The following is a 72,089-nucleotide window of genomic DNA, read 5'->3' on the forward strand; positions in this document are numbered from 1 at the left end:
TCATAAAGAGGAACAAAAGAGGAGTGGTGATCAGCAAAAGAGGAAATTTGGACAGTCTAGTAATAAGAGGCTAAGAGAACAGTTAAGTCAGACATCTGATCAAAGTAGGAGATCTAGACCCAAGCCTATACCCAGAAGAGATCAACCAGAAACACTAGTAGTGAGTGCGCCAGGACTAGCAAGAAAATGTGGTCATTGTAACAAGTGGCATAAAGGTGAATGTAGGAGATTGACTGGAGCTTGTTATAGATGTGGGGCCATAGACCATCGTCTGAAAGATTGTCCTAAGAGGAATTTACCACGGACCCAGACAGAGGTCGTGGAAAGACCAAGTATAACAGTAACACCACTTTCAAATATCACCCAAGCCGGAGAGGAGCAAGAAGCCCCAGATGTGAATTTGAGGTAAAGTATTTCCTTTATGATATGCCTAAGTGTATAATGATAGATTCGAAAAGACTAAATAGTACCATATATATATAAAAGAAGTAGACAGAGGGAGCAATAGAAAAGTAAAGGAATTATCTCAGAACCCAAAACACCCAGTAAATTTCGAGGACGAAATTTAAATTAGAGGGGAAGAATTGTAACACCCTCACTGTAGCAATTCCGTACATTCTACTGTTTCGGTGACCGGTGTCGGTTCAGACAGCTAGAACGTCTGGAAAAATAATTAGACTAGAGTGAGGAGTCATAAATAACTCAAATATTAATAAGAAAAATTTAGAAAAAATTTTAGAAATAAAATACAACCAAGTTAAATGAGTCGGTACCCTAGCAATGGGTAACCGAGTGGAAAGTTGCGGTCTTCGCAACTAGGAGCCCTGAACTCGGGAGAAAATTCATAAAATAATTTTTGGGACCCCAGAGAAGAGTCATTGAGGGTTCTATGGCATTAGAATGCTAAGAAAAGGTTTAGAAAAAATTTTCAATTGGTACAGACAATTTTAGTCTGTTAAGCCAAACGGAGGGCATTTTGGTCATTTCGTCTTCAGAGATGATTTTTGACCGACTTGTCCAGTTAAGTAAATAATTATTATGATCTAAAATATGAATAAATATTGCTAAAAATTGAATTGAAAATGATTAGAGAAAAGAGGAAAAGAAAATGAAAGAAATTAGGAATTATGACATCATATGATGTCATTAAACACTCTCCACCCAATCACTATTTTACAAGCAAATTAAAAGGGATTAAAATGACATAAAAATGAGATAAAAAGTGAAACAATTCCAGAAGCCCCTTCTTCTTATTCCCGCACCAAAGAGAAAAAAGAGAGGAAGACCACCATTAAAGCTCCAAATGAGCTTGATTCCCTAGCCAACTACACCATAAAACCTCACCCTCTCTTCACAAAAAATTTCCCTTACCACTAGAGCTAAACTTGGGCAGCCATTAGAAGAGGAGAAAGTGAAGGAAAGTGAAGAGTAAAAATTCATCCAAGAGGTTAGTGCTAATTTTCTTGCTTCCATTCTTTTCTAAGCATGAATTTAAGTTGAGTTAAGTTGAAAATTTGATGAAAAATGAATTAAAGATGCATGAACTTACCCCATGAAATTTTGGCAGCCTTAGGGTACCTAGGGTTTCAACAATTTGATTGCATAATAGTTATGTATGGCTGCCATTAAACATGATTTTGGTGTTTTAATTCATGGATAGTATGTATATAGAGAATTGAAATTGTTGGAGTTAGGATTTGGGCACCAAAATTTGGATTTTGTTTAAGTATTAGTGAAAAGAGGTTGTAATGGTCAATTAGTGACCATATGGTCATGTTTGAGTAGGAAATTGAGTGAATGGTGCCAAGAGAATTGAGGTTATATATGCTGCCCTTGGTGACCTGCCGGACTGGGCATGAGTCTAGCAGGTTTGGACAGCCATAACTTGAATTGTAGAGGTTTAATTGGTGCAAGACCAATTGGACATGAAATTAGACACATAATGGCACAACTTTGGTGAAGAAACCATGCCCATAAAACCAAACCAAGTGGACCAAAAGCTTGCCCTAATCCGGGTGATCTGCAGTCTGCCTGGGCAAAATGACCAAATGAACAGTGTTTGGTCATTTGGCTATAACTCAGTGTAGAATTGTCCAATTGACCTGAAATTTTACCAGCAATAAGCTGAGATATAGACCAACAACTTTCATGAAGAACACAAATCCAAATTCTAACCATAACCTAGTCAAATTGCCAACCAAACTTAGGTCACCAAATCTAGCAGAACCAAATGGCCCAGAAAATCTGGGTACAGGTCACTCCGGCCAGTTATGGTAAAATGACTATAACTTGAGCTACAAAACTCCAAATGGAGTGATTCAAAAAAGAAAATTCAACTAGACAAAATAAGGAACAACTTTCATATTGATTATTTTGCCAAATCCCACTGCAAAAATGACCAATGGAATAGTAAAAACAAAGCATGAAAACTGAAAATTCTGCCCAATTAACATTAAGCTTGGAAATGGTATTGGCAACCAATACCAACAAATTTTGAATGCAAAATGTGGTATCTTGGAGAACTTAGGTTCAATAAATTTATTATGTATTAAAAAGTCAATAATTTGAGTGAATAGTAATGTGAATAGTAATACAAAGACACAAAGTATAATAACTAAATTGGTAGAGGAAATTAAGGTATGAAATTTAGAATCCATGAAATATTCATGGATTATTTGGAATAGAAATAGTAATTCACCTAAATGGCTTAATGAACATTTAAGTTATGTGAGTATATAGTTAAGATTTATTTCCATTACTAGTAGGTCTAATAAAACATAAGTAATACCACTTGAATATGAAATGACATTAACCTAGATGGATTGTTGAGTATAAATGGGATGAGGTTTACATTAGGATTTATGTTTCCATTACAAATAAGATAATAACACCTTGTATGAGTTATGAATTCATATAAATATTGTAATAAATAAATGAATCACATGAAAATATGAATAGAACATTAGTTTTCTTTATAAGGGAAAGGAAGAAAGTTTTGAGTACAATGGTATATGAACACCATTGTTATGAATTGTGATCAATATGATGATGTAAGGAATGTATGAATATTATGATGAATGTATAAATTATGAAATTTATCATGAAATAATGAAGTCATAAAACACAATATATTAATATTTAATGATATTATGTGCCCTTGTATTGCCTAGACATGTGTGTCAGATTGGATAGTTTGGCATGCCAATAGGGTATTGTTTTAGCAGTACTGCGAAAGGCTTTATGCCTGTATTCATGGCTTTGTGCTCGTATTCATGGCTTTATGCCCGCATTCATGGCTTTATGCCAACATTCATGGCTTTTATGCCTGATTATGTGTTATCATGACTTTTTAGCCATACTGACTGCATACGTGATTGACATTCTGCGTCCCATGGTATGACGGCCCAAGACACCGTGGTTTCCAGTGCCAACGATCCGTTATCCAGTTTAGTCAGCCTGTCATAGGTTACTTGGGCAGTGAAATTTATTGAGATAAGTTAAGAATATTAGCAATTAAAAATATTAGAAATTAAATAAAATAAATGAGTAAGATGACCTAAAATAAATTAGAATAGTTATTTATTAGAAAGAATCGAAATAAACTGGACCGATATTAAAATTTCCTTATTATGAGATAATCTGAGACAACCTAGCAAGTATAGAGAAAATGCTAAAAGATTAGCAAAGAAAATTATAACATAAATAAATATTGCAAATGTGACTTATATAATAATATAAGCATAAATTTAGTATTTTTAAATCATTTTTCTTTATACATTATTACTGTACATTGGCGAAATAAACACTTTCAAAGAAGACTAAATTAGGATAAAACATATTAAATTTTAGAAACCGCATATGAAGTATAAATAAATCTTAATTATTTGAATTATGTTTTATTTCTATCTTTATTTGTATATTATTTCCTTGTTATATTATTGCACCACTAAGCAGCAATGCTTAGCGTGATGGAATTGTTTCCTTCGCGCAAGTACTGAAGCTAGAACCCAATGGACGTTGGACTAGGAATTTTGGGAGTTCTGATCTGCAGAGCGTTCAAGGTTGTCACCTCCTCAGCAATGCATGTAGATCGGGCTCACATTAAGCATATCATGTATTTTGTGTATGTTATTTATTTCTTATATTACAGTGTAAATTAGCAAATTGTAATTAAATTGTATATCATGTAAATTAAGGATTTATTTAATTATTGCAAATGATGTAAATTAATGCAAATTTGAGAATTTTGCTATAAGAATGGAGCATGAATGAATTTGTACAAATGAGTATAGATTTGAATTACATAATGATTTTTCAAATGATGATATGAGTATGGATGAGATTATACTTAGAAAATATTGTTGAATTTCAAACAGGTGAATATTGAAATACGCCAAACGATAATAAAATAGGGAAAACTCCACTGGTTTCTCCATCGAAAAATAATTGATATTAAATTAAACGAATTCAAAATTATATAAAAATAAATAAAGTAAGATAAGCTAGGGTGCTCCGGCACCGATTGTAGCACGCCTTGCTCGGCTACACTATAGTCGAGTGAGGGGTGTTACATCCTTTCCCTCTAGAATTTTACCCACAATAACCATTAATTTTTCACTGCCTTTTGCCCATCTTGTATCTATTGTAGCAGGTATGGCCTCACTTGTAACTCAGCCAAAATAGCTCCATCTTGAGCTAAGGACAGATGGGCATTTAGTGATCTTAAAGCTGTGATAGATTTTTTGCTTAGAGCATCAGCAACTACATTTGCCTTCCCAGGATGATAATCTATCACACAATCATAGTCCTTCAAGAACTCAATCCATCACCTCTGTTTAAGATTGAGCTCCTTCTGGGTTGGCAAGCATTTCAGACTTTTGTGGTCTGTATATATGTAGCATTTTTCACCATATAAATAATGCCTCCATATCTTCGGTGCGAAGATAATTGCTGCTAACTCCAGGTCATGAGTAGGATAGTTCTGTTCATGTGGCCTTAACTACCTGGAAGCATAGGCGACCACTTTCCCCTCTTGCATCAATACACACCCTAACCCATTATGCGAGGCATCACTATAGACCACAAAGTCTTTTCCCAACACCGTGCTAACACCGGTGCTTCACAACATAGCCTTCAGCCTCTCAAAACTGGCTTGGCACTTATCGTTCCAGCCAAATTTCACATTTTTGTGTAACAACTTGGTCATTGGAGCAGCTATAAGAGAGAACCCCTTCACAAATCTTCTATAATACCCAGCTAGCCCCAAGAAACTTCAAACCTCAGTTGTATTTCTGGAAGGCTTCCATTCTATCACTGCTTCTATTTTTTTGGGATCCACTCTAATCCCCTCAGCTGATACTATGTGTCCAAGGAAGGAGATTTCACTCATCCAGAAGTCACACTTTGACAGCTTAGCATACAACTTCTTTTCTCGCGGGGTTTGCAGAATAATCCTCAAATATTCATCATGTTCCTCCCTGGTCTTGGAATACACCAGAATATCATCAATAAAGACCACTATAAACCAATCTAAGTATGGATGGAAGATACAGTTCACAACGTCCATAAATGCTGCTGGTGCATTTGTTAACCCAAATGGCATCACTAGGAATTCATAATGTCTATACCGGGTTCTGAATGCAGTTTTTGACACATCTGCATCCTTTACCCTTAACTGATGATACCCTGATCTGAGATCAATTTTTTAGAATACACAGGCTCCCTTTGACTGATCAAACAGATCGTCAATTCTGGGTAACAGATATTTATTCTTCACAGTTACTTTGTTCAACTGCCGGTAATCAATACACAATCTCAAGGTTCCGTCCTTTTTCTTTACAAATAGCATCGGAGCTCCCCATGGTGACACACTGGGGCGTATGAACCCCTTATCAAGCAACTTTTGTAACTGAATTTTCAACTCTCTCAATTCAGTGGGTGCCATCCTATAAGGAGCAATAAAAATTAGTGCTGTACCCAGCATTACCTCAATAGCAAACTCGACTTCCTTTTCTGGTGGTAAACCAGGCAATTTTTCAGGAAACACGTCTGGTAAGTCTCTTACTCTGGGTATATCACATAGATTCGGCTTAGCCTGCCTAGTATCAACCACGTGTGCTAGGTAAGCTTCATAGCCTTTTCTCATCAATCTTCTTGCAACTGTGGCTGAGATAACATTGGACAGGAAATCTGTCCTTTCACCCACAACAGTAATCTCATTACCCTCAGGAGTTTTCAGAGAAATCCTCTTCAATTTGCAATCAACTATTGCCTGATAACGTGACAACCAATCCATTCCCAAAATCACGTCAAACTCGTGCAAGGGCAATTCAATTAGGTTTGCCGAGAATTCATACCCCTGAATCCTCAACGGGCAACCTTTATACACCTTATTCACTACCACACTATGGCCTAGTGTATTTGTGACCAGAATGTCTTGATCACTCTCCTCTACTGAAACTCCCCCCTCTGCGAGTAGTTTGATGCAGATTTATGAATGAGTGGATCCTGGATCCACCAATGCATGCACAAATGTGTTGTAGAGGAAAACGTACCCCTGATGACATCCAGGGCATCTTGCTTCTCTTGAGCTCTTATGGCATAGGCTCTGGCAGGTACTCTAGCCTTTAGCCTTTCAGCTGACTCAGATGCAGGCCTCAGTGATGGACCAGCTGCCTCAGATTTACCAGGCTTCCTACCCCTTTGAGGTGCAGGGGCAGGCCTATCTGCTTGTGTTGGGGCAACTGTAGTAGTCCTCTTTAGGCAATTTTTGATCTGATGTTCTATAGATCCACACCGTAAGCATACACTAGTCACTTGCCAATAGTCCCCCTTGTGCCACTTCTGGCAGTATGGACAGGCAGAAGATGCTGGGGTTGGTCCCCTTAATACTGTCCCTAGAGAGTTGCCCACCGATGGTGTGGACTGGCCTCTCCTAGGTGTAAACTGTGGTCTGGGCCCCTGGGACTGACCCTGACCTTGTGGTTGTCCTGAACCCTGAGCAGGAGGACCCTTAGACTTCTTACTGAGAGCAGAAAATGAACTAGACTGACCTGGACCCCTCTTCTGCTGTCTTTCCCTTCTATTTTGCTCATTTATTCGGACTCTTTCTACTTTCGATGCAGCATCTACTAATTTGGAAAATTTGTGATCTTTAATGCTGTTATCATGACTTTGATATTGTTATTGAGCCCTTCTTCGAACCTTCTGCACCTTTCTGCCTCTGTAGGGACTATCTCTCTCCTATACCAGCTTAGTCTGACGAATTCACGCTCGTACTCCACCACTGATAATTGCCTCTGTCTCAGACTGATAAATTCTCTTCTTCTCTCTTCTAAATATACTTTACTGACATACTTTTTCCTGAACTCTGTGAGGAAGAAATCCCAAGTAATCTGATCTGGTTGCACCTCACTGGTTACTGTGTCCCACCACTGGTATGCATCATCTTGAAGTAGGGACACAGCACCCTCTAGGTTCTGCTCAGGGGTGCAATGAAGCTATTTCAACAATCTGTCTGTTCTATCCAACAAGTTTTCTGCTGTCATAGGGTCATCCTCCTTCTTCCCAAAGAAATCCACAGCCCCATAATTTCACAATTTCTCTAAATGGGACTTCTGTGGTGCTGGTGGAGGTTGTGGCTGTGGTTGTGGTGGTGGAATTGCCCCCATCATTTGCCGGTAAAATTCAGTCATTTGTTGAAATAATGCAAATTGAGGTTGGGCAGGTGCCTCAGCTGCTGGTGGAGCATATTCTCCCCTGCCCCTAGATTCAGCCCTTGGTGGAGCACGACTCTCCACCTCTTCATCAACTGCTCTTTGAGAAGCAGGATCCATATCCTTATCAAAATAACAAAACAAATAGATCTGCATCAGTGTCACCTCAACACTTACAAATGCAATACAATGGTATGCACTCTATCTACGCCCAGAAACGCCTAAACCGATACTCTGATACCACTAAATGTGACACCCCTTACCCGTCTACAGTGTAGCCAAGCAAGATATGCCACACAGTGTACTGGAGCACCAAATCATATTTTCATTACAATTTACCCTTTTTAATTCATTTATTTATAATTTTGATTAATCTGAATTTTTTGCCAATTTTATAGAAAATTCGGCAGAGTGCCAGCTGTAAATTGAAAAAACAGTTCTTCTGAATCTGTTAAAAACACTTTCAATATAATCATAATATCAATCTCAGTCAACCACCAACATATTTTCAACAATTTCTCAAATGACTTCATTATCTCAAATTTCAATTCATTTCATATCATACTGAATTCAATAAGAAATACTCAATTTATTACTGAACATGGTTCATAAATAATTACATCAAAAGCATAATTACATGAGTTTAAAATATACATAACAAAAGTTTACAAAATTTAAAAGACCAAAAGTAGCCTAATGTCCTACCAATGCACTGCAATTGTGAGGTAACCCTAGACTCTATGTGCAAATCTGAAAGCTCACCCGGTATGAAGTCTGCTGGACTCCCCAGCTATGTCTCCAGTACCTGCGCGTGGCAAAAGCGATGCGCTAAGCAATTTTGCTTAGTGGTGACAATATAAAATAAAATAACTAAAATAAAGTGAATATGTAGAATGTATGTTTACATCTTTAGTAGACTTAATATCTGGCATTTATTGTAGTATTATTCGATTAAAATTTAGAAAGATTTATTATCATTGCCCGAGTAACTCATACTAGTCGACTAGACTGGATAAACAGGTAAACTGACACTGGGTACCAAGTACCTCGGACCATCACACCATCAGTCACATTGTGTCTCCCGGTGTGCAACAGAACAGCTAATAAGCTGTAATAATTATCAGGGATAAAACCCAAGTATAACAACTCAATCAACATAGCCAAAGGCTATTATATCACAGAATGGCACGTGAGGCCATAAACACAAAATGGCATGGAGCCATATGCAGTACTGCTAACAGAACCCTATTGGCATGCCAACCTATCCAAACCAATCTTGTTAGGTGTACTAGGGCATGTTACACTCTTAAATTGTACAATTCTTGAAATTTAAGTTTAAGTGTTACTATTCATTTCATTAGTCAACTAAAATGTTGACTTTTGCATAGATAATAGGTACATTGGTTCTAATACTCCCAACATACCACATTTGACATTCTAAAGTTGTTGGTATTGGTTGTCAATACCATTTCTAAGCTTAATGTTAGTTGTTCAAAATTTTTAGATTTCAAGCCTTGTATTTACTGTTCCATTAGTTATTTTTGTAGTGGGAATTTGGCAAAACTGTCAACATGAAAGTTGTTCCTTATTGTGTCTAGTTACATTTCTTTTTTTGAATCACTCTATTTGGAGTTTTGTAGCTCAAGTTATGGCCTAAAAACCATAACTGGCTTCCAGATTTTTTGGACTGACCAAATCTACAGTGTTTTGTGAAGTAATTGCAGGTCAATTTTTGAACATGTTATGATCAAAAATTGGGTTAGGTTTCTTCATAAAAGTTGTAGGTATATGTCTCAGCTATTTTCTGGTAAAATTTCAGGTCAATTGGACCTTTCTACACTAAGTTATGACTTTGGTCATTTTGCTCAGGCAGAATGCAGGTCACCCGGATTAGGGCAATCTTTAGGTCAACTTGGTTTGGTTTTTTAGGCATGGTTTCTTCACCAAAGTTGTGTCATTATGTGTCTAGTTTCATGTCCAATTGGTCTTGCACCAATTGAACCCACAACTCCAGTTATTTCTGCCCAAACCTACTAGACTCACACCCAGTCCTGCAAGTCACCAAGGGCAGCAACACTAACTTCAATTCCCACTAAACAAACCACTTCATTTCTTATTCACACATAACCAAATGGTCACTAATTGACCATTAAAAATTACTTTCACCATTACATGATCAAGGTCTCAATTTCATACCCAAACCCTAACCCATTCTATCTCAAATCATGCATTCACTTACCTTTCACTATCCTAAACAATAGGTTAGTATTAAGGGCAGCTAGGGTACCATTTTAATTCAAAAAAATCTTCAAAACCCTACCAAGCCCAAGGCTGCTGAAATTTTAAGCAAGGCATACACATAATGTTTATTCAATTTTCTTGTAAATTTACATTCAATTTCACTCCTTCAACATGAATTGAAAGAGAAAGATTAAGTTTAGTCACATACCTCTAATGGAGTCACTTTTCAAGCTTGCAAAAGCTCTTCTTTTACACTTCTTTTTGCTCCCAAAATCTTCTCTAAGATAAAATATTAAGGTTTTGTATTGGGAACTTAGGCTTTAGTTGAAGAAGAACCAAAGAACTCAAGCTTGGTAAGCTTGACAATGGAGGAGAGGGAAGAGAGAAGTGGTGCGTCTTGTATGGAAGGGAGATGGCTGATGGTTATTCCAGATTTTTTGACTTCTTTTCTTTCCCTTTTATTTATTATAAATAATTTTCTTGCATTTTGATTGGCCAACAATTTTGAATGACCTCATGCTTACATAAGCATTATGTAATAAATCCAATTTACTTTCATTTTCTTTTCTTTCTCTTGCTATTCATTTTTAATAAATTTTTTATCAATATTTGTTCATATTTTATGTCATATAATTCACTTACATAAATAGACAAGTTGGTCAAAAATTATCTCTGAAGACGAAATGATCAAAATGCCCTCCGTTTGGCTTAACGAGCTAAAATTGTCTGTACCGATTGAAAAAATTTTCTAAGCATTTTCTTGGCATTCTAATGCCATAGAGACCTCAATGACTCCTCTCTAGAGTTTCAAAAATTATTTTATAAATTTTATCCCGGATTTAGGGCTCCTAGTTGCGAGGACCGCAACTTCCCACTGGGTTACCCATCGTTAGGGCACCGACTCATTTTACTTGGTTGTATTTTATTTCTAAAATTTTTCCTATATTTTTCTTTTTATTATTTGAGTTAATTATGGTTCCTCACTTTAGTTTCAATATTTTTCCAGATGTTCTAGCTATCCGGACCGACACTGGTCACCGGAACAGTAGAATGTACAGAATTACTACAGTGAGGGTGTTACAATTATTTCAATCAAGGGACAAATAAGCCTAAATTTAAGTTTTGGGACAAATAACCTCCTATATTATATATTTTCCTAATTTTAAATATTAAAATCTTTATATTTTTAATTAAAATAAAATTTAAAAAAATTGAAAAGCATGATGAGCAAAAATTATTTAATAATAAAATAATTATTTTTAATATTTTACTATTAAAATCATAAAAAATGATTTTTTTTTCAAAAATAATATATTTGATTTTAATTAAAAGTTTTGTACTTATTAGCTCAAAACTCATTTATCGTAATATTATTGAATTCTTAGGAACTAGAGAGAGAATTGCCCCATCCTCTTCCAATCTCACCATATTGATCATAATTTATCTTAAAATTCTTTGGTTTTTTGGGTGATTTAGTCAGTGGTGAATCACTGCGAACTAGGGATGTTAATGGGTAGGATACAAGTGAATTTTAAGATATCCAAACATTAACCCGTATAATATATGTGCTATCCAAACTCGTCCCAAATCTAAATAAAATATATATTATATTACCTGAACCAGTTTCAAATCCGATTACTAATATCCGCATACTACTCGAACCCAACCAAACCCATTATTTTTTTATGCATTTTTGCTAGAAAAATGGAAAAAAAAAAATCCAACTGAACCCGAACCCGAACAATGCAAATTCAGCCAATAAACAACATAATACCAAATATTAACCAAAGTTTTCATAATCCAAACAAACATAGTACATAAAACATGATAAAAATATCATCACATTACATGCTAAATGATAATAATTTAAATCAAAAAAATATAAGAACAAGAAGTTCAAGAATGCAACACTTCTAAAACAACTCATAGAGACACAATCTTCGAACTTCAAAATCTCCAAGGCTTGATGAAAATTCCTTCAATACCTTCAAAAATAAATTATAAAAAAAGATTTAGAATATTACACTTTATAAAACCATACATATTATAATATTAACAGTTAAAAACTTAAGAAAAAAGACATACTCATATTGAAATTGTAAAATACATACTTCAATCCACATCTTCCTCGATATCACATAAACAACTTGCTTCCTCAGTTGAACAAGAAGCTAAAACATTAAAAGAAAAACAAAAAATAAATAAATAAAAAAATTAAACATTGGTTAGTTTTACATTTAAAGTGAAAAATATAAAAATTAAAAGAGTTGATAGATGTAATAGTTACCTTTAATTTCAGCCCATAACCAATTTTGTGAGCACATCAATGCTTCTACAGTATCCTCACGTAGTCTACTTCGATGAATACTTACAACTCTACCACCAATACTAAAAGCAGACTCATATGCAACTGTAGACACTGGCACGTCTAAGAAATCTCGAGCAATTTACTATAATGTTGGATATTTTATCCCATTTGCTTTCCACCAAGTAAGAATATCAAAATCTTGCATCCAAGGCAAAATAGGCTCCTCAAGATAATTATCTAATTCATATTTCACATGAATATTGCTAGAAGAAGAGCTAAGAAAGACAATTAGATTATTCAAATCTTTGCTTTCTATCACTTGAGCAGGTAAATTGAAGAGACACCACGAGATTCAGGCTTGACTTTAGATTGGTAATCAGTGAGCAAATTGTAACAAGTTGTCTTAATTTGCTCAATCTCACTCCATGCATTCTCACCATAAATCATAGGAAAATAATATTCCACCACTTTCATTTTATACCGAGGATCCAATATCACAGCTACAGTAAAAATAATATGAACCACATTCCAATATTTCTCAAACTTCTCAAACATTTTGCTAGACATGGCCTTTATAATCTCATCATCAAAATTCATCTATTCCACCATTTTTTTTTCTCAATTGACAAATTGAAACAAAGAAACAATTGATTGTTGGAAATTTTCTCCCACAAACAATTAAGTGATGATATAACAATTTTGTAATTTTTCTATAACCTTATTTGTAGTTCCCAATCAAGTTCAGTAGGTACATCAGTATAATGTTTTTCCCCAATCCTCAATCTAGGAAAGATATCCTTATACTGAATTGTTGTTTGAAGCATAAGATATGTTTAATTCCAACGAGTTTTACAATCTAAACTCAACTTTTTCCCATAGGGAAAGCTTCAATTGTTTAGCCACTTCCTCAAAATTTTCAACTCTTTGAGGAGTAGCTGACCAAAATGCTACACTATCCCTAATTCTTGCAAGTGAATGCTCAATAGTGGATAACCCATCCTCCACAACAAGATTCAAAATATGCATACAACACCTCATATGCAATATGGCCCCATCACATAAAAGACCACCATACAATTTTTCAAGAACTATAGAGATCATACCATCATTTGTAGAGTAGTTATCTACTGTGATTGTAGAAATTTTTTTCTCTATATTCCATTTGGTAAAAGCATCCATCAAATGTCTTGCAAGCTCTTCCTTTGTATGAGGCATTGGTGCATAAATGAAGCTACACATTGACAATGAAAAAGTAAGAAAAATTAACATGCAAAATATATAATCATTAAGCATTTTAAGAAACATAGGCAAATTACCGTAAAATGCAATTTTGTAGCACCCATGCATCATCAATATAATGTGTAGTGATGGACATATAACCTTTCTTTTGATTTGATGTCCACATGTATGTGATGATTGCTATTCGACTTATTAGTTTCTTCAACTGTTTGTATAGTTTCTCATGATTAATATCATAGATATTCAAAATGTCTTTCTTAATAGTATTTCGAGAAACCATTTTGAAAAGTGGTTGAAGACTAGTAATAAATCTTCTAAATCCCACATGTTGAACAATTGATAGAGGGTACTCATGTAATATGATAACAGATGCCAACTCTCTTCTTGAAAGCTCTTGATCAAATGTAAAATTCCCAAATTGCACCTTCCCATCATTTGTTCTATCTAAATAAATCTATTTTTGCTTCTGTAGACAAGCGGATATGTCTTGATTGTTCTTCTTCTGACACTTTTCTATATGATTATGCAAAGATTTGGTACCATTTTTACTATTAGCCTTAAGACTTGAGTTGCAATGATGACAAATTGCAAAATCATCCCCATTGCAATTAACCCTATCAAAGTGATCCCAAATAGAGGATGTCAACTTCCTTTTTTTCCCAATTGACTAGTTGAAGGAAGGCTATGGGTGGGATTTGTATTTGCAATGGGCAATTGGGTTTGGTTGGGATTGTTTAGTGTTACTGGCTTATCAAGACTGGTATTATTAGATGATAGTGCAGAGACACCCTCAGCTGACTGAGAAACAGAAGGAGTGTCTTTACAACTATCAGATGGTTGAGTAACAGAAGCAGCGTCACTGCTAGCATAAAAACTTATCTCCAAAAACCCTAGAAATAAATAATAAAAACAAAATCATAATGCTAATATATCATAATTATAAGATTGAACACCTATTGCTCACGCTTGAAACAAAGACTACAATATCATTAAAATTATAAAATCTAATAACTTTAGATGCAAAAAGAATTAGAGAGCTTATACATAAAAATGCATGCACTAACTAAATTACCATTAGTTAATACTATCATAATAAACTTAGTAATAAACTTTTTAAATCTATAAAACTTAGGTTTATAATATAAAAAGTTTTGAGGGGGTAAAAGCAGTTATAATCTGAATTACAAAATTTAAGCCTATAAGGTTTTTTCTCTAACCACCATAAAACTTGTTAGAATTGATAATGTGCAGGTAAAAGCTTTCATCTTCAATAATCTTCCAAATATAGTACAATATAAGAGACTCATCCATTGGCAAACATATTTTCAAGAGTATAATTTCAAAATAGAACATGTTAAAGGTAAAGAAAATTATCTTGCTAATATGCTAACCAGAGAAGGTTCTGTGCAGGAAATAAGCATTATAAATCAGTGGTAAAATGGAGTATAACTCAGTGATAAATCAGCTAAGGTCCTGAGTTCCAATTGAGATGTTATACTCCAAAAGCAATAAAAAAAAAAACTCATAATTCTTCATTCAATATAATGCAGCTGACTAAGTGAATTTGCATAAAAAAAAAATCACAACATGAAAGGCATAGCAAATCCTCAAAGATTTATGCAAAAGCCACAGGAAAATTATCAGTCTGCATCCCTTTTTCATATAATGATAATGAAACACCATAGAAAAAATAATACTTGATAAAACCCTCAAAATAAGATGCTCACTTATCAAAACAGTTTTGCATATCAGTACAAACAGAGGGAGGTTGAATGAGAGCCAAGGCTGAGGGAGAAAGCTCATGGATTGAGCGATCTGGGTTGGGTGGCGACTTAGTAGAATGAAAGAAAATAAGATGAGAATATGATTTAGGTTAGGGTTATTCACTTATATGTGACCCTGCTTCTTTTGAAACTTTTAGGCAATAAATAAAAATCTTTCTATTTTAAAAAATAATAGCTGAATTGAAAACCGATTTTTATTTGAAATACGACTTGTTACTTTTTTTAAATTAAATTAATAAGAATTACTATTTATTATATTTTTTTTTCATATTTTTTTTATTTCAAAAAGCTTGAAACGTAAAATTAGTAATGATATTATTGAATGAATATGATGAATTTGATATTCTCACGAAATAATGGCAAGTTTAATATTTTAATTTTTTTTCCATTCTATAAAGTGCCAAAACTTATATATTCTTTTATTTCTCTTTACAGGTCTTATCCTAATTAATGAAGCATTTGGATATTTACCTTGCTTGTGATGGAATTTCTTAAGCTCATTCAAAATCGAGTCTCATTCAGAATTAACTGTAAATATATATATATATATATATATATATATATATATATATATATATATATATATATATATTCAAAATTAAAGTGATTGTTGATTTTCAATTTTTAAAATACTAGTGGATATATTTAATTTATTTTACATTTTATATTGGACAAAATACTGCACTTAATTTTCATAATTTATTAATAATAAAAATATGACATTTATCTTGATGCCAATTATATTTATTTTAAATTTGCATTTTTTTAATTGTGAAAAATTAAGCTTATTAATTATAAAAATTACAATTGCCATGTCATTCATTGATTATAATTGAACATATCATTCATCATCAATTATAATTTAATATATAGTTATGAGAAAGTAATGATAAATTGAGAGAAAGAGAGAGATTATAACATAAGAAGAGCGTAATAAATATATATATATATATATATATATATATATATATATATATATATATATATATATTGATAGGAGAGGAGAGAGAGGATACATATAGAAAAGTAATAATACATATAGAGATAAAGAAATTGATAGTACAAGTAGTATGAGAGAGAGAGAGAGAGAGAGAGAGAGAGAGAGATAATACTACCTTGAGGGAGATGATAATATATGGGGAGAGTAACAATAAATTGGCAAAGAGAGGTAGATATATGGGGAGAGTAACAATAAATTGATAAACAGAGACAGAATATTAAGTATATGATTAATTATAAATATTTAAATAGTAATAAGAGAAAGAGATAGTGAGAGATTTCATAAAATATTACTTAAAAATATTTAGAGGACTTTTAAAAATTTTATTCATTTAATTTAATTTATCAATGTTGAAAAATATCATTAGTATGTTATATATAACTTTTTTATTTAATATATAAATAGTAATAAGAGAAAGAGATATTGAGAGATTTCATAAAATATTACTTAAAAATATTTAGAGAACTTTTAAAAATTTTATTCATTTAATTTAATTTATCAATGTTGAAAAATATCATTAGTATGTAAAAATATATAACTTTTTTATTTAATACTGATAATATAAAATTTGATGTTCAATATATATATATAGCCTAGTGGTAAATTATGGTCCTTATGCCCTTGAAGGTCTAAGGTTCAAGTCCCACTAAAGGCTTAGTATTTTCCACTTTCATGGATAATAAAATTGGATACCATAGTGTAGAAATCGAATCCTACCCGAACCCGTGACAGGTAGTTTTTTTTTTTAAACTCGAACCGTCTAAATCTGAATAAAACAAATCCAAACCTGTTTTATTAGGATTTGGGCGAATCTGATACCTGCGAAAACTCGCCCGCTTGCCATCCCTGCTGCGGACATATAATCTAGTGGTTTTGAAATAGCTATTCAAAAAGAGCGAAGAATAATGCATAAATTTTATGTATATTAAAAATTATAAATTTAAAATAAATTAATTAATATTTTTTCTGAAGTTTTTTTAATAAAATATTTTTAAATTTAATTTAATTTATTATTAAATCTATATATTATATAAATATATGTAGAAGAGGGAAATATTGAGATTTTTCAAAATATCTTCCATTATTTTTATTATTTGCAAAGCGCAAGCTCAAATTACTAAATATCAATAGACGTTGACGTGGCAAATCTCTCTTTGGTTCTAAAGTAGCATGACAAGTAAATTTTATATATTTGACTAAGATAAATTATATTATTCATTCAGTGCTAACTTAAAAGAATGAGAGAAAATAAAGTATACCGGTATTTACTTTTATTGTGATGAAATTAATAGGTAAACTGATATATATAACCAAATAGATGAGGCTCACATACATTGACACCATTTAATAATTTTCTCCTTAAATATTAACAATATAATAAATCTAATTTGTTCTTTGTGTACGAATTTTTAACAAATTAAAACAATAAGAGCTTAAATTAGGTTAAAAAATATTTGTCGCGCCAATCCCGCTGCCTTAGAGCCTCAGATTTAATAGAAAAATTGTCGAAAATGTTGAAGGTGATGCCAACTTGATGAGCCATTGTGAACCGGGCTTGAGGATGGAGCTTGGTAGATTCTAAGCCCAATCTTCATAATCAAGAACAAGAAGATCTCTTGTTTACGCTGCAAGAACTTTTTCCAGCAAAAAGAGCCGAACACACCACACCCAATTGACTTCTTAGCTCTGCTCCGCGACCAAAGAAATATCACAAATCCACGATGAAGTGCCAGAGATTTTTATCGATTCCAGTCTTTTCTGTGTTTCTGTTAATGGGTATTATTTATTACGTTACACTCTTCATTTTCATCGAGGATTGGATTGGGTTGCAGAGTTCAGCTGGAACTTTGAATGCTTTGATCTTCACTTGGATGGCTTCTTTATGTCTCTTCTCTTTTTCTGTTTGTGTTCTCACTGATCCTGGTCAAGTTCCTTCCTCTTATGTCCCTGATGTTGAAGGGAATGACGTCCCAGATCAAGAATCCCAAAATAATGTAAGCTAATACGTGCATAAAATTCTGTATTTGATGTGTTCCTTTTTTTTTTTTGTGTATGATTTTTATTGATGGGAAAAATTAGGGAAGAGTGTGTGTTGAGATCTTAAGTCTCTCTCTTTCTTTCTTTTTTTTAATACCTTTTCAGGGCTTCTGTTGTTGGCGTTTACTTAATTTAAGTGTCAATTGATTCATCATGAATTATTTAGTTACGTAGTGCTTTTGAAGAATGATTTTCCTAGAAAATGCAATATCTAGGGAGACTAATTGATATGAACCTGCTATCTACACCACAAAAGCTAGCTCACAAGGGATTCATCATGAATTATTTAGTTACGTAGTGCTTTTGAAGAATTATTTTCCTAGAAAATGCAATATCTAGGGAGACTAATTGATATGAACCTGCTATCTACACCACAAAAGCTAGCTCACAAGGGAGGTTTGCAAACCCATATATATAACACCAAGACCTCCCTGCAGAACCAACGTGGGATGCATCATTCCCGACCCCTTTAGACTGAAGCAAGCAACTGGGTTGTCCGAAGAAGGTCAGGGAATCTTTGTACATGGCCCTGGTCCATTGACCCATGCAAAGTGAGGCTCTGGCACCAAATGATATGAATTTGCCTACCTCCACCTCAAAAACTAACTCACGGGGAGGTTTGGAAACACCTCCCTGCAGAACCGACGTGGGACGCGTCACTAACTGTTCTGGATGGAATTGTATGTTGCTGTGGTATCAGAAACTAGGAAAGATTCTGGCATTTGTTTATTTCTTTTCCACAGTTTCAAAATACCACATAGATTAATATTTGAGTTCTGACTTCTGATTGTATTTAGAGATCTGATATTTGTTTGGAATTCAAGTATAGTGTCAAAGATCCTTGTAGAAAATTCCCCCCCTTCTTTACAACAATACTGAAGTTTGTTCAACAGATATTTATGTTTTTTCATTCTTTGAAGCTTTGTGTCATGACAACAATCTGTTCAGTTAGTAGCGCAGGATAATGAAAAGATGTTGAGAATGGTAGCATTGAATAGTTAGAACCAGGCCCATGAAGCTTGCCTGTAGTGGTGGTAGAGTCCTGTGACTTAAATCCTGAATTATGGGCTTAATAACATGAATATTAACTCATCAAGACAAAGTCATTGTCACAATATCACTGTCTTAAAGGGACAAAAATTTTTGATAAGAAAATATTAGATAAAACAATAAGACTAAGTAATGTAAATCCATATAATTTTAACTGTTGCACTCCATAGAATTTGATTTTGGGTGTTGTGGGGGTCTTTTGGGCACTGAGGCTTCTGGATGGTTGAATGTGTAGTTTCTTGAATCATCCGCTTGTTAAGAATTAAGACAGCCTAAACAATTTCGTCTTTATGATTGTTAAGAATTTTGGCTTGAATCTCTAAATGCATTCTTGCAAACTAGTCTTTTCTATAAAAGCTTTTCAAGCAGCTCAATCATATAAAAGAAAAAGTAGGGTCCTCATCTTTTTCTGTAGACAGTACATGCCAATGGTCATTTGTCATTTCAAGGGTGAAATTCTTACCATGTGGGTTGTCAGTGGTCATATACAGTGCTTCAAGGTTGAAAATCTTAGCATCCAAGTTACCAATAATTTTTGTGCAGCACAAGTGTTTCATATAGCATAAGATTATGTTTCCTGAATGCTGTTACTGGTAAGTGAAAACTTTATTTTGTAATGTGAATTTAGACTAATAAATTTTTTGTTTTTGATAGAGTTCACAATTGAGGCAATGTGACAAGTGTTGCACATACAAGCCTCCCAGAGCTCATCATTGCCGGATCTGCAGAAGGTGTGTTTTGAGGATGGTACGTAGGTTAGGTTACATTCCTTTTGCTGTAACTGTTTGATTCATGAGTTTTAAAACTTACTTTAGAATAGACTCATTGGATATGATTTCCTTCCAAAAATTGGATGCAGGATCATCATTGTCTGTGGATAAATAATTGTGTTGGTTATTGGAACTATAAGGCCTTTTTCATACTAGTTCTCTATGCAACAGTAACAAGCATCTATTCTTTGGTAGGCCTGATTCATTCTCTCCCTACTTGTTCTAATATAAACTGAAGTGCCTCAGATTATTGATAGATGCTCTTGGAATGCTTAGGTCATTATAATCAGCTGCGTGTTTCAAAAGAACTGGGATTTTGGTGGAAGAATTCCCCTAAAGATTTTTTATGTAAGTGGGTATTCAATCTCATATATCACTCTTATTAGTATCTACTTTCATTTTATTGAAGCGGTTCATCAAATTCACTTTGATTGGGAAAGTAGAATATCTCTTCCTCCTCCTGGTCCTAGGCCTATAAAATTCACTCACTTGAGAAAGGAAGGAATGGAAAAAAAGGTAGAGGGGGGCCTTTATTCTCTTTTAATTTTTGACAACTTAATTGAAGAAAAAGCACAAATCCTTCTTTTTGTCATTCAAACAGCAGGAACGAAAGATGGCTTTTCGTTGTTTTCTTTTTCTTACCTGCCCTCAATCTGCTGCAATATCAAACATAACATAAGATCTAAAGTTCAAGTCAGGATTCTAATTACATAAATATTATTGGCTGTCCACTTCATAATTCATATTATTGCTTCGTAACCGTTGTTAGAACAGATTAATTCAGTTTCTAGACTCCTATTTAAACATAATTTCATTGACTAAATTCTAAAACCAAATTCAAATAAGGTTATTGTCTTCTTGTTGTTACTAAATCTAAAGTAATTTTTGAACTTTGTTAAAAACACGAGGGATAATGATAATGTTGATTGATGATGTAGCTTCAACTTTTGAATGTAGTTCAACACTTGTGCTGATGGTGATTGGTGACTGATGCCAAACATGAGGTTATTAACATCTGTCGCAGGTGTTGGCTGTTTATGCGATCACTATATCAAATTGAAATCCAGGGTCCTAGTTTCTGAGTTTTTAACCTAGCTAATTACATTTCATGTTATATATTGAATCGCCTTCGGTTGTTTTAGCATTTTAGCTTTATAAGTTATCCTATTGCTTAGCTGCTGCACTTATGCAAGTATGCTGTTTTGATATTGATAGAGATATTATTTTAGGTTTTCTCTGGAGTATTGATGGTAGCCTTGAGCGGAACACTTGGAACTCTCTTGGGTTGGCATATTTACCTGATCACTCATAATATGACAACTATAGAGGTAGATTCGCTATTTCAAAAGTTGGATATAGTTCATGGATGACACAAGTTCAAATTTTTATGTTGAACTTACACTTTGCAATGTGGTAACTGAACAGTAATTTCCCAAAATCAACAGTTGAGAACTTGAATTAGAACCCAAAAAAAAATTGTGAAAACTCATATCTTCTGGTCATGTATTACTTTCTATTATTGAGGCAAAGTGGAGGTTAAACTATTTAGTCCATGCATGCACTGAAGTGTTAAAGAAAATACTAATCCCACTGCTGAGGAACCCCTCAAAAAAGTATGTCCCAATTGACATCCATGAAATATACTAATTAACAAGGGGCATTTATGTAGTGGGTCTCATTTTAGTTAGAAACTAATCGTCTGTGGATTCACTTGTCATTTCAGTTTTGACTTAGCATTTTTTTAACGCTTAAGCTTACACGTAGATTGAATAATTCCATCTTAGTTCCAATTTACCACCTGAGATTAGCCAAGGTGATTGGAAGGTTTAAATTCTTGGTGAAATTATTTTTCAAGGGCCACATTGCAATAGCATGTAAAGTTCTGTGAAAAATTTTGCCAATGTGGATTGTTTGTATATTACTGATTAAAATTATTATGGGCCTCTTCTAGTATTATGAAGGAATTCGTGCTGCATGGTTGGCTAGGAAATCTGGGCAGAGTTATCGACATCCATTTGACCTTAGTGTTTACAAAAATATCACCATGGTATCTCTCTCTCTCTCTCTCTCTCTCTCTCTCTCTCTCTCTGTGTGTGTGTGTATGGGCTCCTGCGCACGCGTGTGTGTGTATGCGGGCCTGCGCACGCGTGTGCATGTATGTTCTTGTCACACATGCATGTAAATATTCGGCTCTAAATTACAATGCACGTGCCTTATATTTATCACGACCCAACCTATTGGCCGGACCGGCACTAGGATCTGGGCCATTCTAAAACTCCCGAGGCCCGTAGTAAGTCTAACTATTCCTTAGCCCAGTCCTAAGGCCCATTTTAAGCCCATTTTCAAGAATTCAACTAGACAGATTTCGACCATAACATGGATCATACAATGGGGAGTTTTTGACTCGCATGACCTGTAAGCACAATATATAATCATTTGAGGAGCTCAGCTCACTCTCCACATACTCATAATATCATAAAATCCAATGGGAGCTCAGCTCCCTCATCCAATCCAGTCATGCATGCATTTAATGTTCTTACAAATTCAACATATTATTATATTACAGTCCCCAAATTGATTAAAATACTCCTAACACATGCGGAGTCTAAAATTTTGACTAAATTGTACAAAATACATTAGATACTACTAATTGACCTGCGAAGAAGGGGAGCAGGTTAGTTACAACAAGTAATCCTCTTGTAGTCTGGAAAAATAAGGTGAACAGGAGTGAGCGCTCGACTCAAAGAGTAAAATACCAATTTTAACTATAATTTCTATAACTATCTAAAGCTAATGTATCTTAAGGAGTGGAATGCAAGACCATCAAAATTTTCATACACATCACATCATAATAGTAAATAGGCAATTTGGAGCACTCACACACCCAATAATGTTCAAACAGTACAAATATGGGAGCTGATCCCCTATACAGTTCTCTTAATCCAACCTTTGCCAGCGAATGTCTCTCAAGTCGGACTTTCGCTTGATAAACCAAATGCGGGGGCCAGCGAGATCAACTCGAGCCGTGCCTACCCCGACTTATCCATAAAGAACTGGGTCCCAGCGAGCGTCTCTCAAGCCGCGTTTACCCGTCCTATCCATATCCAATGTCACATACCACACGCACACCAATGCACGTACACTGCTCCAAATTACCATAAATAACATCCATGGCACTTTATCAATTAAGAATGCAATATAAAACGTGCCTAGTGTTTAACTACATAGATACATATTTATAAGTGATGCATGGACATACCTGAACATATAATAATATTGAAATTATAATTAAAGTTAATATTTTACTCACAGACTTGAACCGAGGTTACTGCTGCTATTGGGTGGAGGAAGAATGCTGTCCTGGCTCACCTGAAAATTTCATTACAATTATTTAATACCATTGACTCAATACAAGCTTAAAAAAGGATCAAAGACACCCTAAGTCGTGCCGAAAATCCAGCAGAGTCTCTTATACCTAGGACCTACCCAACCTGCAAAAGGGCTCAAAATACACTTTTATATCTACAAGTCACACAACCACAACTCAATCATATCACATGGCCCATCCTGGGCCCATCTAAACAGTCAACCACCAATATTTGAAAAATTACCATTTAGTCCCTATAACTAATTCTTTTGCAAAAACTACCCAATTGAGCTCTAAAAATTCTAAAATTTTGTCCCAGGGTCCTTAGTAATATTATTAAACTAATGCAAAATGAATTATAATTTTTTAACCTACCATGAATATTTTATGAATTTTTAATCGTAATCAAGCACTAGATAATTAAGAAAAAGTAAGGCTTGAGTTTACCTATGCCAATTCTGACCTTGAGGACACGTTCGAAACGTCTGAAAACGGTAGGGTAGCCTATAATTTCGACCCAATTCTGAAATTTTTTTCAGTAGTCTGTCTACCGGGCCCGAAATTGTAGACCTGAGCAATTGTTGAATTTCAGCGAATTGAAGGTACATATGTGAAGCCCATAATACGGGGATTAGTACATAATTTTTACAGAATTTATTAAGCTCATTTAATGCTCGGAAAAATACTGCGAAGTTCAGTGGGACCCATCGAAAAACTGTCTCGGAAAAATTCGAAATGGGTACTACCACGAAGCTCTTGTCGATGGGAGCACTTTGATACTCTCGGATTTCGTGGGGTTCACGGTTTACGAGAACTTTAGACTTTTTTGAAGCTTGATTCGCACAAATCAGGAAACAATACCACACAAAATTGGTATATACACGATGCCCATGAAGAGAGGAGCGTTTTGATACTAAGAATGTTAAAAATGACGATCGGAGAAGAAAGTTATGGCAAAGAAAAGAAAAGGAAAAGAAGAGAGAGTGAGGGGGGGGAGGGGGGAAGATGCACGATGCAGACAGCTTAAAGCTGTCCTTTTTTTTGTTATTATTATTATTATTATTATTATTATTATTTATTATTATTATTATTATTATTAATAAATTAAACTTTCAAAATACTTAATATTATACTTAATATTCATTTTCATTTTTGTTTATTTTAATTATCCTCATTTATTTTAAAATAAATTCAAATGAACCCCATAATATTAATAATATAATATTTTCTTTTTATTTTATTTATAATTTAAAATTTTGGATTGTTACATTCTTCTCCCCTTACAGAAAATTCGTCCTCGAATTTTTTGTAACAAGGCAGAATAAAAGAACAGAGTTACACATTGAATCTGACTCTCAGGTGCATTCTTCCACTGACTGGCTCCTCCACAAAACCTTAACCATAGAGATCTGTTTTGATCTTAGTTGCCTCACTTGGTAGTCCACTATGGCTACTGGATGCTCCTCAAACATCAAGTCTTCTTTCAACTCTACTGTATCCTGATGTAGCACATGAGAAGGATCAAGTATGTATTTTCTAAGCATGGAGATGTGAAATACAGGATGAATATGAGAAAAGTTGGTTGGTAACTCCAATCGATAGGCAACTGCTCCAACTCTGTCAGTAATCTCAAAAGGTCCAATATACCGAGGTGCCAACTTACCATTCTTTCAGGAATGTGTAATCACCTACTGTAAACTCTACATTCCTCCGTCTGGGATTTGTATAACTCTTCTGCCTACTGAAAGCCGTTTTCAATCGCCCCCTGATTAAAGGAACCATCTCAGAAGTGTATTGCACTAGGTCTACATCATGCACTTTCGCTTCTTCCATTTCCAACCAGCACAACGGAGATCTACACTTTCTGCCATACAGCTCCTTATAGGGTGCCATCCCGATGCTGGAATAATAACTGTTGTTGTAGGCAAACTCCACCAAGGGTAACTGATCATCCCATTGACCTCCAAAATCCAGGACACACATACAAAACATATCTTCCAATGTTTGAATTGTCCTTTCGAACTGCTCGTCTGTCTGAGGGTGGAAGGCGGTACTAAAGTTTAATTGTGTGCCAAGTGTCTCCTGCAACTGCCTCAAAAACTGAGAAGGGAGCTGGGGCCCTCTGTCAGACATAATGGAAGCAGAAACTCCATGCAATCTAACTATTTCTCGAATATAGAGCCTAGCGTATTGTGCAACAGAATATGTGGTTCACACAGGTAAGAAATGGGCTGATTTAGTTAAACGATCTACAATTACCCATATTGAATCATATCTCCGCATGGTACGAGGCAACTCAGTTACAAAATCCATCGTGATCATTTTCCACTTCCATTCCGGGATAGGGAGCTTTTGTAGCTTCCCTAACGGCCTCTAGTGTTCAAACTTCACCTTCTGACAAGTCAAGCACTTGGACACAAAGTCTGCTATGTCTCTCTTCATGCCATTCCATTAGTAGTTATCCTTCACATCATGGTACATCTTGGTGGAGCTTGGGTGGACACTGTAGGGTGTATAGTGTGCCTCTTGCATGATCTCATTCCTGAGGTTGTCCACGTCGGGCACACATATCCTGGAACATTGCATAAGAACGCCATCACTAGCAAACCAAATTCACAACCTTCACCCTACTGTACTCTTTCAATAATCTTTGTCCTCTCTCATTCTTATACTTTTTCCTTCAAGGATGTTCATCCCATCATCAATTTTAATCTACTTTTTATTCCTTAGTCCTATCTTGATTACTAGTTTCATCACTTCCGAAATTCTAACCTTACGATTGGTTCTTACCAGCATATCCTTCACATTATGTAACACCTGTGATTGACTATAGAAAATTCTTCTTGTATCTTATTTTCCAACTTGACCATCAGAAGTTATCATTCCCTATCACCCTTTGTAGGAAATCGCCCCTCATGGTTAGATAGGAGTCGCTGAAACTATAAGTTTCATTTGAACTGACATGGCTGTGGGAAAGGTGTGCTATGCCTTAATTCTACTTAAAAAGAAAATATTATGCTATTAATATTATGGAGTTCATTTGAATTTATTTTAAAATAAACAAAAATAAAAATGAATATTAAGTATAATATTAAGTATTTTGAAAGTTTAATTTAATAATAATAACAAATAAAAAGGACAGTTTTAAGCTGTCTGCGTCGTGCATCTTCCCTTCACTCACTCTCTCTCTCTCTCTCTCTCCTCTTTTCATTTTCTTTATTTTCTTTCCTTTTCTTTGCCATAACTTTCTTCTCCGATCGTCGTTTTTTACATTTTTGGTATCAAAACGCTCATCTCTTCATGGGCATCGTGTAGATACCAATTTTGCGTGGTATCGTTTCCCGGTTTGTGCGAATCAAGCTTCATAAGTTTTAGCCTATTTCGACTTTTGGGCTAGATTTTTCGTAAACCGTGAACCTCACGAAAAATCCGAAAGTACCGGAGTGCTCCCCTCGACGAGAGCTTCGAGGCAATATCCATTTCGAATTTTTTCGACACCATTTTTTGGTGGGTCCCACTGAACTTCAAAGTGTTTTTCTGAACACTAAATGAGCTTAATAAATTCCGTAAAAATTATATATTAATCCCCGTGTTGTGGGCTTCGCATAGGTACCTTCAATTCTCTGAAATTCAACAATTGCTCGAGTCTGTAATTTCGGGTCGGGCAGACAGGCAACTGAAAAAAGTTTCAAAATTGGCTACCCCACCGTTTTCAGACGTTCCGGACGCGTTTCCAAGGTCGGAATTGGCATAGATAAACCCGAACCTTACTTTTTCTTAATTATCTAGTGCTTGATTACGATTAAAAACCTATAAAATATTCGTGGTAGATTAGAAAATTATAATTCCTTTTGCATTAGCTTAATAATATTACTAAGGATCCCGGGGAAAAATTTTAGAATTTTTAGAGCTCAATTGGGTAGTTTTTGCAAAAGGGTTAGTTTTAGGGACTAAATGGTAATTTTTCAAATATTGGTGGTTGACTGTTTGAACGGGCCCAAGAGGGGTCATGTGATGTGATTGAGTTATGATTGTGTGACTTGTGAATATAGAAGTGTATTTTAAGCCCTTTTGCAGGTTGGGTAGGTCCTAGGTATAGGGGAGATTATGCCAGATTTTCGGCACGACTTAGGGTGTCTTTGATCCTTTTTTAAGCTTGTATTGAGTCAATGGTATTAAATAATTGTCAGGTGAGCCGGGACAACCTTCCTCCACCCAGTTGCTGCAGTGACCTCGACTTAACTCTGTGAGTAAAATATTAATTTCAATATTATTATATGTTCAGGCATGCCCATGCATCATTTATAAATATGTATCTATGTAGTTAAACACTAGGCACGTTTTATATTGCATTCTTAATTGATGAAGTGCCATGGATATTGTTTGTGATAATTTGAAGCAGTGTGTGTGCATTGGTGTGCGTGTGGTGTGTGGCATTGGATGAATAGGATAGGTAGATGCGGCTTGAGAGACACTTGCTGGGACCCGGTCCTTTATGGATAAGTAGGGGTAGGCACAGCTCGAGATGATCTCGCTAGCCCCCGCATTTGGTTTATTAATCGAAAGTCCGGCTTGAGAGACATTCACTGGCAGAGGTTGGATTAAGAGAGCTGCATAGGAGATCAGCTCCCATATATGTACTGTTTGAACATCATTGGGTGTGTGAGTGCTCCAAATTACCTTTTTGCTATTATAATGTGATTTGTATGAAAATTTTGATGGTGTTGCATTATACTCTTTAGGGTGCATTAGCTTTAGATAATTATAGAAATTGTAGTTAAAATTGGTATTTTACTCTCTGAGTCAAACGCTCACTCCTGTTCACCTATATTTCCAGGCTACAGGAAGAGTTCTTTTACAGGGCAACCTGCTTTCTTTCTTGCAGGTTTAAAGTCGGTTATTTAATTGTTTTATTATTTTTCTAAATTTGAAATCTAGAACTCCGCATGTGTTAGTAGTAGTATGGGCCTTGTTAGAAATCGTGTTAATTTAAATTCTTGAGATTAATAAATGAAAATTTGTATGATATTTAAACAATTTGTAAGTGACAGTATCAGTGTTGAGCGGAGCTCCCTTGACTTAAATTTTTTATGGTTATCGGGTTGGGTTGACCCGAATAAAAATATTTAATTTAATTTAATTTTATTTATATGTTGGACCTAAGTTTTTGGGCCTAGGTTATGGATTTAGGAACAGTAAGGCTTACTACGGGCCTCGGCGGTTTTATGTTGGCTCAGGTTCTAGTGCCGGTCTGGCCCATGGGATCGGGTCATGACATTTACTCTGTTAATCTGGTACTCATTTGTTTTTGTAGTTTTAGTTCATTAAAATTCTAATTCGTATGCCTTTGATCAGGTATTGGGTCCAAGCATGCTGAAATGGTTATGTCCCACAGCAGTAAGCCACCTAAAAGATGGAATGCACTATCCTACTTCACATGATAGTTGATACACATTTTCTATTTCTGCTGAGCTCTCAGAAAATGGGGACATATGCAACTTATTCAGTGCACAAGGAATTCACGATTTGTTTGTTCTGTTGTTCTAAATTTTCAAGCTAAAAAGTTTAGAAGAGATACCGACTGGAAGTAACTATAGTGCCTTCTTAACAGGTTTGGGCTGGGCAGGTATTCATCCCACATAAAATCAATTGTAAGTATTTCAAGCACACTGTAATTTTAGGATATATTTAGTCATAGATATACCACATTTTTTTTTATACATTGCTGTGTACCTTGGTGGATGTAAATTTGTATGCTAAAGCTTTTCTTGTAAAATGCATACTATAAACAAGTTTTGGTTTTCATTATGAACAGTTGTTTCAAACCAGTGAATGGCATATCAGCCAAGATTTTTTTTTTCATGTCTGCTAAATATATTTTGAGGCACCAGTGGAACTATAGATTGTAGATTTAGTTCATGCAGATGTATATGTGCTGAGAGACCAAACATCTGATATAAAAACTAACAATGGATTTTGTCTTGAGCTAGTGAAATATACTTTATAGGTAGTGAAATATCCCAGAATTCACTGTCAAGAATTCTAGGATTAATTGTACTTTATAGCTTCATACCACAAAAATCTCTAGGTAAATTGATTGGTAGGTTTTAGGAACCCTTTGTAATGTTACCCATCCTCTCTTTAGCTAGGAGGAACACCTTGCAAGCATCCTGTTCTAGCCCAATGATCTCATGTCTACCCTTGTAGTAATAGCCAGGATTCATTTAGTGCTGATACAACCTCTTAGTTGTACTTGTTGAATGCCACCTTTGATCTAAAAATCGTAGGCAATTTATTATGGATCTGTCCTTAGGATATTGTCTGCTAATTTCTTTCTGATCAATATAGAATTTCTTTAGAAGCCAACTTCTTGATGTTCCCTATTGATATAGTGACAAGAATCTGCAGGGGATAAAAAGGCCGCTTCATAAGTTCATGGGAAAATGATTTATGCCTTGAATAGGAACTTGTTACGTGAAAATAAGAACTTGATAAATCAGTTTCCATATTCTTAGTGATGGAGGTATCGTCTGTTTCTGCTAATTTTGCCATTTGGACAACAAAGTTACTATGGATTAATAGAATGATTCAAGCGCCACTCAAAGATTAGTCTGGTTAGTCTTATTTTACCTTTTAAGATGTAGATGGTAGGAAAGTCTCGAGTTCGAGAATTCTTATCTAACAATTCTAATATAATTCACTTTTATGCTAAGATAAAAAAAAATAAAAAATAAAAAATAAAAAAAAATAAAAAAATAAAATTTACTTGCCTCCATTTCTTTAGCCCATCAGTTATTGCCCAATACATTGTCTTTATTTAAAAAAAAAAATGATTCAGGAGTTCTTAATATTTTCAATGGCAGAGAAATTAATCTCACTTGAGGTGTAGGAAGCCATTATGAGAACTTGAAGATAATGTAGAATCATCCTGCATATACGGATATTTTACAATTCTGTTCTATATGAAATCATCAATAGACGATAATTATATATGTATTGATTTTTTTTATTGATATGTCATTCTATATAATATGTCCATATAGAATTATCAATTTACAATAAAATTTCTCTACAAATTAAGGATTGATCTAAGAGAATATTTGTCTTAACTTATAAGTTGGTTAAATTAGCTTATAAATTCTAAAAATATGCAAGCTTATTTATTTATAATAATTTTTGAACTTATAAGTTAAACTTATAAGCTAAGAAAAAAAGAGCCAAAGAGATTTAATTTTTTATTTTGATATTTATAAATTAATTTAACTGAATATTTTATTATATTATTTTTATATAATTTTTTAAAATTTTATAGTAAATCTCATTTAATATTTTTTTAGTCCTTTAATAATGAATATACTTATAATTTTATATATTAACAGTTTATTAGTCACTTATAAATACTTCAATTAAATATATAACTATTTAAAATAAGCTTATAAATTGATTTTCATGAGTTAAACTAAATACTCTCTAAATAAATTTAAATTTTTAATTGAAAATTTTAAATTAATATTTAAAAAATAGTATTTTTTATAAAATGGTTCATAATTTGTAAATAAATTTAAAATTACTTTTTTGTATAATAATTTAAATCAAAATAAATTGAATATAATACAAGTGGGCATGGGAGGATACTTGAGGATTTGAAGTCGGAAGTTACTTGCTTTTCAAGTGATTTGAAAAATCACAACTGGTCGGTATTGCCTGGAACAAAATCCAACCAGTTTCGAATAAAAAAAATCTGACCAATAAAGTTACACAATGTTCAACCAAACTAACTTCAGAAAAATTCAGACAGTCAGCTAGCAAACTCAGGTTCTATTCTCACATTCCATAACAAAGAAAATGGACAGACTGTATGAATCACATTGAACGGTTACATAATTACCATTAAATTTTTAATAAAAAAATTAAAAAAAATTAAAATTCAATTATAAACATCATAATGTAAGATAATTAAAATTTTTTACCCCACCTATTTAAGATTTGTTTTATTTTACAGAAAATAATTTATATTGTTTTCTTATTTGATATGATGTTGAAAATTAATTAAAAAATAATTAAACTTATTATTAAAAATTAATCATTGGTTTTATTAATTCAAAAACTTAAATGAAAAAAAAAAATCAGTGACAATTAAGTAAGTATTGGGAAAAATAATTTTATAATTTTGAAATAAAAAAATCTTTTTTCAAATTTATAGAATATTTTTTCATGATCGGAAAAATAATTTTTTTACAAATTTTTGTTTCTTACTCTCATAAAATAGATAATATGAAAAATAATATTCAAGAAAACATTTTCTATAAAATAAATGGAATATAAATTGATTTGAATGCCACTCTGACATTCTATACATAATGTAAATTATTTTGTCTTTTATTAATTATTCAAAATTTCTAAATTTATTATAATCACGTTTAATTTATTAAATTAGAAATGAAAAAAAAATTGTTTAGATTCTTCTTTAGCTCTTTATATAATAAGCCTAGCCCACTTGTGGACTACTTGAAATCGACATGAAATCAATTTTGAATTTGAGCTGCTCGAATAGCTCATGTTTGAATATCATAACATTCAACTCAATAAATCCTAATTATATAAATTGAAACTCAATCGACATAGAGGTATAATATGTCAGTTATAATTGATGGGCTACATAGCGGGAGATAGCCCTTCCCTTTTAAGGAGACTTGAACCCGATATCTCCTCACTTATGTATCTTAAAAGTATAGAAAGATTAACCAGACTACCTCTTATTGATATTAAATAACTCTCTCTCTCTAATAAAAGTTGACAAGAAATAAAAATTAAGGGTGAGGGTCCATATATAATTCAATATCTAATCTAATAAGGTGACAAAACACGCATATGATAGGCACAAATGCCATCTTATCCCTACTCATCATATGATATAGCTAGTTCGTGAAGTCAATTTTCATAATTTATTCTATATCTATCTATCTATTTATTATATGGACAGACAGGACATCCATCTTATCCCTACTCAAATGCCTCAGCATAGTTAATTACCAAATGCATGTGCATCAATTCTTTCATGTTTCTTGTAATCAACTCAAACCATGTTTGCGTATTAAAGCTTACAATCCCCAAATTGATAGAATTAAAAAATTAAATTAAATATAATTATAAAAAGCATTAAACCATCTGTAAGTGACAACTCAGTGATATAGAATTAGTTTTCAGTGAAAATTATGTAGGGAAAAGTTACCGATGAGGGTATGTTAGAGAAAACGTCCTCTACCTTTTCATACTTCAAATATACCTATGCAGTATCCCTCTCATAATCTTCAGCCATTCCACTCGTGAGTCCAACTATATTATTGCTGACACGCTTGCAAAGCAAGGCACACACTGCTCTTCTCATTTTAATTCTGTTTGGCAATATTAATTGTTCTAATAGTTATTAGCTATTTTAGTAGTTGTTAGTAGTTATATATTAATTATTAGTGATTAACTATTTATACAGTGATTTAAAACAAAAATATTTTGTCACGACCCAACCAATGGGCCAGACCGGCACTAGGATCTGGGCCGGCATAAAGCCCCCGAGGCCCGTAGTAAGCCTTACTGTTCTCAAATCCATAACCAAGGCCCAAAAACTTAGGCCCAACATGTAAATAAAATTAAATAAAATAAAATATTTTTATTCGGGTCAACCCAACCCGATAACCATCAAAAACTGAAGTAAGGGGAGCCTCGCTCAACCCTGTTACCACCACTTACAAATTGTTTAAATACCACACAAATCTTCATTTATTAATCTCAAAATTTTAAATTAACACGATTTCTAATAAGGTTCACACTATTACTAACACATGCGGAGTTCTAGATTTCAAATTTAGAAAAGATAGTAAAATAATTAAATAATCGACGTTAAACCTGCAAGGAAGAAAACAGGTTGCTCTGTAAAATAACTACTTCTGTAGCCTGAAAAAATAGGTGAACAGGAGTGAGCGTTCGACTCAGAGAGTAAAATATCAATTTTAACCATAATCTTTATAACTATCTAAAACTAATGCACCCTGTAGACTGAAATGCAACATCAGTAATATTTTCACATCATAACAACAAAAAGGTAATTTGGAGCACTCACACACCCAGTAATGTCAAATCATAATATATATGGGAGCTGATCCCCTATACAGCTCTCTTTAATCCAACATGTGCCAACGAAGAACTCAAGCCGTACTTTCGCTTAATAAACCAAATCGGGGTCCCAGCGAAGAACTCAAGCTGTATCCACCCCGAAGGACCGAGTCCTAGCGAAGATCTCAAGCCGTGTCTACCCGTCCTATTCATAGCCAACACCACATCACACGCACGCCAACACACGCACACTGTTCCAAATTACCACAACAATATCCATGGCACTTTAACAGTTGTGAATGCAACATAAAACGTGCCTAGAGTTTAACTACATAGATATATACATATAAGTGATGCATGGGCATGGTTGAACATATAATAATATCGAAATTACAATTAAAATTAATATTTTACTCATAATACACCGATGACTATTGTGACTGCTGGATGCAGAAAAATGGCTGATCTCGATCACCTAATAATTAAATTATAAATTTATTAGTACTCAGTTAAGATAAAACACTAAAGAGACAACAGACAGCCTAATTCATTCCAGAAATCCGACAGAGTTTTCCCTATACCTGGAATTTACCCAACCTGCAAAAAGGCTCAAATAACACTTCTAAATTCAACTCATATCTTATCATCATTATATGGCCCCTCCTGGACCCTCCAAACCAAGCAATACTCAAAAACTTAAAAATTACATTTTAGTATCTATAATTGACATTTTGTAAAAATTCACTCAAACAAGCTCTAAAAATTTTAAAATTTTACTCCGCGGTCCTTAATAATATTATAAGACTCTTGCAAAATAAATTGTAATTTTCTAATCACCCATGAATATTTTATTCAAGAATATTACTCAATTTTCATAAGTTTTCAACAACTAACGTATTCTTAATTCAACCCAATTCAATATTTACATATTTAAACCTCCATCCTCAAGCTTCAACCAATCATATAAAATTTAAATATCATAACTTCAAATAATTTTATATGCCCATATGCTAAAAATCTAACTAAAATACATCTATATTTTTCAAAAATATTCTACAATCAATCAAAAATTCAATAAACACCATAAAGTATCTCCAAATAATTTTACTTTCATCATATATTTTTCTTAGAATTTTTCTCTAATTTTTTCTATTTAAGAAACACTGTATTTATGCTCCACAGACAGAGAAATAATGAAAATAATCTTAACCGAAGTTTATCTGTGTCTCAAAAATTTCAAAAATTTATAAGAAAGCCTCTAGAAGTTGAGTCATCTCCAAAGCCCACCGGAGCCACCGTGCACGGTGGTCGACCGCCGGTCGCTGGTGACATTTGCCGGATCTGATTATACCATCATGTTCCTCTCCTCTCCCTCAGTCCATAGGTGGTCTTGGATCATCAATCCAATGGTCAGATCGTCGGAAATCTCGTTGGAAAGTCAAAGAAAGCCGATTTTCTCTCTCCTTGCCGGCGCCGGAAACGGCCACCACATCCGGCGAGGCTGGTCTCATCTGAAATGGCTCGCTCTTAGGAGTCCATAGCCGCTGGAATCACTCCAATCGGACGTCAGGATCGTCGGACACGAGCATTCAAATTTTGAGACCCCCTTTTTTTTTCCTCTCTCTCTCTCTCTCTCTCTCTCTCCACTATTGGCCGGATTCCCGGTCACCGGAGAAGAAAGAAGAAGAAGAAGAGAGGGGAGGAAAGGAGAGGAGAGGAGAGAAATTGGGGGGGGGAGGGGGGTTCCTCCTCCTGATTTTGTTTTAATTTTTTTTTTTTTTAAATTGCAGTGACAGTGGAAATCCACTGTCACACGCCAAGTCCCATGTTGTTACATTCTTTCTCCCTTAAGAAAAATTCGTTCTCGAATTTTCGAATAAACAAAGAAATAAGGAAAAGAAGATTATTAGAACAAGTACAATCATTACTCCTCCAACTATGCAGAGATTGGTAAAATATTTACTTCTCAAACTCCTCGTATATTATATATGACATTCTACTGCTCTCTGATTCTACTATAGTGTCCTATTTGTCATCATCTCTTTCTAGAGGGCTTTTATCTTGTAACTATTCATTGACCATTTTTCTGACATTTCAAATATTTGCTGTACCTCACTGCTCTTGACTTGATCTCTCATAACTTCAATCAACTTTGGCGCTTATCTCACTTTTATTATGCCCTAACGTGTCTCTTGGTGACTTCAATCCTCATTCCTTTGTTTTAATAATCTCTGTTTCCCCAAAACATAACTTATGTTCTTACCCTATTATGTTCTATAAGATGTTTCCTGTAGCACCTATCACAGGTATCTTATTTTAAATCTTTACTTGTCCTTTGACCTCAATGGTTAGCACCTATGCATCTTGTTCGAGATCTTCACTCTTCTTATGATCTCAGTGGTCAATACCTATAAATCTTCTCACTCCCGTGATATTTCAAATTTTTAATCTTTTTTGTGTTATTACTAAGGTACTTAGACCAACCTCTGTCTATCTTATGTAACTAGTTAGGTAGAGTTCTCTCCAAGGGCTAAGTGTACCATTTATCAACATTGGAAAGCAAACTAGGTCTCTTCTCTTATGTGACAAAAGTGTTTATATTCCCTGACAACTCAATCCATGTGACTTTGTCAATTCTCACTCCTCCTCTGGAATGAGAATATCTGGACTTCTTCCTAAAATTTCTTAGTATGTGGCCTACTTCTGACACATTGGCACTTAGATCAGGGCTCTACTACTCCTTTAATCTATCATCTCATAATAACTTGTTTTAAACATCTCTTAATGTATTCCTAGCATACCTATTCCTTCTTATCCTCATCATTATAACTAGCTTCACCGAGCTTTCTTCCTGTCCTTTGGATCTCATCTACTTCCTTTTCCTGTTTCTACTATTGTTGATATCTTTCCAACCTACTGTACTTATTCTTTAACCTTTGTTTTCTCTCATTCTTATACCTTTTCCTTCAAGGATGTCCATTCCATCATCAACTTTAACTTTCTTTTTATTTCTTAGTCCTATCTTGATTACTAGTTCCATTACTTCGAGAATTTTAATCTTACAATTGACCCTTACCAGCACATTCTTCACATTATATAACACTTGTAATTAACCATAGAAAATTCTTTTTTGTATCTCCTTTTTCCCAACTTAACTATCAGAACATTATCATTCTCTACCGGCCTTAGTAGGAAATTGCTCATCCTGGATAGACAGGAGCCCTAGAAACTATAAGTTTCATCTAAACTAACACGGCTGTGGGAAATATGTGCCATGCCTTAATTCTAAACAAAATACTTCATGTGTTCATTCTCCTTAATATAATCACATATACTGCCCATAGCTTTCTAAACTTCAACCTCAATTTACCCATCAGCAACAATTTCATCTATTGAAACTCATCCATAAATAGTACTTCATCTAGCTCATAGTTTAAAACAGTCGCAAGCTTTAGTAGCTAACTCAATTTAACTCCTGTCATTACTCTGATCGTCCTTTCATACTTAACACTAGGTATGCACCTACTGTCATTCTCATATCAGAAAATTGTGTATGAATTGGTGCCTACCAAACTCTCAAATAACTAGATCTCCTTGACTCAGTCTCTGTTCCTTATATAACCTTCTAGAACAAAAAGTACAAGCTAAACTTGAAAAGAAAGAAAAATATATCCTCTTATATTCAACTATGCCCGATTGTCCATATAATAACGTTTAACCTATGTTTCTTAGTCTTTCTCTTCAAATTTCATCATCTCCTAGCATAATTGTGCTCTATCTATAAGGTATCATCTGCATGAAACCTTTACTGTACCATTGGCCTTCCTGACATGATACTTTATAATTTATTAACTTTACTTATAATCGACCTATGATTCATATCTATTATCGTTTATATTATGCCTTAACTTTTGTTGAATCTTGAAAGATTTCTCTTACTAATAGATTCTTCCAACACTAATGCCACCCTTATCTATGGTCATTAATTTGATCCTTGAACTTTCTAGTGATTTATAACCACCCATACTTGTCACTTTTCGTTCTACCCCTGTTGATGTTCTGTCATTATTACTTCACTACAAAGTGATTTTGTTGATCACACTAAAACTGTTTGCCTGACATTCATACGAACCTCTAACTACCTTCTCACTATCTCAAAAGTCTAACCTAAGCCTATGTGTCATTATCCATCATTTTTTTTTCATCATACCTATTTGATCCCTTAGATTAACTTTTATTCAACTTACTACTTACTGACTTCTTTTTCTCTGCCTAATTAGATAGTCCGCAATACCATCGCACACCTTCTAGCTTTTGCTCATTATTATTATATTCCTCGCCTAATCTTCTTGATATTGTTAACAAGTTAAAAGAATCTTGCCCCATTGCTATCCACTTCACTTTAGGAATAGGAAATAGATGGAGTATGATCCAATCATGAAACTCCAAGCTCTATATTTTAGCCCCTGGCACTACCTCGACTACATCATGCTATGAGTATCACCTTACTAGATTTCATACCGTCATCACTATCTCACTAATGTGGTCCCATTTTGGGTTATCCATCCTTGTCATTTACCTTGCCAAGAATAACACTTAGCCTACTCTATATCTTAACTTTGTTCCTTTTATTATGCACCTTTCAGGTTGTCCTTTCATTTATTTCCTTTGTCTTCCCCAAAATAGAACTTGATTATTCTATCCCTGGTTCCATTCTTCTTCCTAACATGACAGTTGTACCTGTTAACTATATCTTTCAGAGTCTCTACCACATTATCACATATCTGTGCTACTCAGATTTGGTCCTTTGACCACTCTAGCTAGTACTTCCACTGGCATTTAGATTATATTGCATCTGCAACCAATCGTCCAAACCTTCATTCTGCACTTTCTCTATCCATTGGCCTTCTATAATTTATCTTCGCTAATTTATTTCTCTTAACACTATTATAATTAGATTATACTATTGTTTTGAATAATATGAAGCTAGAAAGGAACTTAGGAAATTGCAGTCATACCTTTATCATATGATTTCTATTCTTATCCTTTAGCTTACGTAATACCCTTACTACCTCGAGAACTAATTCTGCAGTAATTTTATTTATTTGTTATTATTATTATTATTATTATTATTATTATTATTATTATTATTATTATTATTATTATTATTATTATATTTTTTCCATGTTTACTTAATTAGCCAAAACTTAAAATTCCAGGCACCCAAACCCATCATCCAATTCAAAGGATTTACATCCATCATGATCTGATTATATATGATTCCTATAATGGAACTTATATCCTCTCCAGGATACCCGAGCCAACTACTCTCTACCACACTCTACAGTCCCATCTGGGGCACTATTTTATTGGTCACCATTATTAGTAATAACCTTCAATCCCTTCTGAAAAGATAGGTCTATACCCTAACTTGCTGCAACAAAGGTACTACATTTACCACCTTGCCCAAAACCATGTCAAATTAATGTCTCTCTTATCATATCATAGCTCTGTAAATCATCAATTCATAGTTTCGACCTTTTCTAGGTAGTAGAGTTGTACTTTACACCTTGCTAATACACATAAGGTATTCTATTCTCACTAAGTTTTAAGCAAAACGTCTGTCGTTCTGCAAAAATCATCCAAAATTCCATACTGAAAACTAGATGGTCTCACTCTATAGGTGTCACCTTTACTTTGCAACTAGTCCAAAAATTCTGGTCTGATGGCAACTCTTAATGCAACTCTAGCTCATGCTAGGGTAACTGAGTCACTGACTCTAGTTACCACCCAACTGTGACCTTTTAATATTCTAGCTCTAGATCCCTAACCAGGAGTTTCCAACTCCTCTGCAGATATAAAACTCTGTTCTGGCATAACTGTACCAAAACAGAGGCCATCCGCAAACACCCTCATTATGGAGCACCATGGGAATGCACGCAGCTCTACACAATAATCTCATGTCGGTACTATAATCTGCAGCTTACAGAGCAGATATCGAGAACATTGTATAGTTACTACGATATGTCCTGACAGAGTAGGTCTCCTAATCTCTTATCTCTCTTGAATCTACAATTGTCATAAACTTACTCTGACTGGGTCATCCACTGACAACTACGAGCAGTGGTATCCTTATCCTTATCTAGGGCAACTGTACTTTCAAGACTCACCTTTATGTACTCGTGCCTTGCACGAAATGGGCACACCACTTAAACCCATACAGACAGAAACATAGTGTTTCTTGGAGTATGTATCCTAATGACAGACCTCAACATGTCTGCTAACTCTGTTTCACATTTCTATGTACTCCACGAAAATCAAGACACTAACTGAGGCACTTTTATATTTCCCGAGGTATAACGCAGAATCTAGAAATAAGGAATTACAGAAAAGACAAAACAGAATCCTATACTCCGCATGTAACATCCTAACAAGACTCCTTTTACACTCTCAAGTATATTATTTCCCATGAATCTAGGCTTAAGCTCTGATACCAACTTTTTCACGACCCAACCAATGGGCCGGACCGACACTAGGACTTAGGCCGGCATAAAGCCCCCGAGGCCCATAGTAATCCTTACTGTTCTCAAATTCATAACCAAGGCCCAAAAACTTAGGCCCAACATGTAAATAAAATAAAATAAAATAAAATATTTTAATTCGGGTCAACCCAACTCGATAACTATCAAAAACTGAAGTAGGGGGAGCCTCGCTCAACCCTGTTACCACTACTTACAAATTGTTTAAATACCACACAAATCTTCATTTATTAATGTTAAAATTTTAAATTAACACGATTTCTAATAAGGTTCACACTATTACTAACACATGCGGAGTTCTAGATTTCAAATTTAGAAAAGATAGTAAAATAATTAAATAATCGATGTTAAACCTGCAAGGAAGAAAATAGGTTGCTCTGTAAAATAACTCCTCCTGTAGCCTGGAAAAATAGGTGAACAGGAGTAAGCGTTCGACTCAAAGAGTAAAATATCAATTTTAATCATAATTTCTATAACTATCTATAGCTAATGCACCCTGTAGAGTGAAATGCAACATCAACAATATTTTCACATCATAACAGTAAAAAGGTAATTTGGAGCACTCACACACCCAGTAATGTCAAATCATAATATATATGGGAGCTGATTCCCTATACAGCTCTCTTTAATCCAACCTGTGCCAGCGAAGAACTCAAGCTGGACTTTCGCTTAATAAACCAAATCGGGGTCCCAGCGAAGAACTCAAGCCCTGTCTACCCCGAAGGATCGGGTCCCAGTGAAGATCTCAAGCCGTGTCTACCCGTCCTATCCATAGCCAACACCACATCACACGCACGCCAACGCACGCACACTGCTCCAAATTACCACAACAACATCCATAGCACTTTAACAGTTGCGAATGCAACATAAAACGTGCCTAGAGTTTAACTACATAGATATATACATATAAGTGATGCATGGGCATGCTTGAACATATAATAATATCGAAATTACAATTAAAATTAATATTTTACTCACAGTACACCGATGACTATTGTGGCTGCTGAATGCAGAAAAATGGCTGATCTCGATCACCTAATAATTAAATTATAAATTTATTACTACTCAGTTAAGATAAAACTCTAAAGAGACAACAAACAACCTAATTCATGCCGGAAATCCGACAGAGTTTCTCCTATACCTGAAACTTACCCAACATGCAAAAAGGCTCAAATAACACTTCTAAATTCAACTCATATCTTATCATCATTATATGACCCCTCCTAGACCCTCCTAACCAAGCAATACTCAAAAACTTAAAAATTACGTTTTAGTCTCTATAATTGACATTTTGTAAAAATCCACTCAAACAAGCTCTAAAAATTCTAAAATTTTGCCCCGCGGTCCTTAATAATATTATAAGACTATTGCAAAATGAATTATAATTTTCTAATCACCCATGAATATTTTATTCAAGAATATTACTCAATTTTCATAAGTTTTCAATAGCTAACGTATTTTTAATTCAACCCAATTCAATATTTGCATATTTAAATCTCCATGATCAAGCTTCAACCAATCATATAAAATTTAAATATCATAACTTCAAATAATCTTATATGCCCATATGCTAAAAATCTAACTAAAATACATCTATATTTTTCAAAAATATTCTACAATCACTCAAAAATTCAATAAACACTATAAAGTATCTCTAAATAATTTTACTTTCATCATATATTTTTTTTAGAATTTTTCTCCAATTTTTCCTGTTTAAGAAACACTGTATTTATGCTCCACAGACAGAGAAATAATGAAAATAATCTTACCCGAAGTTTATCTGTCTCAAAAATTCCAAAAATTTATGAGAAAGCCTCTGGAAGTTGAGTCATCTCCAAAGCCCACCGGAACCACCGCGCAAGGTGGACGACCGCCGGTCGCCTGTGACATTTGCCGGATCTGATCATACCATCATGTTCCTCTCCTATTCCTCAGTCCATAGCTGGTCTTGGATCGTCAATCCAACGGTCAGATCGTTGAAAATCTCGTTGGAAAGTCAAAGAAAGCCGATTTTCTCTCTCCTCGCCGGCGCCGGAAACGGCCAACAAATCCGGCGAGGCTGGTCTCATCTGAAATGGCTCGCTCTTAGTAGTCCATAGCCACTGGAATCACTCCAATCGGACGTCGGGATTGTCGGACACGAGCATTCAAAGTTTGAGACCCCTTTTTTTTTTTTCCTCTCTCTCTCTCTCTCTCTCTCTCTCTCTCTCTCTCTCTCCACTGTTGGCCGGATTCCAGGCTGCTGCCACCACTTGGGAGGTTGTCGGCCGGTCACTGGAGAAGAAAAGAAGAAGAAGAGAGGGGAGGAGAGGAGAGGAGAGAAATTGGGGGGGGGGGGGGGTGTCCTCCTCCTGATTTTGTTTTAAATTTTTTTTTTATTATTTTTTAAAAAACTTGCAGTGATAGTGGAAATCCACAGTCACATGCCAAGTCCCATGTTGTTACATATTTAGTAAAAGTAACTGTTAAATATAAAAATAGTAGTGTAATCTTGTTAATTTTAATCAAAATGCTCTATCAATCTCTAAAAGCTAGGAATAGTAACTTCTCATAAACCATTTTTTCAAACTCTAAATACTAATAAAAATACTATATCACCAAATAGTATAAATAAGAGTAGAAGTATTTTGACCATAGTTAAAATACTAAATGCTACCATAAAAGTTGTTGCCTAGTAGGGCCTTTATAATTTTTCTTTTATTGTTCCTTTGGTTTTCTCCTTGTGTTTGAGTTCATTTGGATGGTTATCTTTTGTGTTTTGTTTTGTTTGTTCATACTTGCATATAAATGATCAGTTTGATCTCTTCTGATTTTGGCTATTTGTTTTGGCTATTGCTGTTTGTTTTGGTTGGTTGGTCTTTGTAGATATTGCTTGTGTTGTATCTTGACTTAGGTTTTTTCACTTAAAATTTTAGTCATATTCAGCAATATTAATTATTATAGTAATTGTTAATTGTTTTAATAGTAATAGTTTAAGATAAAAATAACTGTTAGATTAGCTATTAAATGTAAATAGAGTATATCATGTTGACTTTAGTCAAAACGCTCTCTTAATCTTGAAAAATTAATAGGAGTAACTTTTCATGAACCACTCTCAAGAGTTGAGCATTCAGTTCAAACCGAACCAAATTAAATCATCAAAATTGAATTATCATATTTTAGAAACTAAACCAAATTGAAATAAATGAAAATTTGAATCGAATCGAACCACTCTATTTCGATTTGATTCGATTTAAATCGATAGGTTTTTGAATTTTTATTTTTTTAATTAAGACTTGATTTTCAAGTTATTTGTTCTGATTTTAACTTTGATTTGAACCTAATAACCATTAATCAATGAAATTAAATAATATATATATATATAATTGCATATAATTCATAAATTTCCTGTAAATTAAAAATAAATTAATTTAAAAATCAATAAAGTAATTTAGTTCGATTCAATTGATTTTTTCTTCTCAAAATTAAACCAAACAAAAATAATCAAAATTCTTAAAATGTAAAACTGAATCGAATTAAATTAATTTAAAAACTAAATCGAATTATTGAATTAAGGTGATTCGATTTAGTTTATTTAATTCAAACTGAATAGTGCTCACTCATATCACTCTTGCAATCTCTAAACACTAATATAAAATACATATCACCAAATAATATAAATAAAAAAATAATATTTTAACTACGATCAAAATATTAAATATTAACTTAAAAATTATTGACGTTTTGTTTGAGATTTAGTTTATTGGAAAAAGCTTGCTAGCTTAGATTAATTTGGCACATCATGCTAAATTTTTTCTGAGTAAATTCTCCTTTTTTTATAATAAAATTTCATTTGTTTATAAGAAAAAATTACTCATACAGAAATCATACCGTGAAAGATTTTCAAAAAATATTCTAAAATAATTTCATATCCCTTTATAATTGAGCAAAATTATAATTTATTACTCAAACTCGTTCAACTGGATTGTACTCGATTCCTCGAAACGAATGGAACAATATTCAATCATTATGTCGCGGACAAGGCTGTGGTCGATGTTTACTTGTCATGGATGAAGATGCATTGTCTTTGTACAACAATAAAATATTTTAATAATAGCATAATGGATTCTACACACTAGCCTCATGTTACAACTTTGAGAAATCAACTTGTCACCCAAAAAAAAAAAAAAAAATCATATTCCTATGAGTTGTAACTTTCCTTGGCCATCTTCCTACAAAGTTTGTTAAAAATCTATTTTTAACTTTTCAATAATTACAATAAAAATTATTTATAATTTATATTAATAAAATCATTAAAATATTATTTTTTTATACTTTATTTTTCTTTTTGACTTTTATTTCATAACAAATATTTTATTTTAATTTTATAATAATAAACCTGCCTAGCCCAACATTTAAAAAAAAAATAGATGTGTTGTGAGGGCATATACGTGGCCCATGACTTTTTTGTTTAAAAAAAATATAAAACTTTAATGACTTTTATTTTTTATTTAAATTATTAAAAATCTTACTTTTAATATCAATAAATTTTAATTCAGTAGTATTAAAGTCATTTCCAAAACCTTGAAGTATTAAATTTGAATACCAATTAGAGTCAATTCTATCAAATCTTAATTTTAGATACTAATTTTATTAATTTATCTCTAAAAATTTTCTTTGAGAATAATAATATTATCAAATTTAATATTTTAAATTAGTTTTACCATCAATTACAAAAATAGATTAAATATTGGAGAAAAAAGTCTAATTTGTTGTGGAATAGAAATTTATCTCTATTAATTATTTTATCATTGTAGAGTCAAAATTTTTAGTTATTATTTATTATAATAATTATAATTATTATTTTAAAATATTAATTATTTTAAGAATACCTTTATACACATTTAAACTATTACGAACCTGAATTTTGTTTTTTTATGATACCTTAACTCTCAAATCCTAAATTCAGTTGTGGATTTTAAATCTTATATATATATATATATATAGATGGATCAATTGACCCCTCATTTTTAATCATGCATTGGCCTCTTATTATAATCTTCTTTATCAAGTTTTTCTTAATTATTTAAAATTAATAAAATATATAATTTATAAAAAAAATAAATATTAATTATTATTTAATAAAATATAACTTATGAATTTTTATTAATTATAATAATCTACTTATATATATAAAGTAAAGTAGTATTCATAAGAAAATTACACATAACACTTTCTTTAAAAAGTTTGTCATATATCACCTTTCATTAATACTCTATTTTATACTAATTATTATTTATTTTTTTTTATTTCTCTTTTGATTGTCATTATTATTTACAATACTACCTTAATATTTATAATTTAAATTATTATTTTCTTTAAAATTTAATTTTTTAAAAATTAAGACATTTTGTAGTTAAATAAAATATTTAAAAATTATTTATATTATTTTATAAATACTAATTATTATTTAATTTTTTTATTTCTCTTTTAATTATCATTATTATTTATAACAATACCTTAAAATTTATGATTTAAATTATTATTTTATTTAAAATTTAATTTTTAAAAAATTAAGATATTTTATAATTAAATGTAATATTTAAAATTATTTATATTATTTTTTTATAAATTTATTTATGTAAAAATATTATTTGTTACATATTACCCTCCTTAATAATAATAATAATATGTCATTGATGGCTATTAGTTTAAAGAAAATTAACTATTAATTATTTAATCAACCTTAAATTATTTTATATCTTTAATAAATATTTTTATTACATTGTTATATTTTCTATTATTTCTATTATGAAATCTTTATTAAAAAATTTGAGAGACAAAAAATATAGTTTATCTAAAAAGTTATAAAAATAAAAATATAGAGATTTAACTTATTTATAATTAATATATATTATTTCTTATGTTAATAATTTAATATTCTTTTTATTTCACTTTTCTAAGATTAATTAATTATTATATTATGACGGACTTATGAAGATTTAATTGAAACGGCCAAATAAATATGAAATATTTTACTATTATAAAAATTATATTTGAATGTTCATTATCATTTTTTAATTCAATAATATTTAATTATAAATTAATTTTTTATTTAAATAATTTTAATTTATTTGCCTATATATAGTATGTCATATGACACATTTAATACACGTCAAGTACTCTTTTCTTACTAAAGTTTTTTATTTTACCTAAATGCTCTTAAATTTTTTTTATTTACACTATTTTTTATTATTTATTTCAAAGTTAATAGTTATCATTCTCAAAATTATTTATTTAAATATATTTAATTGACATTTATTTGATTATTAATTTTTTATAAATTTCTTATTTAATACTTCTTAAACTTTTGAATATTTTATTTCATTATAATTATATATCAAATGCAATGATAACTAATGCTTTGATTATCCATATTTTATTATTATTAATTTTTAAAAGAATTATTTTTAAATTTTAATTAAATATCTATATTTTTATGCATAAATTATCTGTCAACTATATTTTTATATAAAAGTAGAATTTTATAGATAAATTATAAATATAATTGCATTAAAAATTTAGTTACAAATAAAAAAAATTAAAAAAAAATTAAAATTACAATATTAAAATTATGAAATCTGTTTATTGAAAAATAATATGTATTTTTAATATTTATTATATCAATAGAAAATGACAAAATTTTAAAATTTTAATTTTTATGAAGTATATTTATTTTATATTATAAATTTATGTAAAATGGTAATATTTTTATCAAAGAATTATTTTATAAAAAAATATATCAGATTAATAAAAAAATTTTACGCTTAGATATAGTATTTTTAAAAAATAATATAATAGAATATTATTTTTAATTAATAATAATGTTATATATTTTCATTATTATTAAAATTAAATAATTCAATTCATTATTAATAAATTAATTTTTTTATTATATTAATAACAAAAAAATATTATATTTATATATTTTTAAAATAATATTATTTTCTTATTAATTTAATGTATTTTTATAATTTATAAAAAAATAAATATTAATTTACATAAATTATGAGATAAAATATAAAAATTTCATAAAATTTAAGTTTTTTTAAATAAAGTATTTTTATTACATTTTAAAGAAAAAAAATATAAAAAAAATAAATAAATATTTTAATTAATTATATCATAAATTAATTAAAAATTTATTATTATAATAAATAAAAATTTATTTAAATTAAATTAAATTATTTTTAATTTAATTTAAAATTAATTTACTAGTAATAATAATTAATCTTATTTAAAATGTAATTAAAAATTAAATTAAAAAATAAAAATTATAAATTACTCCTCTCTCTCTCTCTCTCTCTCTATATATATATATATATATATATAGTTTTTTATTTTTGAAAAGCCCATGTACCTATATTTAAATTTTAGTCCTTGCTGCAAATACAGTGGAGATGTCAACATAATAAATAATGGTGAGAGGAGAGAGCGGACACACAAAACTTGTACAAAGACAAGCAACAGAGAACAATTTCTGGCTATTTCTTTCCCTGTTTGCGAACGAGGCTTTTTGCTTCCTTTTCAAAAGCTTCTCCAGATCTTTTGAATCCACCAAACTCGAGAAAGAAAGGTTTTAGTTTCTCATTTCCACTCTCTCTTATAAGTCTTGCTCTTTTAAACCTTCTTCTTCTTCACGTACTTGTGATTTGCAGAGATTTTACAGCTAGACGAGACAACAGAAAGAAAGAATTTCTATCTTGCTCACTCTGTTATTAGCAGTCAGCCCTTTCTGTTTGGTTGCTGAGAATATTTTTCCAGTTGTGTTTTTCATCCCTTTGTCTCTTTTTACGTTTTACGTGCGTTCTTTTGTTCTGCATTAGGGAGGAACTGCTTTAATCGTTTTCATTTTCTTGTATTTTCCCAGTAACCAAACAGAGAGAGAGAGTGGATTATGAAGATCCACGCTTCACTGTCTTTTCTTTCTTTCCTTATATTCTTGCGTTTAACGGTCTACTTATTTTCAAATATTGACTGCATTTCTATACATATACACGCATGTCCCATTATAGACATTTTCTTAGTTGCCATGTAAATTATTCATCTTCTTTTTTATTCATACTTGCTCAGAATTTTAGATGTTTTGCATCCCATTATTATTTGTGCCTTATAAAAGAAATCTTTCAAAACAAATCGATACTTTCCTTTCTTTTCTTTTCTTTCTTGGCAGAAAGCCTTCTGCTTATAGTTTTACATCACTTTCATTTGAGGTTTGGTTCATTTCTTTGAAATCAATTCTTGATCTCGATTCTAATATTTTCATTCCTTGAGCACCAATACAATCATCTTATGTATACACACTGGTTGGCTTTTCCTTTAGTTTGATATGATAATTGGGATATTGGTTTTGCAGAAGAAGAAGAAGAAGAGAAGGAGGAGGAGAAAATGAATAATTCTGTTTCGGATCAGAGCTTTTACATAGAAAGTGATGAGGAGGATGACGAGAGGGAACTTAACAGAGGTGGAGAAGGTGAAGACAACGACGGAAATCGATCAGATTCCGATGATTCTTTAGCTGATAACCGACAGCAGAGCAAAATTGGTTCTTATAATACTTCTTGGCCTCAAAGCTACAGGTTCTCCTCTCTCTCTCTCTCTCTCTCTCTCTCTCTCTCTCCCTCTGCCTTCTTGTGCTCTGTTTTGCTCTGTTTATTTGTCTCTAACTGAAGTTTTAATCATTCTTTCTATAAGTGTTCTAATAATTTTTCTACTGATATAGAATAGTAAAATGATATTACCATCATCTTAATTAATGGATTACTTAACCATCATTGTTCATTGATTTTATAGGCAGTCCATTGATCTATATAGTAGCGTACCATCTCCAAGTATTATTCTGGGAACTCCTACACTGTCAAGATTAGGCAGTTCTTTTTTATCCTCTTCCCTAACAAGAAGACACACACCGGAATCGCTACCTTCTGTGACAAAACCTCTAATATCAAAGGCAGAAGATGAGCAGTTGTCCCAACAAAGGCGCAGTTCTCATTCTCTTCTTCCTCCAATTCCCTATAGAAGGTCTTTGATTAAAAAGGATGAGAAACCATCCCAGATTTCACATGAACTTCCCATTTCTCGCCACAGCTCATACGGACAAGCCGTGGTTAATGGTAAGTTTGAGATAGCGGAAATGTTCATTAATGATTTTGATCATTTTCCCTCAGTTGTTTTGCTTAATAGTGTTGTAGAAAGTGTTTTGTTCGGATTCGTATCACTCACCTGGCAGGCGTCACCTGGAGTCACCACTCTTCCAGTCCTCTATAAAATAAAAGAAGAAGAAGAATGTGAAAGAATTTTTTTTTTTCACAGAAGGATTGTGATCGTCATTAGCAGCCATCCAAGTGTGCCAGTTGTGCCACTTGCTACATTAAGATTAGTACAACTTCCAAGCCTAATCCTCTTTGAGCCCTTCAAATGTGGGGACCACATATACCAATCAAGTAGAATATAATATAATATACTATAATATCTTATCAGTTCTGAGAAAATCATTCTCTTGCTGCAAAATCTAGCATTGGATGTCTGCTACAGCATCTTGAATTTTAGTCTGATCTTGTTTCAGCAGCAAATGTGACGTGCATGTTGCCAAACTGATAGAACATGTTCATTTATATAAAATACAGGTCATATGAGCTGGGGTTTTTGTCTTTTGCTCATTATTATTTTACGTTATAAATATAAGACAATTTGGCCTTTACTGTTCATGAACTTTGATCTGGTTGTCTCAGTCTCCAACTGCACATGCTACACATGAAAATGACCAACTAAGCTACAAGAATGCCTGTCATTGAAGTAAAACTTCATGTTACTATAGATTTACAATTTCACTAATTATAAACCATCTTATCGTGTTCAATATTTGCTAATTGTAATTATAATTAATTAACTTAAATCAAATTCACTTCATCATCTTTGAAATGGGATAATTTTTTATTTATAATGCAGGCATGAATGTTCTATGTGGAGTTGGGATTTTGTCCACTCCTTATGCTGCCAAAGAAGGAGGATGGCTTGGGCTCTCTATACTGCTCATATTTGCAGTGCTTTCCTTTTACACTGGTATGCTCTTGTGTTACTGTTTGGATAGTGAACCAGAGCTTGAAACTTACCCTGACATTGGCCAAGCTGCATTTGGCACCATTGGTCGGATTGCCGTCTCTGTAAGTCTAGTTCACAATTCTAACTTTTATGGAGACATTAAAAAATCTTAATAAAATGTTCAAATAACGTGCAATCTAAATTCTGTACCTTTTTTTAAAACATCAATTAGTGAAGGCTTCCCTCTTTTCAAGGGTCATCTTCTTATTTTCATGACTCGAACCATGACTTTTGATAACAAAGGGAATAGAATAGCAGAAAAGAACAGCATTGGTGGTTAAATAAAAAGTGAACGAGTGATAGAGAATGAGTAACAGATTGCTCCATCTTGCACCAGTGTACAAAGTTGATTAGTCATTAATCTTTTGCTTTGATTTTTTCTCGTTGCAGATAATCCTATACGCGGAGTTATATGTAAGTACAGCTGGTTTTTTCATATCTGATTCATCATCATGCAAATTATGGAATGCATCTAGTGTATGTGCACATTCACTTATAAAACAATGGATTCCACCTTCCTAATTTTATGGTCCAACTGCTTTTGTATGAGTACCCGGTGCACTATTTTGAAATGCATCAGGTTTAATTTATAATTTGCCATCATTATGATTTACCAACCAAGCATAGTTGTCTTGGGAGGATTCATATTTAATATGACTGGTCCCAATATTTGTATCTTGTTTGACTGAGCCCTCCACTTTTTGTCTGGGACAGAAGCACCAGATGCCTCCCTCACGTTCACTTCTTTTTGTCAGTAGGATGCTGGATCAAATCAATTGCCACTCATCTACATGTTTGGGTCATGTTTGGCCCATGTTTCCAAATGCCAATAATTTGATTGACATCTCATTTGCCAGATATCATTCATCACAGTAGGATTTAAACATGCAACCTCATCAGTCTTATCATTAAGCAAAATCTCATTCGTCATTGCAGTTTAATTGTATATAAGATTAAGAGATTCTGGTTTCTTAAAAAAATTATAGCAAAGAGTAACCATGTGTCTTAATTCTTTGGACATCTCAACATGCTGTAATTCAGTGTAAATTCAAAGGAGAATAAAATTCACATCATGTTGCTTGGTGAATGCTACTACATGTTCTTCATCCATTTTTCTGTGTCTTTTCTGGTTCCAATAGTGCAGTATGCTCTAGACATATTGAGAATTCTTCATTAGTGCTTAGTTCTACCTACCCATTTAAGTCTTCTTCATGTGCAGGCTTGTTGTGTTGAATATATAATTTTGGAGAGTGATAACTTATCTTCATTATTTCCAAATGCACATTTAAGTTTGGGTGGATTAGTGCTCAACTCTCACCACTTGTTTGCTCTTCTGACCACTCTTGCTGTTCTTCCAACTGTTTGGCTTCGAGACCTCAGCGTGCTTAGTTATATCTCTGGTGAGACTTCTTAACTCTAATCTAGATTTTGCATTTGAAAATTTTGTACTTTGAGGCGCAGTTGATCTAAATCAGAATCATTCTGAACCCAATTTCTATATGTCTCACTAATCCATATCCTGTGATCCATGGCATAATATTGTCCAAATTATACATTAGTTATAAAAGTTCATGTCCACATCCTTCCATTGCTTGCTCCACAATTTCTCTGAAACTGTAAAATCTGAGAATTTCTTTGAGACTATAGCTCAAATATTCTTGTTTCCTTCTTTTTTCTTGCAGCTGGTGGAGTTCTTGCATCAGTTTCGGTGGTCATCTGCTTATTCTGGGTTGGTCTGGTTGATCTTGCTGGGATTCATAGCAAAGGAACAGTACTGAACCTTGGTACTCTTCCTGTAGCTATTGGTCTCTATGGTTATTGTTACTCAGGACATGCTGTTTTCCCAAACATCTACACCTCCATGGCACAACCTAACAAATTCCCTATGGTTCTCTTAGCATGGTAACTTAATCTGCTCAACTTCATCTTACTTGCTGGAAGAAACTCAAAGTTATGTCAATTAATGGACTCTGGCTTGATTTTGTTATTCCTTCAGCTTTGGCATTTGTACCGTGATGTATGCTGGAGTTGCTGTTATGGGGTACACAATGTTTGGAGAATCAACAGCATCTCAATTCACTCTTAGCATGCCACAAGATCTAATCGCAACGAAGATTGCCATGTGGACTACGGCATGTTCATTAGTCTTTTAATGCTTTCTTCGGTAGTTAGTATGCAGTATTGGGTGCTTACCAACTATTTACTAATGGTTCTTCTGCAGGTAGTGAATCCATTTACCAAATATGCATTAACCATATCTCCAGTGGCAATGAGTCTTGAGGAATTGATACCATCAACACATCTGAAGTCTCATGTTTATGCTATCTGTATCAGGACAGCCCTGGTGATCTCCACCTCGATTGTTGGTCTCTCCATTCCTTTCTTCGGTTAGTCTCCCTTGATTTTGTTCTTACTTTTCGGTAGTTCTCTCCATTTTTTTACCATATGAAGACTAGATTTCCAATCTTGTATTCCATTTAATTATAATTTTTTCCATATTAGGTCTGGTGATGTCTTTGATTGGATCTTTGCTCACAATGCTAATAGTAAGTTTTCTCACGGTGTCCAGTTAGAAAAAAGTACTTGAAACTATTAAATAACCTTAGCTGCATCAGATTAACAAGTAATCTCTATAGCAGGCCTTGATACTTCCTTGTGCTTGTTTTCTAAGCATCTTAAGGGCTAAAGTAACCAGAGTTCAGGTATTGACACCTTCACTGCAATTTTCTTATCTGTAATTTTTATCATTACTTACAAGTTTTTGCAGAACATTTTAGAAGCCTAGATCAGCGGCTCTATCTCAAATGTTTCATTTCCATTTTCTGATATGATTTCTTCTTTTCCATGTTGTAGGCTGCACTCTGCATCATGATCATCACAGTAGGGGTGATATCATCAGTCTTTGGAACCTACTCAGCCCTCTGCAAAATTGTTGAGAGTTTGAGAAGCTGAATTTTTGTGTTTTGTCTCCATCAGTGAAAGAGTAAATTTTGATTTTCTAGACTACCTTCTTAAACCTTCCATTTCCAAATCCATTTGAGTCTTCTTTTTTTATTTTTTTTGCAATGTATTGCATTCTCAATTCCTTTTGATGCATTCATAGTCTGCAATTTTGATATGTCTATTGGCGGTACTTAAATGAAAAATGAGTATTGACTGTGTGTATGATTTTATAATATATCAAGATAATCAAAAACCTACACGTGAATAAAGTACAAGGATACAATTGTTACAAAATGCATATATATATATATATATATATATATATATATATATATATATATATATATATATATATATATATATATATATATATATTCTCTCTAAGGTAGAATTTCATTAAAGGAGGAGAAACATGGGCTGAGCCAAAGTACATGAGCTAAAATAAGACCCAAAGGCCTAAAGAAGCACAGCTTTATACTACCAACTAGGGGTGGCCACGGTTCAGGAACCGCCGGTTATGGTTTTTGAACCGCCGATTTCAGAGAAATATTGAACCTGAACCGAACCGCTAAGGGACAGTTTGAAGGGTGGTTTGTGAACTGCCGATTCCGGTTCGAGCCCTGATTTGAAATGGTTTAATAGGCGGTTTGGAGTTGGGCGGTTCAAGAGGCGTTTTAGGGTGTTTCGGGGGATGGTTTAAGAGGGTTTGATCAAAAAATTGGACAAAAAAACTTGGTAAACTAAATATTTCAAAAAAAAAAGAAAAAAAAGAAAATGAATAAAAATTAATAAGAAACGTGTAGAGTTAATTTAAAAAAATTATAGAAATGAAAAGATATTAAATTAATTTTAGTTAAAAAAAAGAAGAAGAAGAGTTTGAACTTAATTTTGTAGAAATTAAGTTGCCTACGTATCCTCTTGGAGTTTAGAGGAATCAAAGTCTATGTAATTCTCTTACCTTCTATTTAGAGTTAGATAACTCTTTACCTTAATCACTTCCACAACCGCTCGATCCCGTTGTTGTTCCATCTGTTCCTATGTCATATAAATCTTCATTTCCTTCATGTGTGATCTCTTGTTGCCTTAAGGCTGCCTTAATCCAATCATCCAAACAAGTTTGAGCTTCTAATGATTCAAGAACCATATTAGATCGTGTCTCATCTAATATACTACCCCATGCACTAAAAGTTTGTTCAACTGCAACTGTGGAGACTGGTGCTGCTAAAATTTGTTTAGCAATTAGTGCAAGGGTAGAGAAAGTATTTGTGTGTCGACGCCACCAATCAAGTACTGAAAATTCTTTACCTGCACTACTATCACCAAACTCGAAAATAGTGGTTAAATAAATATCAAATTCAGAATTATTACCAGGGGATCCTCTAGGCCTTTTTTGCCTTTGTAACAAGGCATGATCACCCATGCTTATTCTAGAGGTTGGCTCATTCTGAACTTGACTAGAAGGCTGAGATTGGGAAACTAATTGTTGGCTAGAAGAACAAAATTCACTTTATAAATCAAAAATTAATTTTCTAATTTCAGCAATTATTACATGAACATCAAAATCAATCTCATCATCAAGATTTAAATATGAATAATAAGGAGACAAATAATCATTTAAACCATTTAATTTACATCTAGGATAAAAAACACAAGCAATAAGATAAAGTGGAGGAATATTTTTGAAATAATTCAACCATTTTTTCTTCATATTAGAAATGCAATTTTTTAAATTAATATCATTTTCATGGTCTTGCAATGCACCAACAATATTAAGACATTCAATCATAAATAAATGATATGTAGGATAATAAACACCACTCAATATATATATATATAGCATCATTAAAAACTTTTAATAGTTTTGTATAAATGTCCAAATTTTGTTGATATAGTTGAATTTGCGGCATATTATTGCTAATAAATATGCACAATAAATCTCTATATCCAAATGACTCGTTTAGTAATTCATATGTTGAATTCTAATGACTGGAAACAACTCTTGGAAATCTTTTTAGTATTCTACTATTTATTTTACAAAATTTAGCCCACTCTTTCATAATTTGGGGATGTCTCCATAAAAATGAAATTGCTTTTTTGATGGGAGAAATAAATTTATCAAGGGTTCTTAAACCATCTTGCACACACAAATTTAATACATGACATGCATACCTAGTATAAAAAAATTTTCCCCCAAAATTGGGTTGGCAAATTTTTTTAAGGTCACTAATTGATACAGAATTTGCATCAGCATTATCAAAACCAATTAAAAAAATTTTATAAACTAATCTATATTCTTCTAAAATATTTTTAATCATTCTATAAATATTATCAACAATATGTCTCTCATAAAAAACATGAAATGCAATTATTCTTTTTTGCATGATCTAATCATCACTAATCCAATGACATGTTATGCCCATATATGAATGCATTTGCCAATGATCACTACAAATAGAAACTCATGCACTCATGTTTAAAAAAATTTCTTGTAATTCTTTTTTTCCTTTTCTAAATAAAGAAAAAAAAATTTTGTTTTGAAGTATTTCTAGGAATACATTTTGCATTAGGATTTAAAGCATTTTGACAATAATTAATAAAACCAAGTTTTTCACCAAAATTATGATAAATGCTCAATAAAAATCATTTTTGCTAATTCCTCTTTATTTATCTGATCAGAATATTGAAATAAGATTGAGATTTGGTGTAACATCCTAGGCAAATCCCACATCGGCAAAACACGGGAGAGATGTTGGGTTTATAAGTTGGTGGTTCGTAACTCCTAGTGACGCGTTTTAAAATCGTGAGGGCTTTGGCCCAAAGTGGACAATATCACTAGTGGACAGGGCCGTTACATTTGTGGTATCAGAGCCGCTCGGCGTGCAACCTTGAGCGATGGTGGGGCAAACCTCAGCGAGGACACTGAGTCCCATAAGGGGGGTGGATTGTAACATTCTAGGAAAATCCCACATCGGCAAAATACAGGAGAGATACTGGGTTTATAAGTTGGTGGTTCGTAACTCCTAGTGACGCGTTTTAAAACCGTGAGGGCTTCGGCCCAGAGCGGACAATATCACTAGTGGGCCGGGCCGTTACATTTATGGTTTTAAAATGAGTTACTAGTGGGCCGAGCCATTACATTTGGAATTTGTGTACCCGGATATTTGAGTTTGAGATTTATCATACCCAAATTTGTTCGGATGCTTTTGCTCTAAATGCCTCTTGAACGTGCCATATCCACCTCCCATTTTGAACTTGTAAACTTGGCTACAGTAATTGCAAATTACATCAAATGTATTTTCAGATCTTCGTTTTTTTATAAAGTGGACTTTGAAAATATTAGACTTAAGTGCTTTTTTTGCCTCATCTTTCTCAACTTGTTGATTTTGGCTTTCTTGAGTGTGGTGAAATAACTTTTGAACTTCAACATCATTATCATCATCCCCAATTTGCTCCATTATGTTGTCTAAATCAACTGCAGTAAGCTCATTTGGATTTGGGTATGTTGATTCACCAACCTTACTTTTCCCCTTGCTACTTGCTGAACTTCCAAATTCACGACTTGTCATTTTCTCAAAAAAAAAAAAAAGTTATGATATTATGATAAATTTTGAAAATAAAAAAAAATAGTGTAGAAGATAACAAAAAAATAGAATGCACTAGAAATTTGAAAAAAAAAAGTGCAGAAGATAACAAAAAAAATATTAGAAATTTGAAAACAAAAAAAAAATAGTGTAGAATATTAAATTAAAAAGTAGAGATAGTATATAAAAAAAAAAAGAGTAATAAAGAAAATATTAAATTTTATTGATAGTATAAAAAAAATAATAATAGAGTTATTGAGTAAAATAATGGGATATTAGAAATTTTTATGAGTGTATAAGAAAATAAAGTGTAAAAATTTAGAGAATATTGAGAATTAAAGAGAGATTTGAGAGATTGGAGAGAATTTAAGAATTGTGTGAATGAATTAAGTGGATGAATCGAGATATTTATGGAGTTTTTATAAATTTTTTATTTCCAAAATTATTCCCAAAAATTAACTATTTTTTTACTGTTATTAGGGACTAAAGGGTAATTTTACAATTAAACTAAAAATTGTAATGGTAAATATTTTTAGCTTTTGAAATTAAAAAAAATGAAAACAATTGAATTTGAAATTTAATAAATGATTATAAATTAAAAAAAATAGAGAAATGACTTATGAATGGACATTTGCAGAGTATAGTTCAGGACTACAGATAGGCTGCTGGGCTTGCGCAGAGGTAGGTGAGATCCTGGGCAGCTAGGCTGCAGTGTGTACTGTGCAGGTTTTAATCGAATCGCCGGTTCAACTCGATTTCAAACTAACAATTTTAATTCGATTCAAACTAACGTTCAACGGTTTCACAATATCTTGAACCTGAACTAAACCATGGAGAAACGGTTTAGGTTTTAATAATTGTTTTGATTTTGACTGATTTTAGTCCGGATTTGACCGGTCCGATTCTAGTTTCTGTTTGATTTCGATTCCGATTCCGAACAAGACCGTGGCCACCTCTACTACCAACAAATCCTAGCCCCATAAATCAAATACAAACCCAGATCAAACAAGGCCAAACCAACAGACCCAAGGCCAAAAGACCAAGTCCAATACTGACCCCGGTCCTAGAGCCAGAAAAGACCTAATCCAACAAATAATGGGTTGCAAAAGGCACTACTGAAGACCTAGATGAGGTGCCACCAAGGTATCTCCACCATATGAAAGCCATACATAGCGAGGAAGGTAGCTAACTACCGAGCAGAGAATATGCAGAGTCTTCAAAGGTCTGGGTTCAATAAAGCTTAATATGCTATGACAATCTAGGGAGCTAAAGATCTAAAAGCAGGCAGAGAGAATAAAACGCATATGTAGAACTAGCCAAGGAGGGCGATGGGCAGAGCTCCCAGCAATAAGCCTTTCCTTCAAAGTTGATAAGGTGTTCGACTAGAGGTACCATCATCCGGAAGATCATCTCCCTCACAAAGAAAAACTGCAGAAAGCTGGGTTAAAGAAGGGAGAAGCCGAACGTTCCGCACCTCGCCTAGAATACCACATGCCAACGAGATCCAATCCATATACGGCCACAGCAACCAGAACACTAAACTAGAAAAACAACCAAGAAATGACAGATCCAAAGTAATACTCTCTCATTGAAGCTCAAACTGTCTTCAAATAAAACCAAAATCAAGTATCTACTCCCACTCGATGGCAGGAGAGTAACCCACGATCGAGCAAGAAGAGAAGCTCCCCCTGCCTGGGAAATGCCTAAGGCACAACAACCAAAGAACCAAAACGAGAGAGTATTCGAAAGCGGTTTCTAAATTGTATGCAATACCACATTGGAAAGCCTAATGGCTAGGATATAAATGCGATGTGGCATGTTAAATTTTTCTTAGATTCATAAATTAATAAAATTTTTCTTATAAAAAAAAAATACTTTGACGGTTTCTTTCCAATGTACCAATATATATATATATATATATATATATATATAAAAGAGAATATGCGCCTTTCCATATTATGTCACGTGTCTTGATTTGCAATCATGGCTTAAAAGGATTAGAAGAAGCAAAGTCATTGATCACAAAGGTTTACTTAGCCCCCAAAGACGTCAGCGTGGGCCAAATGCTTTCCACGACATGTACATATTAATCATATCGCCCATGTAAACTCGACAAGCTCTTCTGGGTGATTTTAAGTTCTTCTAAAAGTACTGTAGAGCCTCTATAGCCACAAGTGCCATGCACACTATGACATCTTTATCAAATTGAAAGTATTAAATAGTCAATTGAGCACGTTACGTGGCAAGGAACTCAAGGACCTCTGACTTAAACAAGGTACTTACGTAGCTATTATAGCAGGACCTTGATCCCAAGATAACAAGTAACCATCGACGATTATCCATTTGAAGGTGCAGCAAAAAGGACTTTTGTTTAGTATAGGTACCAATACAACAATACCTCTAACTTGTCCATGCCCTAATGAACCTGGCAACTCACCATTAGATAGATAATATATTAAATCCCTTGTGGTTTGAGGTATATATTAACTTTCAAATTCATTAACCTAAATTCGTTTAGCATGGAGAAAGTGAATCCATATAGCCGACCTCAAATTTTTGGAATAAAAGTTTAGTTGAGTTAAGTTGTATAACTTGCAAGTATATGAATAAGATATGAAATAATGACAAGTACGCACTCGAGGTTGCTCTCAAAGGAGTTGTGAGAAGTAAGATATAAAAGCAGAAATTAAAAATCACTCTTGAAGCCTATGCTTGCTGGGTTTCTTCAATGGTGTTTCTTTGAAATTCTTGAAGGTTTCTTGATCTTGATTCCATATAAGTTTTTCTAGAGAAGTGCTACTTGACAGCCAGGGTTCTTTTCTCTGATGTAAAGTGGCTTTGCAATCTCTCAACAAGGAAAAGAATCCACACAAAACAGGGAAATCAGCTATGTTTTTGGACATGGTATCGCCCGTGTCGCTTGCTCTTGTCACACACCCTTGCCTATGTCTTTTATCATCCACATTTTCAAACAATTTGCTTTGTTTAGATGGCTTGGCCCATGTCTCGCCTTCACCCTACATGGCTTTGGCCATGTTTCTTTATTGACATCTCCCCATCTCTAACATGACTTCAATGACTTTGGTGCCTGAAAATCAGAAAATAACTAGAAAAGATAACAAAATTCAAATATAAATAAGCACAAAACCATATAATAAGCCGTAAAATTTGGCAACTGATTCATCACTGGAAGTTCCACTTGGCTCTTTGATCATTTTTCATATTGCAGATCATATCAAACTCTCTCTAAGCCGCACTAAGTGATCATCACCTCCTTATTAGTGGTTGTCAGGGATGGTAATAGGTATGGTATTGGCAAAAATCACTCTATTCGAATCTAAATTCAATTAATATTCTCAAAATTTGAACTCGTCTCAAATCCAATTAAAATTTACTCTCAATTACTTGAACCGATCCCAAGCCCAATTATTATAAACTAAAAATACTGAACTCATTTAATTTTATATATTTTAATTAATAATCTACATAAAAAAATATTTTTATTAATAATTTATATTTTAAAAATTTAATAATTTCATAAAATATTTAAATTCTATTTTATATAAAATAAAATATATGAATTTTTTAAATATTATTATAAAAATATATATTTTATATTTAATTAAGTATTTATATATATTCGGACAACGGACATCCAACAAATAAAATTTAAACCCAATCTGAATCCGTTACAGGTATTATTCTTCAAATCTAAAATCTATCACATACTCGATTATATACTACACAAACTCATTTTATTAAAATTCGGTATGATCGAGTACTCGCAAGAGTCTGACCCGTTATTACTCGTAGTCCCACTTCAATAGTAATCGTACGAGTCCACATTGTGATCCTCCATGTAGAAATGGCAATGGATAAGTACTTATAAAATTATCTTATCTGAACTCGATTAGAAATTTTAATATTTGAAGTCATCCTAATTTGATTAAAATTTATCCTAAATTGTTTGACTCCTAAATCTGAATATTATTGCTTGAATAATACCAAATGCATTTAACTTTATATATTTTAACTAATAATCTATTAAAATATACTTTTTATTAATAATTTATATTTTAAAATTTAATAATTCTATAAAATATTCAAATCCTATTTATTTAAAATATAATATATAAAAATTTGCAAATAAGAAAAATTATTATTTAGTCCATGCATTTTAATAAAATTATCTACTTGATTTTTTATTTTGAAAAATACACTGTTTAGTTTATGTATTTTACTTTCGTTAAACTCTTTAATCTCTCCGTCAAATTTTTTGTTAATTGATAGATTTTAATACCAGTGAAACTACTATTCATTTCCTCTATTTTAATAAAAAAAATTAGTTTGTTCTTATATTTTAAAAACACTATTATTTAGTCTAATCTATTTTAGTGAAACTGATTAATTGATTATTATATTTTAAAAGCACAATATTATAAAAAAAATATATTCTTGGATGAAAATGAAAATTTTGTTATATGGAAATTAAATCTAAATTTATATTTTCTAAAATTATTCAAGTATTTTCATTTAATTTCATGGGCATTATTTTTTTTTATTTGTTGGGAAATAATTTTCCATGATTAGTACCATTTTCTATCAAAATATAACAAACATATAGAGAATTAGGGGAATAAGGGTGTGAATGTAGAGGGGAACAAACATAAGAAGAGACAAATAAGAGAGGGTAAGAAAGAAATAAGGGAGAGAAGGTTAGGGCAGTTTGGATAAAAAAAATTAACAGGAGAGACTAAAGAGTTACTGAAACTAAATTATAGAAACTAACTAATATATTTTTCAAAATATAAGGACTAATTAATGTGTTTCACTAAAATAGATAGACTAAATAATAGTTTGATTTACATTAAAATCCATTGACTAATAAAAAAAATTGACAGAGAGACTTAATAGTTTAATGAACTAAAACTATACTAAAAAGTATAGTTTTTAAAATAAATGGACTAAATAGTTAGTTTCGTTAAAATACATAGACTAAATAGTATTTTCTATTAGAAATAATATAAAAAAATATTTTAATATTTAATTAATTATTTATATAAATGAGTTTGGATAATGTGTAACACCCCTATGTTCTGTAGTTTCGTATATTCCACTGTTCCGGTGATCAACGTCTGTCTAAACAGTCGGGATGTGAAAAATCATATTTAAGTCATCTAGAAAAGCCACAAACAAAAATTAATAGCAATTACATGAAGGTTAAATGCAAATGAAGAAAACAAGACATAAAGGGTTAAATGAGCTGCGGTCACAGCGATGGGTGATCGAACCGGGAAGTGACTACGAGATCAGTTACTGCCCTAATTTCGTATGGGACATTGTGACACCTCAAGCCATGTGATAATTGTGAAGTTAGTGGAAATAAGAGAACTCCAGAAAAGAGTTGGGAATAAGGTCAAATAATTGAATCAGGATTCTGGAAGTAATTTAATGCTATTGGAAAAACGGATCAAACCGGTAAGAGGCAATTCAGTCAATTCACCCTTAGAGGTGACTCATGGCCTAAATGTCCATTAAAATGTAGGAAATTAAATTCATGAAAAATATACTAGAAATGAAGAGGTGTGTGTGGAAGGAAAGAAAAAGAAAATTTAAATAAAGCTTTATGATATCATTATGTTTATGTAAGCATAATGTCATAAACCAAATATATTTAATATTTAACTAAATCATTTTTTTATGGGATAATTGTAAAAGGAAATAAATAAAAGGAAAAAAAAAAAAAAGAGAAAAGTCTTCTCCTTCCTTGTGTTGCCGTCACCCCCTCTCTCTCTTCCTCTTTCACAAATCCACCATTAAAGCTCATTTTGAGCTTGAATAATCACCTATTTTAGCCATAATTTTTCTAGTTCCCTTAATTAAACCATGCTTTTGGGTCATGGTTAGGAGATTGGGAGAAAGAAAATTGAAGAAAAGTGAAGAATTTAAGAAGATTGAAATTCATCAAGTGAGGTAAGTCTTTCTTTCTATTTAAATTAAGTAATATGTATGGAGAGGGAATTGAATAAGTAGAATTAACTTAGCAAAATTGAAAAAAAATCATGTAAGTATGGAATCCCATGAATTTCGACCATCTAAGAGGAAAGTGTGATTGAAATGAATTAAATGTGTTGGACTTAGGTGTCTTAACCCATGTTTTGATGATAATAAACAATTAGTCTGCTACTAATATACTTTGAAAGTGTTTGTGTTGAGTTTGTAGGCCCTAGATTCAAAATTGCCAAATTGCTTCAAATCAAGGTTAAGAAAGAGCAAGATAAGGAAGCAAACATTTATGGGACCCTACAATGTAACTTTTATTTATTTTATATCTTGTAAATCTCATTTTATTAATTGTGTTGGCTCAAGACTAGGTGGTACTAAAAATATCTTGTTCAACTTAGTTTTCACCTAATTCTTTATCAAGGGAAAATTAAATAAATTTTTCAAAAATGCAAAAATAAATTTGAAAAGTATTTTAGTTGCAAAATATATTGAATTAGCTTTCCAATGGTCATAATTTGGTTGGTGAAAAATTAGGTTGAATTCGGATCACATACTCTGCCACTGTACAGAATTGACTATATAAACAATACTTGTTCAAATGGTCATAACTTGGTATAGAAAGGTCCAAATGACCTGATATTTATACCAATGGAAAGCTTAGACATAGTAGAACAATTTTTATGAAGAACACAAAATCAAATTCTGACTATAACCTAGTCAAATTGCACACCAAAGTTGGTCCCTCAAATCTGCCAGAATCAGAATTGTGCCTAGAATTCTAGATTTTATCAATGTGGCCAGCCACATTAGAAATAACATAACTTGAGCTACAAAACTCCAAATGGAGTGATTCAAAAAGGGAATTAAAGCTAAGACATTAAGGAACAACTTTGATGAAGAAAATTTGGCCAAATTTCCACTGTAGAAGATCCAATAGAATAGTAAAATTAAGTGACCCAAAACTGAAAATTTGTAATTCTTCCTAGGAAACTTTGAATTTAATTTGGCAATCAATGCTAATAAAAATGTGACCTAAAATGTGGTATGTGGGGATAATTAGAATTAGTATACCTATTTAGTATGAGAAAGTTAACATTTTGACCAATTGGTCAAATGAATAGTAACCATAAACATACCATATACAAAGAATTCAACCCTTAAAGGAAACTTATAAGGAAAATTTAGTATTCATAAATTTAATTATTGAATCAATTATGGGAAATGAGTTGAATGAATATTAAAATGCTTTAAATTATGTATTTCAATAGAAAAAGATACTAGAAAGGATAGGGAACAAGTGAGTCAAGGCAGAGAGGCGACTCATTAGAGGTTTGTGCACAATAACTTTTCACTTTTGGTTTACTATTAGAAAATTATTCGAACACATTTTGGAACAATTTGTGCTAAATAATGCCTTGAGAAATGTTGTGTTGCCTACTTTGTAAATGTGAATTTTTAACGAAAATTGATTTGCGTTTTGCATGAAATGTTTGAATAAATATGATTTTGAATTTTGTTATGGATTCACACTTAGTATGACAGTATCGTTGTATTCCTCCTCCATTTATGGGGTTGAGATTGATTATGTTCCTCCCTCTCTTGCTTCCCTGTTTGAGGTTGAGATTGGATGAGTACTTATATAGCTAGCTAGCCACCTCCCTCATTGATTTCAATTAGTGGAGTTGAGATTGCCTTGCCGTGGTGTACAATACGGCATCGATTGGAAATTTTGTGTCATGACCTAAGTTGTGTATTGATTGACAACACTGTGATTTATAAATTATTTTGATAAAATGATATTGTAAAAGTTGACATCAATTTCATGAAATGTAATTGTGAAAGGATTTAAATATGTATTATCAATGTATGCTTTTATGTTCAACAACTTTAAATTTTTATTGTGCATCGCTAAGTAGCATCACTGAGTAAAAGTTACTCAGCGATAACTTTTATTTGCTGTCCCAGATAAGGGAAAGGACAAAGTAGCAGAGTGAGCTGCTATAGTGACAGGGGCACAGTTTGAGGATTTTGTACGGGGATATTAGTTATACCCTTATCATTTAGTTTGATGTAAATATTTTTATTCATATGTATCTTTTGTACCAGTTGAGCAGTTGTACAGTATAATATGTAATGATATTATTTTTGTTTTATTTTCTGTAAAATTTAGACTTTTGTGTTTATATTGGATACATTAAATAAAACTGATATTTATTTTAAATTGTGTTGAATTGAGAATTGATGGATATTGAAAATGTATTGAGATTGTGTTGAAATTGTGTTGAATTGGGGAGTATTGAAGTTGAGATTGGGAAAAATTTTATTAGAAGTGCTTTCTTTTCAGGTTTTGAAGAACTATTTTCTCAAATTATAGCCGGCACTCTGCCGAAATTTTATAAAATTTGCGGAAAGTTGAATTAATCAAAATTTTCACTTATAATTTAAACTCCAATTAAAGGCTTTCAAATAATGCTTTAACATCACTTTACAATTTAAAAATGAAATGAATTTGTTTAAAATTCCTTGTAGTGTATTTAATGGGTTATTGATAGGCGAAGTTTGGTAATTCATTAGGTATACTATGGGATCATATTATGCCTTATGGAGGAGAAATGTGTGACATGTTTTAGTGGTATCAAAACTGTATTTTGAATGAGTTTTGAACAATGTATTTAATTTATTTTCTTTAATTAGTACAACTGCTTAAGTGTCCTTAATTGGTATATATGATGCATTTACATTATGAATATGAACTAATGGAGATAATTCTCCTTGTGCTTGTTGTCAGGGAGTAGATAATATCTACAAAGTGAAATGGAAGAAGGGGATCATTCTGTTGAATAGTCTATTAAGGTTGAGGCACCGGGGGAAGCCCTAGCTCTCCAGAATGTGAGTGGGTCAGCCACTTTAGCTCCTCCAATGTCGTAGTTTCCTGCTCAGTTCGCTCAGCAGATGGCTGCACTATTTCAGCAAATGGCTAGAGATATGCTCACCCAAGCCCCAATTCAAACCCTAGTAGCACAACTACAGGCTCCAACCAGGCAGTATGACAAATTAATAAAATTTGGGGTGACAGAATTTAAGGGTACTGTGGATCCACTAGAGGCAGAGCAATTGATTGAAAGAATGGAACGGGTATTCAAGAAGTTACATCGCACAGAAGAATTGAAATTTGAGTATTCAGTTTCTTTACTGCAAGGGGATGCTTATGAATGGTGGAAAACAATCCCCCACAGCTTAATTGAGCCTCTAGTTCTCATATGGTCTAATTTTCTAAGGGAATTTCGACAGAAATGGGTCCCCGACATGTATGTTAACATGAAGTTGCAAGAGTTTCTGAGCCTGACGCAAGAGGACAAAACAGTAGCAGAGTATGAGAGAGAGTTCTCCAAGCTTAGTCACTATGTTATCACTACCAGAGATCGGTGTAAACATTTTGAGGTCGGGTTAAGGCCTAATTTGAGAATGCAAGTAGTGGGGTTCCGACACCAGAATTTCTCAGAGCTAATCTTACAAGCCCTGGAACTAGAGAGGATTGAAATGGAAGGGGCACTTAAAAAGGGTTCAGAAGAGAAAGAGAAAAGTGGGAAGGCTATTGGTCAAGCTCCTGATAGTGGATCAGAAAAGAGGGGGATCCAGTTCACGTAAGTCTGGTAGAGGCAGACCACCTCGATCTAGTCAGCAGACCTAGTAGACACCCAGAGGTGTACTATCGGTTCGTCTATGTGAGACATGTGGCAGAACACACAGTGGAGTATGCTATAGAGCCACAGGAGCATGTTTGAATTGTGGAGGGACTGGTCATTTTGCTAAGGATTGTACAAGTGCACGTTGTTCTGAACCATTTGCTACATCATAGGGATCAGCCCAAGCTGTTACACCAAGGAGTTCACCAATAGTTAGCAGAGGCAGAGGCAGAGGTAGGGGTAGTACACCTAGAAGTCATAGTACTATGAACCAGCCAGAACGAAGTGGTACTTCGACCAGAGTATACACTATGAAACAAAGAGAAGAGGCTAAAACTTTTGACATTATTACTAGTACTTTCTTAATCTTTAATCAAGATGTATATGTTTTGTTTGACCCGGGGTCTACACATTCATATGTTAGTGCTAGCATTGCTTGCTTGACTGCTGTTCCTTGTATGAAAATGGATTTTGAGGTGTTAGTGACTAGTCCTTTGGGATAAGAGGTTAGGGTAAATAGAATGTACAAGGATTGTCCTTTAGTGATCCAAGGACATACTTTTCTGTCTGATTTGATAAAAATGCCCTTCAAAGATTATGATATTATCTTGGGCATGGATTGGTTAGCCAAACATCACGCCATGATTGACTGTAGACTGAAGACAGTCACTTTTAGTCTCCCTCAGTATGATGATGTGGTAATACATGGGAAGAGGCAGTTGTTGCCATCAAACATTATTTAAGCTGCACTGGCTAGAAAAATGATCAGAAAGGGATGTGAAGCTTACTTAGCCCATGTGATAGACACCCATGTTGGGAGTCCAACATTGAGGGATATTCCTACAGTATGCGACTTTTCAGATGTGTTTTCTGAAGAATTGTCAGGATTACCTCCGGAAAGGAAAATACAGTTTGAAATAGAGGTTATGCCTAGTGTGAACCCAATCTCCTTTACTCCATACAGAATGGCACCTGCTGAACTAAAGGAATTGAAGGTGCAGTTGCAAGAATTACTGGATAAGGGCTTCATTCGCCCTAGTGTGTCACCTTGGGGAGTGCCATTGTTGTTTGTTAAAAAGAAAGATGGCACTCTCCATCTGTGTATCGACTATCGGCAGTTGAATAAGGTGATAATAAAGAATAGATATCCGTTGTCCTGCATAGATGATTTGCTTGATAAATTAAAGGGTGCAGCTGTGTCCTCTAAAATTGATTTAAGATCGGGCTATTATCAGTTGAAGGTGCAAGAGCAGAGCATTTCAAAAACTGCTTTTAGAACTTGATATGGCCATTATAAGTTTCTGGTTATGCCATTCGGGTTAACCAATGCTCTAGTTGCTTTTATGGACCTGATGAACACTATCTTCAGGCCATATTTAGATCAGTTTGTTATGGTATTCATCGATGACATTTTAGTGCATTTGACAAATGCAGAGGAGCATGATAGGCACCTGAGGATTGTGCTACAGACCCTAAGGGAGAAATAACTATATGCCAAATTATCAAAATGTGAATTTTGGCTAAAAGAAATCTCTTTCTTGGGGCATATTGTGTCAACTGAAGGGATTAAGGTAGATCCCAGCAAGGTAAAAGCTATCCTTAATTGGAAGTCGCCCAGGAATGTTATAGAAGTTCTCAGTTTTTTGGGTTTAGCTGGATACTATCGCCGCTTTGTTAAGGGATTTTCTATGTTGGCATCTCCGCTAACCAAGTTGCTTTGTAAAGATGTAAAATTTCAGTGGACTGATAAATGTCAGCAGAGTTTTGACAAATTGAAGAAATGTTTGACTGAAGCTCCAGTCCTAACTTTACCTACTTCGGGTAAAGAATACATTGTTTATAGCGATACTTCTCACAATGGTTTAGGCTGTGTTACTGATGCAAGATCGAAATGTCATTACTTATGTATCACGTCAGCTGAAACCACATGAGAGAAACTACCTTACACAAGACTTGGAGCTTGCAGCTATAGTATTTGCTCTAAGGATCTGGAGACACTACTTATATGGAGAGAAGTGTTATATTTTACATAGATCACAAGAGCTTGAAGTATTTGGGAACCCAGAAGGAGCTGAATTTGAGGTAGAGGAGGTGGTTAGAATTGATTAAAGACTATGACTGCCTAATAGACTACCAGCCTAGGAAAGCAAATGTGGTAGTTGATGCCTTGAGCCGTAAAACTATGGTAAGTTTGAGGATTTTTCCTTTGTTTATGGTGCATGAATTGAGAGCACTACATGCTAGTTTGGAGATTGATGATGAGGGACAGATGATAGCAGCTTGGCAAGTAAAGCCAATGTTGATTGATCAGATAAAACGGCTGCACAAAATGATGAAAAGTATCAGAAATTGATGGAAGAGACTCGGGATGGCAAGAAACCAGGCTTTACAATGAATGATGATGGCTTGCTGCTATACTAGGGCAGAATGTGTGTTCCAAATGACATGGAATTGAAGCAAATCATTATGAAGGAAGCACATGATTCTCCTTTTACTATGCACCCTGGTAGCACTAAGAGGTACAGGGGGATAAAAGAACATTATTGGTGGAATGGGATGAAGAAGGACATAGCCGAGTATGTATCCAAATGCCTAACTTATCAGCAAGTAAAGGAAGAGCATTAAGTGCCAGCTGGTTTACTACATCCACTGCCAGTACCCGAGTGGAAATGGGAAATAATCACAATGGACTTTGTGATGGGACTTCCGAGAACACAGAAGATGAAGGAACGGAAGCGTGAAAAACACAAGTTTATACCATTGAATTCAAAAATTTTCACCTAGGGTCACATGCATCATGCAAGATTTATTTTTATCTATTTGATTTCAATGATAAACAACATATTAAAACTCTTTTAATATATTTTTGGATCTGTATTTGCCATTTAAGATTTTAAAATTAATCAGATTAATTTTAGAACCCTAGATTAAATCAAGAACAATTACACTAACCTCTTGATGCGCTGCAGCATATTTGCGCCTTTGAGATTCGTCTTCAGGACACCAGATGTTGTCCCTCTAGTTTGTCCACACCAAGAACACCTATGGCAGTCCTTGAACAGCTTCTAAAGCTTTTTCTATTAATTAGAAATTCAAGTTCTGCCTTTTAAGAGATTGGAGATGTAAACAGGACACTAGAAACGATTTCTAGTATTTTTAATTCAAGAGATTAATGGCTAATCTCTTTGAATTGATGAGAGATGAAGAAGAAGAGATGGAGAGCCTCAAAATGGCGTGACAAGGGAGTGTGGCTGCTGGTTGTTCTTATTTTTCTCATAACAACACTTATATAGCTAGGTTAACACATTAAACCCTTGCCACATGTCACCCTTTGATTAGCTCTAGGTTTAAGTGACCCAATCACATTGTGCCAAGTGTCAAACCTATATTTAATATTAATTTTAATCATCTTACATGATTAAAAGACATTTGGCAAGCTTATGTGTAATGCCACGTGTCACAATCTCATGGTGCCACGTGTCACACTGCGAAATGATCAAAATGCCTCTGTGTTTTAATTTTGAGTTCTAAACCCAAAATAATTATTTCTCTTCTTCTAATTAATTTATATCAAATATAAATTAATTAATTAATCTCTATTAATTAATTTCTCATTAATTAAATTCATATTTAAATACTTGAAATATAAATTTAGCTTATACTATGCATCCAATAATCTAGATTTAGTTTCAAAGTCATGCTAGGGACTTTGCAATCTAATTGCAAACCAAACCTATTTAATTAATCAATTAAACTCTTTAATTAATTAATTAAATCATATTTAATTAGGTGATAACTTATGTATGTGTGTGACTTACTAGGCTCATCACTAATTGGCAATGAGATATGATATCAACTCTTAATACCACAAGAACTCTTTCTTACCATAAATGATTTCTCTATAAATCATTTTATGCACCTCATAGACCATTGTTAACACCTAGCATAGTATACCATAGCTACCCAATTAGTAATAAGGTTTACCTTAAATGAACCTATAATCATATGTTACCATGCACTAGAATCTCTCTGTTACAAAATCCCAACTCAAGCTGGAGTCATGGTTTATGTCAAACTCCATTTGCTATGAATATTATGTTCTCTTTTAATTTCAGTTCTTGATTAAAAAGATTTTCTCATCAGAAACTCTTTTCTGAATAAATCTATCTGTCCTGGCCAGGAACTTGAAACATCAAGAACAATTAAATGAACATAGGATTTTATCTCTATTTACATAGAGGAACAGATTCCATCTTGATAAACACCTACCTCCGTATATAACTAGTAGGAGCCAACAGATGCCCATATACCCATACACAGTACAAGTATGAAAGCAGTATCAAACTCAAACTACCTATATACAAGATAACTATGCTATCTCAGGTCTAAAGATTATATGCACTGATATGATTTATGACAAAACATTGATAAGAGTAAACTCCATGTGCTTGTCATAAGTGTCACTGGTTTGGCCTACTTATCATTTATAAGTGCCTATCATGTTTGTTATATCGCATGAGACTCACCATTCCATCTTATTTATATCTCATATAAATAACTTGGGAACAAATATGAATATAATCTTTCTGGATAAGTCATATCCTTATTATAAAGTATCCTCGATTGTGAACCTATTTATGATACTTTGTGCTAGAAATATTGTCACTCATATTCTTAACAACTTAAGAATAATATTTCTAACAAAATATCAATGGACCTTTTCTATTACACATAAATATATTATGTAAACGGAAAAGTGGAAATGCCTTTTATTAATAAAAATATGTACAAGATACATACTAAATGATATGCTCTAGGGCATACTACTAAAAATCTCCCACTATCACTAGAGCCATTCATTACAATATCTTAGACCTATCTTCTCAAGATGACGGTCTAGCTGAGTCTGTGACATAGGCTTAGTGAATGGATCAGCTGGATTTTCAGTTGATGCTATTTTCTGCATGGCTACATCGTCTCGCCCAACTATTTCTCTGATAATGTGGTAGCGCCTTTCAATGTGTTTGGATTTCTGGTGAGACCTTGGTTCCTTAGCCTGTATGACTGCTCCATTATTGTCACAGTGTAGTGGAACTGCTGACTCAATGGAAGGAACTACTATAAGTTCTGTCACGAACTTCTTTATCTAAACAGCTTCCTTTGTAGCATCTAATGCAGCAATATACTCAGCCTCTGTAGTGAAATCTGCAGTCGTGCTCTATTTGGAACTCTTCCAACTGACTGCACCTCCATTACAAATGAACACATATCCAGAGGTAGATTTTCTATCATCGATATCTGATTGGAAATCAAAATCAGTATAACCATCCAATTGCAAGTCTCCACCTCCATAGATCAAGAATAAATTCTTAGTTCTTCTCAAGTACTTAAGGATATTCTTGACAGCTATCCAGTGTTCCAAACCTGGATTGGATTGATAACTACTAGTCAAACTAACAACATATGCGATATTCGGTCTAGTACACAACATTGCATACATTAAACTTTCAATAGCCAAAGTATATGGAATCCTGGCTATCTTATCTCTTTCTTCAGGTGTCTTTGGAGACATC

At 33.1% G+C, this 72,089-nt stretch overlaps 2 protein-coding genes across 4 annotated transcripts; both read left to right on the forward strand.

Moving 5' to 3' along the window:
• The first annotated feature begins 17,725 nt into the window (after window positions 1-17,725).
• Window positions 17,726-29,319, forward strand: LOC110658794 (probable protein S-acyltransferase 15). Of its 2 annotated transcripts, XM_021816539.2 has the most exons (7): window positions 17,731-18,281; window positions 20,029-20,121; window positions 20,234-20,335; window positions 20,421-20,492; window positions 21,374-21,472; window positions 22,096-22,191; window positions 28,867-29,319. In XM_021816539.2, the coding sequence occupies exons 1-7, from the start codon at window positions 18,009-18,011 to the stop codon at window positions 28,957-28,959; spliced, it is 828 nt and encodes a 275-aa protein (XP_021672231.2). In that variant the 5' UTR covers window positions 17,731-18,008; the 3' UTR covers window positions 28,960-29,319. The 2 variants fall into 2 exon arrangements, with proteins under 2 accessions (XP_058007588.1, XP_021672231.2); XM_058151605.1 differs by lacking the exon at window positions 22,096-22,191 and having other exon boundaries at window positions 17,726-18,281.
• Window positions 29,320-47,590: 18,271 nt separating this feature from the next.
• On the forward strand, window positions 47,591-53,465 carry LOC110658796 (amino acid transporter AVT1C). Of its 2 annotated transcripts, none has more exons than XM_058151606.1 (12): window positions 47,591-47,775; window positions 47,858-48,778; window positions 48,993-49,312; window positions 50,148-50,362; window positions 50,691-50,714; window positions 51,520-51,700; window positions 51,983-52,202; window positions 52,297-52,436; window positions 52,526-52,687; window positions 52,803-52,846; window positions 52,937-53,002; window positions 53,154-53,465. In XM_058151606.1, exons 2-12 carry the CDS (start codon window positions 48,588-48,590, stop codon window positions 53,250-53,252), a joined length of 1,662 nt encoding a protein of 553 aa, XP_058007589.1. In that variant the 5' UTR covers window positions 47,591-47,775; window positions 47,858-48,587; the 3' UTR covers window positions 53,253-53,465. The 2 variants fall into 2 exon arrangements, with proteins under 2 accessions (XP_058007589.1, XP_058007590.1); XM_058151607.1 differs by having other exon boundaries at window positions 47,592-47,775; window positions 52,940-53,002.
• Window positions 53,466-72,089: the final 18,624 nt, after the last annotated feature.

This window comes from Hevea brasiliensis, chromosome 8 (assembly GCF_030052815.1).
Source record: "Hevea brasiliensis isolate MT/VB/25A 57/8 chromosome 8, ASM3005281v1, whole genome shotgun sequence".
Classification (NCBI taxonomy): Eukaryota; Viridiplantae; Streptophyta; class Magnoliopsida; order Malpighiales; family Euphorbiaceae; genus Hevea; species Hevea brasiliensis.

What these genes read in the sequence shown, in the direction of transcription:
- LOC110658794 (XM_021816539.2), top strand. Translation starts at nt 18,009, where the DNA reads ATGAAGTGCCAGAGATTTTTATCGATTCCAGTCTTTTCTGTGTTTCTG. An exon ending in GAAGGTGTGTTTTGAGGATG is followed by an intron (nt 20,122 to 20,233) that starts GTACGTAGGTTA and finishes AATTGGATGCAG; the next exon opens with GATCATCATTGTCTGTGGAT. An exon ending in TAACAAGCATCTATTCTTTG is followed by an intron (nt 20,336 to 20,420) that starts GTAGGCCTGATT and finishes TGGAATGCTTAG; the next exon opens with GTCATTATAATCAGCTGCGT.
- LOC110658796 (XM_058151606.1), top strand. Translation starts at nt 48,588, where the DNA reads ATGAATAATTCTGTTTCGGATCAGAGCTTTTACATAGAAAGTGATGAG. An exon ending in TCTTGGCCTCAAAGCTACAG is followed by an intron (nt 48,779 to 48,992) that starts GTTCTCCTCTCT and finishes TTGATTTTATAG; the next exon opens with GCAGTCCATTGATCTATATA. An exon ending in CCTATGGTTCTCTTAGCATG is followed by an intron (nt 52,203 to 52,296) that starts GTAACTTAATCT and finishes TTATTCCTTCAG; the next exon opens with CTTTGGCATTTGTACCGTGA.